Source organism: Saccostrea echinata, unplaced genomic scaffold (assembly GCF_033153115.1).
Source record: "Saccostrea echinata isolate AGI-Se365-2 ecotype Australia unplaced genomic scaffold, CSIRO_AGI_Sech_v1 ptg000009l, whole genome shotgun sequence".
In the NCBI taxonomy this organism is placed as follows: Eukaryota; Metazoa; Mollusca; class Bivalvia; order Ostreida; family Ostreidae; genus Saccostrea; species Saccostrea echinata.
The window spans coordinates 21,050,568-21,101,726 of record NW_026889758.1 but is presented as its reverse complement, the minus strand read 5'-3'; the positions used below and the strand labels follow the sequence as shown (position 1 = coordinate 21,101,726).

At 33.4% G+C, this 51,159-nt stretch overlaps 3 protein-coding genes and 1 pseudogene across 3 annotated transcripts in view; 3 read left to right on the top strand and 1 right to left on the bottom strand.

The window, feature by feature from the left end:
* Positions 1–1,158: 1,158 nt before the first annotated feature.
* Positions 1,159–5,239, bottom strand: LOC133183439 (uncharacterized). Its single transcript, XM_061318399.1, has 2 exons — positions 5,004–5,239; positions 1,159–2,263 (listed from the first exon to the last, which is right to left on the bottom strand). The coding sequence occupies exons 1-2, from the start codon at positions 5,199–5,201 to the stop codon at positions 2,057–2,059; spliced, it is 405 nt and encodes a 134-aa protein (XP_061174383.1). The 5' UTR covers positions 5,202–5,239; the 3' UTR covers positions 1,159–2,056.
* Positions 5,240–6,086: 847 nt separating this feature from the next.
* On the top strand, positions 6,087–11,461 carry LOC133182526 (long-chain fatty acid transport protein 6-like; annotated as a pseudogene).
* Positions 11,462–13,971: 2,510 nt separating this feature from the next.
* On the top strand, positions 13,972–28,568 carry LOC133182013 (long-chain fatty acid transport protein 6-like). The gene is made up of 11 exons (XM_061316712.1): positions 13,972–13,992; positions 18,968–19,334; positions 19,431–19,541; positions 19,619–19,834; positions 19,909–20,067; positions 21,212–21,336; positions 21,432–21,623; positions 22,187–22,298; positions 22,390–22,588; positions 26,520–26,617; positions 27,988–28,568. Exons 2-11 carry the CDS (start codon positions 18,968–18,970, stop codon positions 28,299–28,301), a joined length of 1,893 nt encoding a protein of 630 aa, XP_061172696.1. The 5' UTR covers positions 13,972–13,992; the 3' UTR covers positions 28,302–28,568.
* Positions 28,569–50,785: 22,217 nt separating this feature from the next.
* LOC133182017 (hemicentin-2-like) overlaps positions 50,786–51,159 on the top strand; it is a 20,428-nt gene continuing 20,054 nt past the window's right edge. The window contains exon 1 of the mRNA XM_061316716.1: positions 50,786–51,143. Coding sequence (XP_061172700.1) covers positions 51,074–51,143 — 70 coding nt within the window. The 5' untranslated portion in view covers positions 50,786–51,073. The remainder of the gene's footprint in view (positions 51,144–51,159) is intronic.

Below are 51,159 nucleotides of genomic sequence, written 5' to 3'. Positions count from 1 at the left end.
GTCTTTTTTAATCAAAGATTAGCTATAATTCTGTAGACAAAATCATCCATCTGTGTTTACTCTATAAACATCTCTGCCTCTTCAACGCCAGAATTCTCTTTAGATTGTCCGAGCTTGCAAACAACAGATAAGGAGCAAGCAATCGATCTGATGACCAATAAAACACGAGTCCACGTCTATCTCTGTTGGTCTTTGGCTCCTCTATAAACCTGCCAAAATTCAAATTCTATTTGTTCTTTGTGTTTTGTTCTTGTTCTCTTCAGTATTAAATTCATCCTGGCCCCAATTTTTTGTTGGTTTATTGTGTACTTGAAGGGTTAAACTCTTCATTTTACATCATACTGAGTCAGGATTTGCTATGTGTTTAAAGAAGAATAAACACCGAAGAAACTTTCTGTAAGCATATAAAATATGATACCAAAATCAAAAGACCTCACACGATAGACGAGAACTAAAGATGCTAAGTTATTAAGAATGATGTCTCTAATCAGAACATGTGTATGTCATCTTCAACCATGACCTTGTCACCAGCAGGTGTATGTCAAGTCTGATGAATCAACAAGATGCGATTCTCTATTCACGGACCAAGACCCGCGGGATACCGTTGTATCATGCTGTTACTCCACCCAGTAAATTCAAATTTCACAACATGATAGCTATGTTACTTTTACTAACGGATGAAGCAATGACCAAATATATAGTGAGCTTGTCGGATGGATCAATTCAGATGCAAAAATGCCCTGTATTCATTATTATTGTGAAAGCGGTCTCTTTTTTCTTATCTGTCATTATTTAGATTTGGCCGAACACTGCGTGTCATTTACATAACAATATTTAGGCTTATAAAAATCCCAATAATACTATACTATTTACATTGATTCTCCAATAAACAAGTTGCACGTCATTAACTCTCGCTCTAGTTTGCTTCATTCAAAGGAAATCAATTAGCCACAAAGAAGAATTCTAAAATTTTCGTTTCCTGGACTATAGGTCTATTTTAGGCATCATCAAGAGTGTTTCATAAAGTATATTAATATACAAAATTATATTTCTATCACAGTGTGTTTTGCAATAGAGACATAATTCTCTCGACTATTATTTAAACTGTTTAGAATTATACGTCAACACAATTTTAAACATGTAAGACAGTATGTTACTGCTGGACTGTCACTCTGTTATCTTAATTTATTTACTCTACATTATTTTTCTAATCTGTCTGTTACTCTTGCTCACTTTGTTTAACTGCCATTGTCATACATGTATGCTATTCTCTCTCTCTCTCTCTCTCTCTCTCTCTATATATATATATATACATATAGTCCTACATGTCTATTGCTCGAGTATCTGTTGACTTATATTCTCCTTCACTATGTTCGTCCGAATATAAAACAATTATATAAGTATGAGAGCAATGAAAAGAACTCATATGTTAGGAATGGTACTCGCTATAACCTTTTGTTTTGCATTGCCTTATATAATTATAATATTGATTCAGTCTACTATAAATAATTTTTTCATTAATCAATACATTCAGAACCGTAAACATACATAAAATATCAAATGCATAATGTTTATCTCATTTTTAAATATACGTGTATACCCGTAGGTTATAGCGTGAGGATATATATAGTATGTAATCACGTGATAAGTATGGAATGCAACGAATTTCCACGCCTATAAATATCGGTCTTGGAGCGTTCGACATTCACAATCACATAACTGTCATGAAATTTTACGTTGTACATTTTAAGATTTGCCAGCTCACTATAGCGTAGAAATCCTGCAAACGCTAACAACATCATTGTACATAATCTTACATTTGGTAAATGTGTACGATCATTTCCGAACTTCTGGATGATTTTCTGTAGATGCGTTGCAGTAATTGGTTCTTTTTTAACGGTAGGCCTTGCAAGAATCCTCCTGGCTCCTTACATCATCATTTGGAATAATTTGTCGTCACATGGGTTTTTTAACAAGCTTAGATCGTGAAACCACTTAATGCTATAAAAATGAGCACACAAAACTGAATATGACACTGATTGTTGCACTAATCCATTTAAATACACGGCCACCGATAGAACAGTGCAGGTAGATATTGACAATGATTTTCGATGCACCATTCTTTGAACTTCTTGAAATATTCGTTGTATTTTTTGTTGGTCTGATTTGCTGCTCTTGATGATTTGTAGAATCTCTTCATTGTATCCAGAAAATTTCTTATCTCTATATGTGAATCGTTGTATTGTGTCCCATGAAACTTCACCTGAAATTTTGATTTAAATTATTCTTTCAATTTCATTTCTATTATATCAATATAAATAAACATCTGCTAGCTTACTATCGTGCATTAACCTTTTTTACAACAATCTGCTATTACTACTTTTTTTTTTTAAATACCAAACTACTACCGTATAAACATATGTCAATTTCCCAAATTTATAATAATGAATGATTCGAAGTAGATCTTAAGTTCTAAATCTCTAAGACATGTACTGGAATAATTGAATCAAAATGCTGCTGCGTCAAATCAGGAACTTTTAACTTCTGCTTCTCTCCAACAACTACAATTTTTAACAGAATTAAATTATCACTGATACTTTTACTGGAACAATTTGTTTGTTTCATAACCTGAATCTTTCACATGCCAATCATATGCTTGCATGATGTACATATAAACTGCGACACCGTCACTGCATTATCAGCTGCATTCTACTGGAACTATATAATTATACTGCATCCACTCTGCTCACACTCATCATATGCATCGATTTTTCAGCATAATTCATACACAATCTATTCTCAAAATGAAAACGTTTGAATTAAAAGGTGACTTTGCGAAAATACTTGCTTTATCCGAACCGCTCTTAAAAAAGTTTAACGGCCGATTAAATTCTATGACTTCTTTCACGAAATCATAATACTTTTGTTCTGCGTAATTCCACAACAAAGGCCAGAATAATGCTGATTTCCACTTTGGTACTACCAATACACCTTTTGCTTTACATATTATCATATAATTCAAAACTCTAGATACTAATCCGATAGGTGGTACTAACCAATTTTTTTCACATGACCAGTCGAAAGCAAAAGTATCTACACCATAGGTATCTGGAACCCAAAATCTTGAATTGAATCTCTTGACTTTTTTATTTTTATTGTCAGCAAATCTGTCGATTGTAAATGGACCCCATTTTTTATCGCACAAATGAAAAATAATTTCAGAGATAGACCAGTCATCATAATCATTAATCATAATTTTTTAAAATTTTACTAAAATAATCTGCTTGAACGTTTTCTGTTCTTGGGATCCACTCCATTTCTAATGAAATACAATTTCTTATGCAAATTTCATAGATATTTACAGCTAATTCGTGTAGATCATGCTTCATGCTACCTACTTGAGAAATGTGAATGACATTTTGATTATCACTGTAAATTTTAACTAGTTTGCCTGTTAAATGATTTTTTAAACTTTCTAAAATAAACTGTACTGATTTCAATTCTCTCCATGTGGAACTTTTCTTACATTTGTTTTCTGAAAACATGTTGTGTACAATCTCTAAAATGTCCCCTTGTATGAAGCCTGCACTTGCATGACAAAAAATTATTCGCTCTGGTGTTTTATTGATGGGACTATCAACCATATTTGGTAATAACTCACAGTTCTTAAACCAAAACTCTAATTCTGCTCTAACATTATGTGGAATCTTAAAATGCAAATCCCAAGTAATTCTCTGACAAACTGCCATGCATAAATGTCTTGACATCATCTGACATATGTTACCAAACGCTGGAATGAGTAAAATGATCTTACTTAAACTGAGGCTAAATTTCTTGCCGTTGTATTCTGCTGTAAAAGAATAGCCTTTATCTTATCTAGAATATTTTGAATCTTATTATTTGGTACCTGTATGACACCTTTCTGTAAATCCCAGGTAAATCCTAGCCAGTCTAACTTTTGTGTAGGATAAAACATTGACTTTTCATAATTAGGCAAAAACCCGGCTTGTAAAAGAGTCAATAATACAGAATTAGAAATGTGATTAAATTTGTCTTGTGCGGCGCATGCCCAGCCGTCATCTAAATACACTATGATAGGGAAACTTTGAGACCTCCAGTAGTTTACTAAAGTCCGTACAATTTTTGTAAAAATGTGACCAGCTGAAGAAAGACCATACGGCAAAACTGTAAATACGTAATATTTTTGAATACCGTCTTTAAACCATGAAAACCCGAGATATTTCTGATGATCAGGATGGATGTTTATATGATGATAACCGGAGCGCAAATCGAACTTGATCATATAATAACCTTTTCTGGCGTACTGCATGTTTAACTTCATTGACCCCCTCGAATTTGATTTTTTGTTTTAATACAAACTCGTTTACGTGTCTTAAATCTAGCACTAATCTTTGTTTTCTGGTCTCACTGACTGAAACTGTCAACGGATTTACAACATATAGAATATCTGTAACTTCTATTACACATCCATTGTAAACTTATTCATTTATACTTTTGCAACAAAATCAGCATTATCAAAAGCAGATCTGTTGTTTTTTAAAATTTTGGAAGAAGGCTCTTGAATGAAAGTTATTACATAACCATATTTAATTGTGCTTAACACTAGTTCTGAGGGGTTTAAATTTTTCTCTCCAAAATCAGAATGATTGGTCAATCTGTTTTTTACAACATTTTCACTTTTAGCAAATTCGAACTTATCGTGTATTATACTCAACTTGTTCAACTTGACTGCTGTGAACCATGTCTGTCTGCAATCTTTAAAATCTTATTTCTTTGGTTTAACGTGTTTATCTCTGACTTGATTGGTTTTTCAATTTCTTGAGTTTTGCCTGCATGCACGAGCGATTCTATATTCTTTAATGTTATTATTCTTGAATTAAAACAAATAGAATTTTTGTTCCCTCTTGTTTAAACTCGAACTTCTCTGGCTGACAAGCATTTGAATCTTTCAATTCTGTTTTTTCATTAAAGTTATAACTCACGCTAGTAGAAGGTCCCGGAGGTACTGGTTCGGCAGACTGAGTTTTGCGTATTTCTCCCAGAATGTCTTCCTTCTGTTGTGCTAGTGCTTTAGCAAGTGATGTATTAAATAACGAAACAGCATCTGCTGTAGAAATATCTTGTTCTTCTTGCAGAATTTTATCATCAAAATCCAGATCTTGTCCCTGTTCATCATTCATTTCGTGGAACTCGTGTATCACGTATACCCGTAGGTTATAGCGAGTAAAACAAATCTGCGTGTTTACCAGTCGTTCTCCTCAGCAGCCATGACAGTTCTCGTGTGATGTACCGAGACTTGCACTTGAAATTTAGAATCACTTGATAAAGTAAATGTCGGTGTTGATAAATGTTTGTGTTGTATGATATCACTAAACGTCGATAAATAAAAGCATTCCATGTGATATTTTTTCATAAACGGTGATATTTATGCTTAAAATAAGAAAAATACTAAACAGATCCGCTCCCCAAGATCCCGAATTCTCATTGGTTGTCCCAAAATACATGTAAAAATCGATCAAGGTCAGTAAACAAGGCGGAAAAATTCAAGTTGTGATGTTGACATACACGAAAAATAACCGATATCCGGATTCTTCTATATATTTTTGGATCAATTCATGTCCTGCATATTTATATTTTATGACTTCAGATAAGATATGTTAATAAAATACCCACTTACTGATAATTTGAGCCGAAATCTGTGCGGGTGTGAACCACTCCTGCACTTGCATAATTACGGAGATCCTAAGGAGTTGTAGCCCTCCCCCCCCCCCAAAAAAAAAAGAAAAAACGGAGAGGGGTACATTATTGCAGCTGTAAATAGAGATAAGAAACTTACCTGTGACTGCTGATGAAGTGGCCGCTGCAATAAAGAATGATGTGATATTGTCTAGTGATATGGAGTTTACCAGGAGTGGTTGGCCAAATTCACAACCTGACAAACTTGTTACCATACTTTAGAGTATGCAATGAATTCACTAATGAAGATACACTCCGATGGATCAGAGTTGTTATCCCAGAAAAGTACCGATAGGATGTACTAGAGGAGTTTTTTTTTTAATCCAGGAATGGTCCGGATGAAATCATTAGTCAGACTTCATGTATAGTGGTCTTGGTTGGACTTGGTTGTGACCAAAGGATCTTAGTGTGGGTCGTGAAGGCTTCAGTTGTCTAACTTACCAAAAGTACAGAAAATCCCGATGTAGCCCAGAGAGAGAGAGAGAGAGAGATCTCCCAACTAGTTAAAAACTAAACATTCAGTAAATTCCATCCTTTCAAACTAAAACAGGCAAAATTTTTAAAATTGAAAAAAAAAATTGCTATTAAAGAATATGAACATGTTTTACTCATCAATTTATCCCCTTAAAAATGTTTAGATATCAAAGCAGCAGAAAGCAATTCTTATTGCGTCCGGTTTAGTGGGTACAGGCTATGCGGCATGGAAGACCTGGTTCTCATGGATCGGAGATGATATCCAAACAATTCAAGCTACATTGAACGCACTGAAAAAGATAGGTCAACACATAAGCCAAATGCGGGCGGTTTTGAATATGTTTGAAGATGACGTGACAAGAATACCAAATAAGACATTTATCATATTTGAGGATAGGCAGTACTCGTACGAATTTGTCGACAGCATGGCCAATAAAGTGGCAAACCTTGCTGCATCATGGAACCTTCCCCGAGATAAGCCAGTCGCCATGATGATAGAAAACGAACCTGCCTTTGTATGGACATTAATAGGTAACAATAGGACTGAAAAATGATTTTTAGTTTTTAATAATAATAAAAACAATTGAATGTAAAACAAACCCTACATATTTGTATTGTAGGGTTGTGGAAAGCAGGATTAATAGGAGCATTAATTAACTACCACTTAAAGGCTCATCCACTCATTCACTCCATCAAAGTCAGCGAGGCACCTGTTCTCATCATTGGCTCGGGTATTGTTTTACTAAGCTATTAAAAGATGATTATAGTTAAGGGCATTTTAATCTTAATTCTTTTTCATTGTAAGTTTCAATTCACAATAGCTGATGACCATTTACGTTCGATTGAAGAGATTTTGAACGATATACCTAACATTAAGATATATGTCCTGGGGGAAACTACAAATCGACCTTCCTTCGAATTTTCTTTCCATGGATGAAGTTCTTCTTCGGACGCTTCCTGTTCCTCTCTGTAAAGTTCACCGAGAGGGAACCACCATGCGCAGTCCCATCCTCTATATATATACTTCCGGTACAACAGGTGCGTTTATATGGTATTTTGATAATTTTTCTTTGATAATGCGTTTATATGGTATTTTGATAATTTTTCGTTGATAATACATTCAAATTTTAAGATTTTTAATTTATAAAATTCAAACATTTGTAGGGCTGCCAAAACCTGCCATAGTGAACAATGCAAAAGCTGTGATTGCCTCTGCGTACTGGCGGGCCTTTGACTATACTGAGAACGACATATTATATGTTGTAGCTCCACTTTATCACAGCGTCAGCCTCGCTATTTAATTCAATTGAAAGGGGTTTGTATGTTGTCATACTCTAAATTCCATAAGATATTATTTTAGTATCTGGTCACATGTCACGTTTTATATTTAATAGGAGCCACTATAGTCCTCCGCCGAAAGTTCTCCGCCCGTCATTACTGGGAAGATGTGCGCAAACATAAAGTTACAGTTATACAATATATTGGAGAATTATGCAGATATTTACTTCGTGTTCCGGAGGTATTTAAAAAAAGAACAAAAACAATAACAACAACAATATATGATAAAGCGGAAATACAGTTTCAAATTTTTTTTTTTTGTATCAAAACAGAATGATCTTGATGGTGTTCATAATGTGCGTATGGCAGTGGGAAATAGACTTCGAATAGACATTTGGGAGGAATTTAAAACCAGATTCAAGATTCCAAGAATCGTTGAATTTTTCGGTGCAACAGATGGGAAGCGGTGCTCTTTTGAATGTCACGGGTAAAGTTGGTGCTGTCGGTAGGATGTCTCCTTTTATGGTACTGAGTATTTAGAATAGTTATGTAACAATACAAGATCAGAATTTGCTTCAAAACCTTATCAAGAGTATATTTTTCTTCAGAAAGCAGTAATATTCAGGAATAAAAACTCTCAAATGCACTTCATCAAATTCGACAACAGAACCGAAGAACCGATAAGAGATAAAAATGGAAAGTGCATTATGATCAAACCAGGTTTGTATATAATGTAAATCAGTGACTGTCTCAGGCTGTTCAAGAGATTATTCCTGATCAGAACATATCTGTGTATTCTACACACTGACAGAGCTGCAATTCTGATTTAGACAATGTCATGCTGTAATACCAGGGTTTCGGGGAGTTGAACCTTGGTCCTAAGTCCGTTAATTTCTTCTAATATTGCAAGATTTCAAATTAAAAAAAACAATTTTCTATCATTAAGAAGCTTTACCAAAAATAGTTAAAAATGCAGTACTCTCTCCAATATCTCATCAACAAGAACGAGTCATCATAAAATAATTCAGATACGAATATATACATGTATATGTTAACGTAAGAAGTTGGGCTTTCATTTCTCTTCATAGCAATAATGGTGTAAAATCATCCTTCTAATCACCTCAGTGTACATAAGGTAAAGTTCAGTGGCGCATCGAGCCCCCCCCCCCCCCCCGAAAAATAAAAAAAAAATTAAAATATATCATTGAGTCTTAATGAAACGTAAGATTTATCAAAAAAACTAGAATAGACTTTTAAAAAATGTATGTTTCCATAATAAGTACAGTAAACTGGAGAGCGGATGTGTTACTCTCCCCACCCCCTTTCCCCAATTTTTTTTTCTTGTTTGCTCACTTTTTTTTATTTTTGCTTGTTTTTGAGTTGGAATTTTCTTTAATAAGTATTAGATCCTAGCTCAAAGGAATTGTTTTTGGATCCGCTTGGTTTCTTTAGTAATTTAACTTTTTAAATAAATCCCCCAAATGGGAAATCCTGGATCCGTCCCAGATACTTGTGTAATTTAGCTTTCATTGATTCAAATTAACATTGGATTGCTTAATCCCTTCCAGGTGAGATAGGTCTTGTCATATCGGGATTCAACGAAGAATTCTATTCAGGGTTTTACAAGAGCTCAAAAGAAATGAATGAAAAGAAACTAATCAGAAACGTGTTCAAGAAAGGGGATCGTTGGTTCTCGTTTGGTGACTTGATCTACCTGGATGAAAACTACAACGTGTATTTCAGAGACAGAACAGGGGACACATTTAGGTCAGTGTCGTAAACACCAACAGTTTGCCAATGTGAATGCTTGTCTGTCTGATGATAAAAACTGACTTGAATTTCAAATACTTAATATAATTATTAAAAAGGTGAAGACTTTTTTTTTATCTGCTGGTGAAGAGGATTATTAATTAAAATGATGGGTCAAAAGAATTTAAAAGGGAAAATTAGATATGAGTGAGAAATAAAAAAAGTTATATTTTAAAGTTAAAAATATATAAATTTGTTGAAGAAATTTTAAAATTAATAGTTGTACTATGTTTCCTGGGGATTTCTGGGTACATTTACTCTTGAAAATTTCCAGATGGAAAAGTGAGAATGTCTCGACAACAGAAGTGGCTGACATAATAAGCCGAATTCCCTTTATTTGTGACGTCAACGTTTTTGGTGTGTCAATTCCAGGTGAGTGCTTAGTATAGTAATATCGACCAGTAACAGACTAAGAATTTAACTTAAAATGCTAATTCATTGTCAAAAAATATACAGTAATCTTACAAATGTAAACTTAAATATGCAAAACATAGCAATTAAGGTGTTAAGTTAAATACATTTTTTCAGCTTCTAAAACTTTTTTGACCTTGCATTAGACTTTATCTAGCCTGAAATCTGCTCCACTTATTTAAATGTATTATTTAACATTGCCACAATGCTATATAATGAAATATGGAGATAACGAACAATATTCAAGCTCTTAAGTCCATTAAAACAATACAAATCAGGAGCAGAGCAAACACGGACCTCTAAAACATGAGAGGTGGGATCACTTGCCATGGAGGAGTGAGCATCCCTTGCCGACCGGCCACACCTGCCATGTGCTACTTGTCATGATCGGGAAAATCCGTAGACTATTCAGTGTGTAAATAATGACCATTAACTGGGTTATCTAGCATATATCTATACATTAGAGTACTGTCATAAATTAAAGTTAAAATGTTATCGTTTTTTTTTTGTCATTTCATATCCTATTTACATTAGTTATTGATTCATCCCCATGTACATTATTTTTATGATCACTGTAATTTAAAAAAAAAAATGGCTCATTGCTCATGAAATGAAAATTTAATCACCTTATGAATCACCTTATGGTATTTTTTTAGTTATCAGTCCCCTTTAATGCCCCTATGAAAATCACAGGGTATTATCTTTCTGACATAGTTTTTATTCATTGGTAAAATTCTGTATTATGACCACCAAAGTAGTGATAATACAGATTTTTTTTATTGTTAAATAGAAAATACGTCAGAAAGACAATATTGTAGTTTAATTTCGATTGTCCAATACATGTACAATGGAGTACTAAATCGGTAGGGGAAAATTCTTTATATAATGTACAAATTGTAAGATAAAGTTAGAAGAGATAAAAAACACAATTGGGCTGTCAAGTTCAATGCACTTTAAAAACTTAATATTCTGAGATGTGAAAAGTTAAAACATTTACTTATCATTGTCTCAAATTCAACTGTTTTTTGTCAAATTGTGTTCTAATTATGTTACCGATAGATCTTAACTATATCAAGAACTTTAATATCAATTTGTTAGTAAAAAAAATGAAATCGTACCATTTCCAGAGAATGTAAAAATAATATATATATATATATATATATATATTGCAAATGCGTATCCCTTCTTGCACTGAAAACCAAAAAAAATCTGCACCACTGAGAACAATCTAGGACAAAAAATTGTACACGGAGACACATCATATATGAATGATTAAATAAAGTATGAGGGAAATTTGATTTGTTGTTGTTTCTTGTTTTTGTACTTTTTTGACATGAATTAAAAAAAAATATGTTCTGTTGGATGGTATATTTTTCTATGTGAAGGAGAAGACGGGCGAGCTGGTATGGCAGCCATTATATTGAAAGAGAATCAGATCACAGCCGACAAAATGCGAACGATTTACTCAGTCTGGGAGAAGGAACTTCCGGGCTACGCTCGTCCTCTCTTTCTCCGTTTCATGCCTGAGTTCATCGTCACACAAACGATGAAGAATCGGAAGGTGGAGCTAGTGGAGGAAGGTTATGACCTGGAAAAGGTCAAGGACCCGCTTTACTTCATTGACACCAAAAACAAGACTTATTCTCCTTTAACACTAGAAAATTACCAAGTGTACTGTCTTCAAAGTTATGAAGTGTCACCCAAGGAAATTTTTGTAAATATCCAGTATTAATTTCAAGAGTTACCTTTTCTAAATTTACATTTTTCAGATACGTACATGTAATTCTACACAGTTAGCTACGAATGTACATAACAAACTCATTTTCATGCATATAGTTGTTTCAATACTTAGTATAGTATTTTTGTTAATAAAATGTAAATTTTACACAAGGAACAGTTACTCTTAAGTTTAGTATTAAGGCTAAAAATATAACTACAGATACATTGAATTAAAATATATACTGTACTTGCATCCTTTTGGCAGATTTTTATTTCAAAAGAAAAAGAAACAGTCTGAAAGGATAATACATATGGCTTGAAGTTTTTCAATGTATTAAAATATTAAATATTTTAATAGAACAAGTATATCTATTATTACTGATTGATGAATTATCTTTATCCTTCAACATGGTATTACTATTTAATGATTTAATATTATACAAAAAAAAATAATAGCATTGATAGACATATCTTTTTTTCATGAATTTGGATACTTAACCTGTGATTTTTTTAAAAATTTTATTTGGATACTATATATTTGAATTTACTTAAATGCCAATCATAAGGACCTTAGGGTGAAAAACCTTCAATAACGTTTAATATAGCGTACATGTTTGTATATTTACTTCACAAAAATATTTTTGCTATCAGGAGTGCACAACACGAACAAGTACTAAGAAAAAACAAGAGCTAGGTATACCGTATGAACTAAAGATTCTTTTACATGGGTGTTCGAAGTTATCGTATCAAACGAACATCAACATTTCGAATTACGTACAAGAATATATTAGGTCAACAAAACGTTTTTAAATACATTTCCTTATGATATATATATATATATATATATATATATATATATATATATATATATATATATATATATATATATATATATATATATATATATATATATATATATATATATATATATTACTATATTTTATTAATACTACGTGTTATGCTTAATTCATCTGGATCTGTGCCTGTCTGTGTGTGCTTGCGTGTGTATGTCTGTGTGTGTTTCTGTATGTATGTGTTTACCCGCATTGTAATATATAGTATATATTCACTCAGTCCATTTTATTTTTTAACTTTGATTCTTGTATAGAGAGGGTATTTATAGGCATTGCCTGTTACCCAATCTATTCATTATTTTGAATAAATATTGTTTAAACACGAACAAGTGTCTAATTCTTGAAAAACTGGCAATGATAACGATACTACATAAAATTTATTATAGGAAATCAATAACTGAAAACTCTCAAGACTAATGCTTCATTAACATGGCTGCTAAAATAAATCAGATAACATCCCACTAGATTTTTATACATTTCCGCAGTGAAGTAAGTGAGTTTTTTTAGGTAACGTTTATTAGTGGCACCAATCTAAATACTGCTATTTGTAATTTTAGAAATATAACCCCCTTTTCTTTTGCATTTAAAAATCAAAGTGTTACTTAAAATCGGGATGAAAATGTATTTTCTAACAGATTTTCATGTGGTGGAAAAATACCAGAATTCAGGTTTTGTACCAGTGCCATTAAATAAAATTTAGTGTCTGTCTAGTTTCCTTCATGATTGGTTGAACACCCAAGCCAAGTTTTCAGGAAGACTAATCCTAAAAAAGAATTTTAGAAATTAACTGATGCAGTCATGTTGGTTGTGAAGCTATTGTTGAAGATGTTCAGTATCTGCAATGTTGTCTATGACAAGATAATATATGTGTGATTGATCTACAATTTTAGTGTAAATAAAAAGGCGTGATTTTTGCTGGTGTCATTGGACAATTAAAAACGACAGACATCCTCCGTACCTAGAAGTAATCATGGAGTTTTGATTTCAAAAATCAGAAAATTTATAATTATTAATTTATCTTGAATTTTCTCTTATTTGAGATTTTTTTCTAAATGACATTAGATAATTGAAATACGTCCCACGAGGAATATTTCCTATTGCTTCGAAACAACCAAAATACAGAAATCAACATTCTTTGAAAGTTTAAACAACTTTTTTCTATACAATTTGTGGGAGTCTATTACCAACTAAAATCTCTCGTTTTAGTACTTTCAGTACTTTGATTTATAACTCTATACAAATACGTAATAAAAAGATTTTTGGCTTGAATACATCAACATTCTCATTATTTATTTAATTTGATAGTGCCAATGACACCATAAACCAAAACTCGATTTTTTGATTAACAGCTGATTAACAACATGTTTACGTGTGTATGTCCAAGTAAGATTTGGGGACATCTGAACTAAAATATTTGTATTCAGAGAATAATCACCAGAAAAACTTCCAAGGTTTGTAATAGGTAATAATAATACTTCTTAACTAACTTCCTTTAAAATTTCTATCGTTAACAAAGTGAATATATCTATGTATATACTCACTGTAAATGATCACTGTAAATGTTGGTGTATGTGTACATACATGTACTATGCAAAGATAACAGGTAAAAAATTCACGACCTAAATTTTGACAGGTACACGCTATATGTTTGTATCCTGTCCAGCATTTTTTTCTTCTTGTGATCATCAAGGTAAGGTGTGCATTGCATAATATACATGTGCATTATTCACTAATCAGACGACAGTGTATTGGTCTGCGGAATATTTTAATGTCTTTTATTTAGCCTCTTTTGCGTTCTTTGAATATCAACTTACGGATTCACATGTAACGATAATCGTATTTCTTATTTTTATCAACATTAAAGCGTACCAGTCCTATTAGATAAAGCTTGTCTGCTAGCAACGAGTTCCAAAATGTTACTATTGATGATGTAGTCGGCATTCAACATTTTGTGCTAAAATTCAAATACTTTTATTTTCTTTAGTTGATCACCTTTAATTCCTTTCAAAGTGTCCAGTAAAATTCATCATATATGAGCACGCACTAAATACAACATTGATTTATTAGATATATCCGAAAAGTACGAACGCTGCTGTTCGTACGTCTTGTTTATAGATAAAGAACGTCAAAGGAGATGGGTGAACAAAGCGTGTAGAATGCCTGTAGCTTCAGATATATAAAAATCATATTCAGTTTGTGAATTTAGTATTTAGAGTGAAGTTCTCGTTATTGAAATTTATGAAATTATGATAAACAAAACTTTTCTGAGGAAAAATTTCTTGGCAAAAACTATTGTGTCATTAAAAAATATAGTATTCGTGGGGTTCGAACCATAGCAATAAAAATCATTTTCCCTTGAGATTAACACGCTAACATCTATGCTACACAATTCCTGACAAATAGTGGCATTTAAATCATATTTGTGATATCACTGATATGACTCTATACTAAATGAACTTCAGTATTTCTCTGAAAGATGAGAATGTTGTGTCATAAAAGTGTATTTCTAAGTTATGCTCCGTGTTTTTGTTAACCAAAAATGTACATTTTTACGTAAACTTTGAGGATAAACTTTCATAAAAAATGGAGCCATGACTCACTCATATCGAAAAATCGTGTTTAAGTATGAGAAAATTATCCTTTTTGTTCTCTTCAGTGTGTGTATACTATTTCATAGGCAAATAATTTCAATCTTTGTAAAGTTTTTTTAAATTGTGGAGATTTGCAGAAAAGTATACTTTAATGTTAGATGAAATATCAAAGAAAATTTTGTTATATTTGAGATTTATTATTTCAACTTCATGCTTGTTGCACTATGGGCATTTTGCTCGCCTTCTTCGCCCTTCTTCTTTGTGTCTTTTTCTAGATAAAGTTGAACTTTCTTCAAAAATAATGGAATAAACCTTTTCCTGTATGCACAGTGTATATATGTAAGAAATTAATAGCGAATCCCAGCTTTCCTTTTGAATATTCAAAAATAGAAAGTATGTATGTATCTACAATATTCTTGGATAAACGTTCTGAAAAACTGTCACCTTTGATCTACTTTGATCCACCATCAAAAGAATATCCTCTTTGAGTCTAATTATAGACGTTCAAAACAATCGTGACCTCAGTACATTTTAAAGAATTCTAAATCATCGGACAACACTCACACTGCATTCGTACAATAAACAAATTCGACATTCGTGTAACTTGGGAAACTGTGAAGTACTCGTGACACTGCTAGCGTCCCACGAGTTACTGCTAGTGTTCCACGAGTTACTGCGAGTGTTCTATGATTACTGGGAGTGTCTTGCGAGTTACTGTGAGTGTTCTACGAGTTACTGCGAGTATTCTACGAGTTACTGCGAGTGTTCTACTAGTTACTGCGAGTGTCCTACGAGTAACTGAGAGTGTTCTACGAATTACTGAGAGTGTCCTACGAGTAACTGCGAGTGTTCTATGAGTTACCGAAATAGGAATGTGGTACAATTTTCAGGCAAATACTAGTATGGTACATAAAAAGGGCGATTAATGTCAAGTGCAATGCAAGCACTGTGGTATAAAATTCGTGGCCACGAATTTTTTTGTAGTGTACATTGTGTGTGTCAAGTAGATATGAAACAGGTTCAGTACTTTCCAACATTGTGCGTTTTACTGCGTCAAAACCACAGGTACTTGTGGATAGGACTCCCCCCTCCCTCCCCCCCCCCCCCATTCAACCCTGAGATCTGTTGGACATTTTTTTCACAAGTTATATTTATTACACTTATTCATCATGTGTACCATAGGAAAAATCGTGAAAACCCCAAAATAATCGTTCCACACAAAAATATCCCACTATACATTATAAGAGAGAAAGGTATGCCACTCCGGTTTGTTTACGTTGTACCCCCACTGGTCTTTCTGGGTTTAAAAACATGTATTTATTTTATTCTAACCTAAAATGTCGGTTCACCAGCGGGGAGACAACGTAAACAAACCGGAGTGGCATATCTTTCTCTCTTATAATGTATAATGAGGCATTTTTCGTGTGGAACGATTATTTTAGGGGTTTTCACGATTTTTTCCTTTGGTACACATGAAGAATAAGTGCAATAAATATAATTTGTGAAAAAAAAATGTCCAACAAGCCCCGGGGTTGAATATCAGAGGGGGGGGGGGGTCCTGTCCACAAGTACATGTGGTCAAAACGTCATAAACGTTAAAACAAACTACAATAATAAAGAAAGTTTCCATGATGCATTATACGTATAATACTAGTATGTACTTATCAACATTTAGAACCTCTGAATTCTACCCAGGCCAAAAAAGTTTTTGGTTGATATAAATATTTACTAATCTGATAAAAATCTAATGCATAATATCATACTAGATATTTTAACAGCTTTTTACCACGGTGAACAAACCAGTTTTGTACTTAACAAATATAAATCCTCTCTCTAACATCGGTTCATTAGAGACGAACGAACAACAAGATGCAAGGGAGATTAATGTAAATCTGAATATCATTATAAACATTCTTGTATTGGTATTTAATCAATATTTATTTCATATACTAGAACTCTATAGACTAAAGATATATTTTTGAATTCAACAACATATCAATAAATCATATGCATCAAAATCACAGTATTCCATGATGTATCTACATGTACATGTACTATGAATCACCATGCATCAATTATACTTCAAACTTTTGCTTCCAACTTAAGGGGGACCGACCCTTTGATAAAAGAGATAACTTTCCAAGTAAAAAAAAATCCCAAAATTACTCATAGTTTACTTTACCAGAATTTAATAATTTGAGTAAGCAATTCGATCAAACCTGACATTTGATGGAAACATTAATCCGTATTTCCTTTTGCCTTTACTTTTCAAATTGTTTTATTGTATATGAAAAAAAAAACATTTAAATCCAGTGATAAAAGCCTTACAAATTGAATAAGTTCTACCTTTTTATGAAACATTTTAAAATTGCTTTAATGTATCAAGTACCAAATTTAGAATTTTTATTAGTATTACATTTTTTCCATTGAAAAAATATTTAAAAGAAAGATAACTCTTGCTAATGGGTGTATTATTTTCTTACATGCACAAATAACATTGTGATATTCTGAGTTAGGAAGCAGCGCTTTATTATGTTTTCTAATATGAATTTAATAGGTATGACACTAAATATTATTTTATATATACACCTCATACTTTTTTAATTTTATATTGTAATAATAAATGATTACTCTTCCTATTTTCTGTGTTAAAATTTCTTCACTTCATGATCTGACATAAAAATCATTTCTGAAAAAAATAATCAGCGCTTTATACCTCATACTTTTTTTCATTTGACTCTAATGCTATAGATCTTGATGAAAATCAATGTTGGCAAGGTTAAAAAAACTTTGTAAAATTTACAACAGAGGGTCATTAGTCCTTAAGTAGTTTATAACCTAAAGCATACATGATAAAGAAACAAAAACATTAAATTTATAACTAGGTGAAGACTAGTTGTGCAAAAGAGGAAATCAATTCTCAATATAGTGTAATAATGATAATAACTGTTGCCTGTAGCTAACTTAATGTAATAAAGATTAATTAATAAACTTAATGAAAAATATGTTGTATACATCACTATAAAATGTTATCCCTGTAATCTGCAGGTAGAGTAGCGAGAACAGACAAAAATCTATACGTATGTTATATTTAAGAATTAAAATCTAATTCAGGACCACGAATTTTATTTCGTGTCACAAATTTTATTTTGTGGCCACGACTTTTATTTCATTCCCACTTTACTTGTCTTCAAACCACATTGACTTTGATTCAAAGCATACACGAGGTCACAATTAAGAGGCTGAGAAAGTTGAATATTTTAACGAAATTTCTCGATTCTGATTTAATTTCGTCAAATGTTAGCTGCAGAACTGTAGCTCTCTGCTTGGGAAAATTCGGACAGACAAAGCAGAGAGCTACAGATCCAAGTGTTGTAAAAACGTTCGATTTACGCCGCCGCTTTTTGTCGCTCGCTTCGGCTATTATTTCTTGCATTTAATGCTTTCTCCTGCTTTAAAAGTAGTATCCAATAATTATCCATATATTTTACTCCTATTCCTGACACTTTATTTACCTTCTTGACGCAGCCCATTGTCTGTATAATCATACAGGCAAGGCCAGGCTGATGATTGCAGTTAAGACAAATTGAAATCTCTTTTGAAGGAAGTTGAATTGAGCATGCATTAACAAGATAAAAAAATACTTCAATTCATTAATCATTTTAGCTTTGAGGTTTTGGGGAATCAAATGTCTATTTAATTGCCAGATTTTATATGAGAAATGCTATTATATCGATCTGACTATTCGTAGATTTTTTTTTTTGCAGGCAAATGCCTAAACCATTATAATTTATAGTAGCTAGCAGCAAATAAATAGCTGACAACCTTGAGATTTATTTTAATCTTTAAAGATGCTATAAAGCAGGCAACAAATGCATTCCTTGTAACACTCTAGATAGTAAAAAAAATCATACAATTTTAGCGTAGACTAAACAAAGCAAAATGTTCAAAATATCTGAACATTAAAATTAAATGGAGTTCGATTAGTATAAGAATTCAAACTGAAATTATTGAAATGTTCCATTAAAAACCTATTTAGTATTCATAATTTCAAAATATTTTATTTACATGTAGATGTCAGGGCGACAAAAAGCTCTCCTTCTTGCTTCTGGGATAGGGGGTGCAGGCTATGCGGCATGGAAGACATCATTTCCGTGGATTGGTGATGATATCAAGACAATTAGAGCTATGTTGGAAGTTTTCAAAAAGATTGGTGAAAACTTCAGCAAGGTGAGGACAGTTTTGGATATGTTTGAAGATGACGTAACAAGATTACCGAAAAAGGCGTTCATCATTTTTGAGGATAGACAATACTCGTACGAATTTGTCGACGCCATGGCCAATAGAGTGGCAAACCTTGCTGCATCATGGAACCTTCCTCGAGATACCCCAGTCGCCATGATGCTAGAAAACGAACCTGCATTCGTATGGACATTTCTAGGTGACACATGATTTGTTTCGAGCAATAGTCTTTTTATATAAATATGTTAAAACGTAGATTTTCATTAAAATACATAAACCATACCTTCTACTGTAGGTCTGCAGAAGGCAGGACTAGTAGGAGCCTTTATTAACTACCACTTAAAAGCTCATCCACTCATTCACTCCATCAAAGTCAGCGAGGCGCCTGTTCTCATCATTGGCTCAGGTATTATACCAATTAATAAAGTCATTTTGGAAGAATTATTTAGCAAGTAATTTGAGTTATCTTCCTTTCTATGACAGGAGAAGGGCATTTGGAGTCGATCCTCGAGATACTGAACGATTTGCCTGACATTAAAATTTATGTTCAGGGAAAACGGCAAACTGACCTCCCTTCAAACTTTGTTGCTATGGACGACGTTCTTCTTCGGACTCTTCCTGTGCCTCTTTCTAAGGCACGCCGGGAGGGAACCACCTTACGCAGTCCTGTTTGTTACATATATACATCTGGTACAACAGGTGTGTATAGCATTTGCTTTAATCCGAACTGCATACTGCCATGCATATTTTCAAATACTTTTATGAATTTTCAGGACTACCAAAGCCAGCAATCATCAACATTTCGAAAGCTGTGTCTGGCTCGGTGTATTGGCAAACATTCGGTTACAATGAAAACGATATATCTTACGCTGTTACACCTCTATACCACAGCGCTAGCACCGTTATGTGTCTATTTAATACAATCGAAAGAGGTATATATATATTTACATGTACATATATATATATAACATTTTTGAAGAAGTTTTCCCATTGTATCACAAATATGATATTTTTATCCATATGCCCTGAAAAACTGCTGAATCACGCCGGATCTAGTTATATTACACCGGAAACAGTTATGTTGCCCTCCCGAACACCGTTATATTCCCTCGCGTGTAATCATTCTGCATATTAATTAAATCGGGTTCGAAATTCACAGAGGCAGTTGCTAAGCAAACGTAAACAGTTCCGCGAAAATGAAAATGTCTGGAAAACGTCTACGTTTTTTTATGTTCATTAAATTCAGAGGAACTAGATAGTTTGATTGAGGAGAAAAATTCCGTAAATACAACAAAAGTTATAAGCACAAGTGTCAGCGTGCTGAAAACATTCTGCAATGAAACAAGACGGAATATTTCGGAATTATTTATAGAGGAAGAGAAATCAGCCTTCATAACTTTCAGCCGTCCCCCGTGATCATTTTAACAACAATAGTGTTAATGTTCCTTAGCATTATTATCGAAACTATTGGTACCCACCAATCAACTATTTAAAAAACAATTTGCATGTTTTTTCCAGATATTTACACAGGTCCATAGTCTTCAAAACATATGTCAGATTTTGTTTTTTTTTTTTTTTAAAAATGTTATATACCATATATTACATGACTTCTCGGGCAACAATACCAGAATATTTGCCCCTCGGTAACAGGAAAGCCCTGGAGTGTTATGTCGCCCTCTGCCTTCGGCATCGGGCGACATAACACTCCAGGGCTTTCCTGTCACCTCGGGGGCAAATATTCTGGTATGTTGCCCTCGAAGCCATGTAATATATGTATAATATATCTTTATCTTTACATATATAATAGTTCGCTTTCTTACTTAAGTACCTGGGTCTCTTTTTACCAGAGAACTTATGACTGAGATCAAAATGTACTTTTGCAAATTGATTTTATTCTTTAGTTTACGTTGATTAAATTGTAATTTTATTATGAATAAGAAGAAATTAATTATGTTATTTTATACAAGTATGATTCTACAAAATCATTAAGTTGGCAAGATTTAAGAATTATGTAAACTTTTAGACTCTGTCTTAAGTTCTTTTGTAAAACCAACCCCTGATTATCGCTTTCTATAGGAGCCACTATAGTCCTCCGCCGAAAGTTCTCCGCCCGTCATTACTGGGAAGATGTGCGAAAACATAAAGTTACAGTTATACAGTATATTGGAGAATTATGCAGATATTTACTACGTGTTCCAAAGGTACACTTTATAATGTTAATGAGAAAACTAGTAATTTTCAATAAAATGGTTGTACAAAGTATAATATTAAGTGGAAATAAATATATTTAAAACAGAATGATCTTGATGGTATTCACAATGTGCGTGTGGCGTTTGGGAATGGACTTCGGATAGACATATGGGAAGAATTTAAAACCAGGTTCAAGATTCCGCGGATAGTAGAATTTTTTGGAGCAACAGAGGGAACTGGAAGCTTTCTGAATGTTACTGGTAAAGTTGGTGCCATCGGCAGGATGTCTCCTTTTATGGTAATGTCGCAATTTAAAGTGAATTTGCAATCAAAAGAAAAAAAGATTTATTAATTATTTTCCGCATTTTCATGTCATACATGAGCACCTCTTCTATATTATTAGACAATGCAACAAAAAAATAATTTGACTTGTCTCCACAGAAAATATTGTTAAACATTGAAGGATCATTATCCATCTGTAATTCGTATGAATTTCTGCTTTCATGATTTTCCGAAAGAATTCTAATAATTGAAATGCACACAATTTCAGCATAACTTTTGGGTCAAGATTTGACAGAAATTGCCTTTTAACTTGACATTTTTCTAAAAAAAAAAAAAAAAAAAAAAAAAAAAAAAGATGTAATCATTTATACCAGTGAGAAATATCTCTAAAATCAGAGGGTCAGTGAGAATTGTCTCTCTAAAATCAGAGGGTCAGCGAGAGTTGTCTCTCTTATCAGAGGGTCAATGAATCTAAACTTTAATTACTAATTTCCAAACCATATTTAGTCAGATTGGACACATGCTATTTGAAACAAACCAGATTTTTTTTTTGAAAGTTTAGAGTGTTGTATATTGCAGAAAGCAACCATATTTCGGGATAAAAGCTTTCAAATAAATTTCATTAAATTCGACATCAGATCCGAAAAACCGATAAGAGACAAAAATGGGAGATGTATCCGTATCAGACCAGGTTTGTACATTGATTGTCAAATTGATGAAATTTGTGTCATAAAGACCAAATCAAGTTTGAGCTTAAGGCTTGATTTTCACACTTATTTAAGGTGAGGTGGGACTCATCATTTGTGGGGTAAACGAAGAATACTACTCTGGATTGTACAAAGGTTCCAAGGAAATGAACGACAAAAAATTCATCCGAGACGTCTTTGAAGAGGGTGATCGCTGGTTTTCATTCGGTGATTTGATCTACCTGGATGAAAACTACAACATATATTTCAGAGACAGAACTGGGGACACATTTAGGTTAGTGTAAGAAAACAAAACTTTTAATTTTTTTCACGCGTCAGGGATGGGTCCTGTACTTGACAGGTGACACAATCTGTCTGATTCAGTGATTCTATTAAAGTATTTTCTTATTTTCTTCAGTAGGCTGGCATACTTTCAAGATCTTTAATAATATTACATACTTTTTTATATAAAACTGGAGATTGTGGGAGCGAAATTCTTCCTTCCTTTTCTCTTCGAAGACTGTGACCTTGATTTTAACCTCGGAAAAAAAAGTTAATGGCATAGTTTCAGGTTATTACCAACATTTCTGTCAGCTCTCTTTAATGAAGTTCATCATTTTTCATATTCTTGATGATCTTGTCCAACCGAACTTGCGTAAAATTTATAGCACGGAAACTAGTTTAACACTTCTTTTTCGTTAAGATTCTTTCTACATGCGACCTTTTTCTTTATTTTTTTCCAGAGACCAACTTTACAAATGTCCCTTCTATAATTTTTCCAATCGCACTTTATAACTATTGCACATAGTAGGGATTTCTCCGGAAAATTGAATCTGGTGTGGGATTTCTGTTGGCCCTATAATTATAAAGTTTAGAAAGTTTAGTGTCAAATGGCTCGGAAATGTTAGTCATCCTCATCAACAAAAGCTTTAGCAGGGTAAAATAAATTTTCTACGAGGCTTCTTTCCTTACTCCTCAGGAAAATGTTAACAGCAGTAAAGGAGAAACTTCAGCGGTACTGTGCAACAGGACATTTGAGAAGTGGTGTCAATCAAATGTGGATACATGCACTAAAACTCCAAAGAACATTTAGAAAATTTGAAATCACAAAATTGCAGTAAAACGTATGACTTTTACAACATTGCTTACTGTATTTTAAAGACCATACGTTTTGACACCATAGACAACTACGGAACTAATAAATTTCATATCTTGTCATTTGGCCAAAACCATTCTGATTCTAGATACAAGTACTCTGAGGTTAATATTTAAAAGATGTTTGAGTTCCTCATTGACAATATCTATAGGTTTAATACTGGAAGAATGGTCTCCTAAGACCATATTAGGTTTTCCTCAAAGACATTTTCTATATAGTCTTTGAAGACTGGAATTCCTGTTTGTGTTAATTGTGCCTTTTTATTAGCAAATCTGTTTTTGCACTTTTAAGAAGCAGAATTTAATTCAGAAACTTCTCTTGCTGTGCCCTTCATTTGACATTTAGATGTGTTTTAGCCACAAACACTGGTCCCAGCTGACAAAGCAGGTAACAACATTATCTTTGTTTGTAAGGCTCATTATTTTAATTGTATTTTAGAGGAACTGAGATTTAATTCTGATTAATCCAACTTATTCCCATATAGCTTCCTTTCTTAGGAGGAAATTCTTCAAAATCATATGTCAGTTTTAAATATTTTTTTTATATTCCCAATCCTTACAAAGATACATAGCGGGTTCCAGTAAATGTCCTCCCAAGCCTCTTTCTTTACTCTTCACTAAAACATTAACAGCAGAGAAGTAGAAACATCAGGAGAACTGTACAACAATATATTCAAGAAGTGTTGTAAATAAGATGTGAATACTTAAAAATTCCAAGGAACTTTAAGAAAATTTGAAATCACAAAATTTTAGCAAAATCAATAACATCAAAACGTACGACATTTCAAAATTCTACGAGGGGCGTTCAATAAATTAAGCAAAAGGTCATCTAAAAATAGGAAAAAGCATGTAAAGCAGGTTCTTAATACTTTCAATCCCTCAAAGGATTCACATGTCTAAAGTCTTTGTATACCCATGACCAGAAAACCTCAGCATACTCATTTTAGGGATGCCCCACCCCAAAGACATTGATGAATAGCTCTTTCCATGATATATCTGAAATTGTCAAATCTTCCTTTGATTACTTTCATATGTTTTTGGAATAAAAAGATCCCACAATGGCTGGGATCTAGTTAATATGGGGGATGCCCAAACTCTGTAAACTTCCCTTTCTTCAAAAATTTTATTTATTTCTCTATGCTTATTTGCAGCAGCTCTTTAAGTGCAGAAAAATACCCCGTAGACTGGTATTTGGGCTTGCTTTGCAGGAAATCTGCTTAACTTTCCCAGTTGAAATTTTAATATTAACGTTACCATTAATAGTCCTTCCTTTGGCTGTATGTACATGTTTTACTGGACCTCTTGAATAAAAAAGAAAATCAATAAAACATAATTGGAGTGCTTCTCTTTGCAATAATAGGACGACAGCTTTCTCTTTGATTCCACATTTTATTCTTGATCTTCCTTTTTAGGCTATAAAAAGTACACCAATGTTTCGTCATCCATCACTCAAGTTTATCAAATCTTTTTGGTAAAATTGTTTATTTTTAAGTAGACAATTGGCACATTTAACATGTGTTTCCTCTTAGGCATTTGTAAAGAAATAAGGCACCCATCTGATAGAATTATTGTTAGATTTATTTCATTTGTCACAACTCTATAAACTGTTATGAGGATGAAATGTTTTGTGTTTTAGCAAAGTCTATCAATGGAACTGTTATGAGGATGAAATGTTTTGTGTTTTAGCAAAGTCTATCAATGGAAATTTGGCATTTTCAGATATCATGTTGCTCACAGCATCCATAGTTTTGTTGCCCCTACAGATTTCGATCGACCACTTTGACTGCGATCTTTTAATTGTACTTTTTTTTATTTGAAATTTCCGAATCCACCTGAAAACTATACAGCGTGAAAGACTAGTCTTTCCACATATCAAAATTATATCTTCAATATGACTTATTCAGCTTTTTATGTAATGAAGCAACGTTTTCACACACGCCCTCATTTTCATCTTCTTGGCAGAGATCATTTTTAAACAGTTTTCAGCTCAGTGTAGTGACCATGCTTACTTTAAAAGTGAATTCCTTTGCAACAACAATAGGAAAAAGCATGAGGTTTTCTGTGATTAGGAGTTCTTTAATAGAACTTCTCAAATGTTCAAAAATAAAATTAAATACTTCTACATTTATTATGATAAACTGTATGTTGCATTACTTATTGAATGACCCTCGTAAGCAACCATCTTCCCAACGATAAATAAAGTCCAGGCTTTTTGACATCATTGACAGCTGCTTCATCAGTAAAAATGGAACTCGTAATTTTTTTTACCTTGTCATTGGTCATTTGCAACATTATTGTGCTTAAAAACATTCTGATTACTTATGTAGCAATATACTTTTATCACCTGCATATGGGGTTTATGTCTCAGTTGATTCGATACGTAAGAGCATGCTCTACATACGAACAATTTCTAAAACAAGGCAAGCTATTGACAAACAAGTTAATGAAACAAGAATATCAACAGCCTCGTTTAAAGTCATCATCAATGACCTTGTTGCAAATTAAAGTCTGTCGAATGTGGCTGACCGAAGTTTTTCAAACATTTCATGCCGAATTCTCTACGGATTTCTCCGTTTACCTAATCATGACGAAAGGCTCACAATTAGTGTGTGACCATAAGGGGATGGTTATTCCTCCATGGTACCTGATCCTACCTCTCATGCTTTCAAGGGTCCTTGTTTGCACTGCTTTCTTTCTGTATTGTTAATGGATTTTTTTATACACCCTGGAACTTTTTTGGAGGCTAAAATGATTGAAATGCTCTTGTGAGGAAGAGATCAGTCTTTCAACTCAGTGAGTTGAAGACGAACAATTTAATATATTAAGTTCTCTGATCTACAAGCAAATGTTTGCCAATTCTTATTATCGGTATTAAGATTGGACTTTTAATTTGTAAGTAAAAAAAAAGGTTTTTTGATTTTAAAACATGTGGATGCTAAAGATCTAAGGGTCTTGGCTTCCCATCTTTTCATCCAAAATTTCAACGAGGATTGTATTAGGCAAATTATTTAAAACATCTTTACCTATTCAAGTTTGACAATGGGTTTGTCACACTTTATGGTATATTTCAGATGGAAGAGTGAGAATGTTTCTACTGCCGAAGTCGCTGACGTTGTGAGTCGTATTCCGTTCATACGTGACGTCAATGTCTACGGTGTGACAATTCCAGGTAAGTTTCCAACATTCTAAATTGTCAGCGTTATTTATGGGCAATTTTATATCAATTATTAACGTTTCAGATTTGTTTCACATTGATGCAGATTAGTTCTAAGAAGTCCAACTTACTGAAATATTTGCATTGAAAAAAGCTAATAATCAACTCTTCCCTCCTTTTTCTCATGAAACAAGATGTGTTTGTGAAACACTGATTCCCCCGTATGGCAGCTTATGGCGAAGGTTACTTAAATGCAAATCAAACTCCAGGTCAAGAAATAAAAAAATGTTGGTACCCAAAGAAAAGTCTTGTCTCGAGGAATATATGAAAGCCCTAGTACAAACCGTTGAAAAGTTATGGCGAAATTTTTTTTTTTAAATTAACTAAAACGGCAAGGTCAAATGGTGCCCAAGGGAAGTTCTTGTCACAAGTGATACACATAATCGTGAAATGTGAAAGCTCTAGAAACAAACGTTTAACTGTTATGGACAATGTTAAAAAATTTTAAAAGAAGGTCAAACTCCAGGGTCAAGGTCAATGCCAAAATTGTTGGTATCCAAAGGAAGGTCTTGTCACAAGGAATATACATGTGAAGTATGAAAGCCCTAACACCAACTGTTCTAAAGTTATGGCTAGGGTTAAAGTTTTTCAAAAGTAGGTCAAACTTCAAGGTCAAAGGATCAAAGCTTTTGGTTTTTGAGGGAAGGACTTGTCACAAGGAATACATATGTGAAATATGAAAGCGCTAACACCAACTGTTCAAAAGTTATGGCCAAGGTTAATGTTTTTGTAAAGTAGGTCAAAATCCAAGGTCAAAGGGTCAAAGTTGTTGGTATCTAAAGGAAGATTTTCTCACAGGGAATGCATATATGAAGTATGAAAACCCTAGCACTAACTGTTCAAAAGTTATGGCCAATGTTAAAATTTTTCAAAACTGGAGTAGGTCAAACTCTAAGGTCAAGATCAAAAGGTCAAAGCTGTTGGTGTGCAAAGAAAGGTCTTGTCACAAGGAGTACACATGCGAAGTACATGTTTGAAAGACCTAGCTCAAACTGTTCAAAAGTTATGGCCAAGGTTAAAGTTTTTCCAACAGTAGGTCAAACTCTAAGGTCAACGTTAAAGGGCCAAAGATGTTGGTATCCAAAGGAAGGCCTTTTCACAAGGAATACACTTGTGAAGTTTGAAAGCCAAAGCTCCACGTTTTCAAAAGTTATGGCCAAGTTTAAAGTCTCATAAGATTTTGCAAAAGTGGGTCGTTCATTTAATTTCATAAAAATACTATTTTTGCAAATCAACATTAATAAAGATATGATTTGAAACAAGTTCATACCCGCATTATGGTTATCTCTGTCAGTGTCATATTTTGATCTTCTCCCAATATCAAGGTGAAGATGGGCGAGCAGGAATGGCGGCCGTTCTTCTAAAACAAGAAAACGACAAAATTACGGAAGACAAATTGCGAACAATTTACTCAGTCTGTGAGAAGGAACTTCCGGTCTACGCTCGTCCTTTGTTCCTCCGCTTCATGCCGGAATTCATCGTCACACAAACAATGAAGAACCGCAAGGTGGAGCTAGTGGAGGAAGGTTATGACCTGGAAAAGGTCAAGGACCCACTGTATTTCATCGACTCAAAAAACAAGACTTATTCTCCTCTGTCTCTGGAAAATTTCAAAGTTGTAATGACTTCAAAATTATGATGTGTTTGAATAATTTACTGGTATCCACTTTTTTCAAAATGTGATTCCTTTACGAAGAATTATTTTTTGTATTATGCATCCAACGTTTTCTTGATTTCAGTATTTCAGATAATATTTAACGTTGATGTAATCTTTTTATTTGGAGTTAGTCTCATACTTCAGTACTGTTTTGGGTATCAATTTAGACTGTCTTAATTAATTATCTTGAATACCAATCAATATACACATTTTGAAGATTTTTATGCCTTTAAGAGAAAAAAAATAAACTGTCAGTCCGAAATGAGTTTTTCTCTATATCCTCAAAAGGTTTAAGCATTAATGATAAAAAAAAACACAACTAGTTTTTTTTTTTATTTCCTTTTGAAGAGTACCATTTCATTTATACATTTTTACATATATGTGTTTTTGACAAACTTAGTACTTCTTAGAAAACTTTCGTAGAGCAGAGTATCTATTATTACCTTTTTAACAACATGATGTGTCCAAAGGAATTTTTAAATCGATGTTTCAAAAGAGTTCAGGGGATTACCGAGTATATTTTCAGGAAAGGCACTGAAAACAAATCTCCAGCAAACTCTGATAATTTACATAACAAAATTCAGTTCGTTTTGTTCTTATTTTAGCACTTTTGCACCCTAGTATTTCTTTGGTATATTTCAGTTATATTTGAATAAGAAAGTTTAAGTACGTTTGTGTTATTCATCCCTAAGATGAAACAGAATGGTTGTCAATTTTTTGTACGAAGGAAAGTCTGAGTACTTATTTCATTCGTTTATATTGCTCTAAATAATTAATTTGGAGAGTAGTTGTACACATTAACATTATATTCTACTCGTTTTGACAAAGGTTTCACCATTGATTGGATTACGATTGAAAATTCAAAACTATAACAAAAACTCTCAGGTTTTTTTTTCAGTATCTCCAATATTTCCTTTAAAGAAATCCGCGGAATGATATAAAATGTCCGATAGCGAGATAAATGGCCCAACATCCCCATGTACCCATCTGGTGAAATATTGTAAGACAGAACTTTAAGTCCCTATATCATCACTTGGGCTCTTTATGTTATTAGTCCCCTACCGGTGAAACTATAGGTTTCCTATAGGTTTCCTCTGAGTCTGTCCGTCCATCTGTCTGTCTGTCTGCTTTATTGATTTTTGACGGATATATGGCAATTTCAATTTTTATTGGGAAACAGATTACACTTGCCGGTAGGGGACAAGTATTGCTAATGCAATACCCTCAGAATGCTTTTTTTTTTTTTACATTTCTTGTTCTTAAATGCCTCAAAAGCCAGAAATTATTTTTTTCAATTAAAAAGAATTAAAAGTTACCATTACGTATTTTAAAACCCCTTATGTAAAGCGTCGACCAAATGTTTTTATTGTGGAAAAAGTGTCCTGTGCTTACTTATATATGGCTCCTAATGTTTGACAATTACAACCCCCTTGGCACGTAAAAGATCGTTTCTCTTGATTTCCAAAAAGAGTAGGCTCACTGGGGGCCGCCAGAGAAACCAAAAACCTTTCAATTACCGGTCAAATAAACTTAATTTTCCGTCCAAATATGGCTGAAATATTGCCGACTCGGCGTTAAACAATAATCAATCAATCAATATTATTTATTACATGTACCACACAAATTGTTCGGCTTGTATGATTTTTCATCCTTTTCCCAATTGACACATTACGCTGTTATATTCTCCTTGCAACAAAGTTAAAATGGAAATACATGTACATGAAGCACTGTCATGAGGTGCATTCCAGCATCCATATCTATGCTGTGGACACAATATAGAACTATCACTTGACCTCTCCGTCTCATGCTTGCCGGAGCAAGAAGATTATTGATTCCAGGGTACAAAAGTAAATGACAAAGACAGTATACCAAGTTTTGTAAACATCACTTGGTCTATCAATCTCATATTTGCTACAGAGATGCATGGGGCCAAGAGAGGAACTAATTTCATTTCAATTCAGTGGCAGTGGTTGCTTTTCCAAAGAACACATGATTACAAAAACCCAGAAAGACTTGGGTATAGACCAAAAATCTTTTGATTGGGCAATCTTTAAAATAATGTTTGTTTGCCCTCTCCCGACTCAGAATAAATAAATGGGTCGGTGGGTAGGTGGGAATTTATTTTTTTTTCTCAGAAAATTTTAACATAGTGAATTTTCACAATCTATATTTCGGAATGCATAAAAATAATTGTTTTCTGAGGTTTAAAAAAGCTTTGAGTCGGCCATTTTTAGCCAATCGGTCGGGAGAGGGCAACTGTTACCATTTTTTTTTTCAGATGGCCTTGGCTGTTTTTTTAAAGACTTGAACAATTCCGTTCGCGCACGCTCTACATTGAGTGCAGAGAGTGCGCGAACGGTGTGTAGGTTGCACTACAATATTTAATTTTGCTATATATTCTTACAAAAAATGCGCAACTTTGAGTAGGTGGTATTAATTGAATACAAACTTTTGAGAAGTTTCCTTTTCAGATCTTGTAAAACAATTCTTTATAAAGATTTTTGTACCAAAAAATACATAGCCATCCAGCAAGGAACGCAATTTTATTGCGGTCGAAGTCGAGCAGGTGCTTGAAAATTAAGTCCAGGACGTAATCACTCCCCACTCAAATGCAGTATATAGAAAAATCAGCACGCCCTAAATTATAATGAATCTAGTCAATACAGGAAGTTTACATATTGTTTTTCATCTCATAAAAATATTCAGCTCCAGTCTCGTGTTAAAATGCCAGAATCAGAAGGGAAGATTCAGGAATTATTTTGCCATGATTTGACGTGAACCTCAAGTGAAATACCGGTACTGTTATGACACCTGCAATTAAAATTAAAATTTTTGCTTGCCAGTATAATGCTATTTTCCCGATCTGTAATGAATATTCAATGTAATAAAGCAAGTTTCATAAAAATCCGTCTCAAGGTAGGAAAAATATTGGCGACACTCGGTGACAGGGGTGTTCGCGGTGAACACGGATTTCTAAAAATATGGCAAAAGTTGAACTGCATGTAATGATCTTGCGCATTGAACTTTTGTTGTTTTTTCGTCTCAAATTTTTAATTAATGCATACTGATTCACATAAGGATTAAAAATTATTTGAAATATGTTTGCTTTTTATAACAGGGCGAAAGAAGTAGTCTTTGTCATTAGGAAGGGGGGTAGGGTGGGGTTAAAAAGTGCACTGAAATAATACATATTATTGAACTATCATGGCGTTTTCTGCTTAATTACGATTGTTTTGCCTAAATAATTCTTTTTTCTAACCAGATTTCTTTATCTGTTACCACTGTGTTCCAAATTAACCGAAATTTACACATATTCAGAATTTTTATTTTGCTCCGGGTTTAGTCTAAATTCTTTAAATTTAAAGATTTTGGAATTGTTTATGAGTAAATAATGTTAACGAGTGTAATGGCAAGGTATTTGTTAAAGTGTCCTCTAATATTCATGCATTTCTCTTAACCCGATACATCGAAATCAGGCCCTTGTGTGGTCAAGATAAATTATTTTAGAGGAAATCTGGACCAATTTTCTATGCTCCATTAAACGCGAACGAACAGCAATGACGGCCAAAAAATTCCATTATATCTCATTTTTCGTCTAAACTCACAAAATTAAACCTTAAGTTAAAGACTACAATATTTCTAAGTATAAAATCTGGTTTTACTGCAGGTTGCACAACAGTATTAAATTTTGCTATATATTCTTACCAAAAATGCGCAACTTTGAGTAGGTGGTATTAATTGAAAAACTTTTGAGAAGTTTCCTTTTCAAAATTTGTGCCTTGTGTCGTTGTTAGAATAAGTAAAGAATAATAATACAATTCTTGATTTTTATGCCCGGTATATATAGTTTTTGCCCTTTCCGTTCGTCTGTCTGTTTGTCCGCATAAACTTAAAACCTTTACCATACCTTTTGATTGGTTGGAGCTATGGCTTTCATATTTCACATGTGTATTCCTTGTGACAAGACCTCTCTTTTAGGACCAACATATTTGACCTCTTAACCCTGGAGTTTGACCCACTTTTGCAAAAATTTACCTAACTTAAACCTTGGCCATAGCTTTTGAATAGTTGGTGCTAGGGCTTTCATATTTCAGATGTGTATTCAATGTGACAAGACCTTTCCATGGGTGTAAATATTCTTTGACCTTGACCTTAAGGTTTGACACACTTTCAAAAAACTTTAACCTTGGACATAACTTTTGAACAGTTAGTACTAGGGTTTTCAAATTTCACAGTTATGTTCTTTGTGACAAGACCTATCCTTGGATACCAACAATTTTGACCTCTTGACCTTGGAGTTTGACCTACTTTTATAAAACTTTAACCTTGGTCATAACTTTAGAAGTGTTGGTACTAGGGCTTTTATATTTTGCATGTGTATTTCGTATCACAAGGTTTTTCCTTTTTGACCTTTGCCTTGGAGTTTGACCCAATTTTAGAAAACATTAACCTTGATTATAACTTTTGAAAGGTTGATGCTTGGGCTTTCATATTTACCAGCTAAATCCATGAAACAAGTCCTTTCTTTGGGTAACAACATTTTTTATCTCTTGACCTTGGAATTTGACTTGCATTTAAGAAACTTTAACCTTTGCCATAAGCTGTCATACGGGGGCATCAGTGTTTCACAAACACATCTTGTTGATCTAACTTTGGCTACATATGAATGAAAAGTCAATACACTGCATGATTGTACAAAATGGTGCAGCCATTGAATGATGATTGAACCCTGCTTCAATTTTTATCAACTATACAACTGGTATCGTTGATTAAACAGACTTTTTTTTCAGTAAAGATAGATGGAAAATGAAATACATTTGAATGCCAATAATCGCTTTGGTTTTATGTGTTACATCTCCGGGGAACAACTATACTATTTAATGTTAAGAAAAATATTTCACCCGATTTTCCCCCCGAATAGAATGCAGAAAAAATGGTAGTTAAACTGTTATATAATGTAATTCCCATGGAAATACAATGTATGCCATTCGTATCTTTAAACATTAATAAATATTGAAACTCATCGCATTTCCTCAAACTGATCACAGAGTCGCATAGTTATATTCAGGAGCACGGGGAATTGTCACTTACTGTCATGATTTTCACTCCTAACGCTTACGACAGTAACGACAACTCTTTCCTGCTATTCAATTTGGATTACTGTTCTTTACTATTCTATGTGACAATCGCTGACTGTGAACACTGTGATGCAGCCCAAATAAATGAATTCATCTGGACTTATCTGGAAAAAATGTTTCAATTTCGGTTGTATTGAAAATTCAGAAATTTAGCTGCTGAAGATAAAGTGAAAAATAACAAAAATAGGAAGTTGAAAAAATGATTCTTTTACATTCGCTACGGATTATAAAGACCCTCATTTTGCTTCTCCTGTTAAAATCGGGTAAGTTTTAATTAGAGATAAACTGTAGGGAATGCAGAGATTAAATATTCACTGCCATTTTCTGCCTATGATATAAAAAGACAATTCCATTCCTTATTTCCACTCTGATTGAAAAAGGTATCAAAGAAGTGGACATCGATATATATATATATATATATTCACACATAGATTATTTGGAGTTGGTTGTTTTGGTTGAAAGCTTCCGTAGCATGTTGATGTCCCTTGTTTTAATTACTACGATTAGTGATATTCTTAGCAGTATTTCTAGAGCTATTCTTAATAGACAACAGTTATGCATCATTGGTTGCCTTTATAAAAATAAGTTAAAATAATTATTTCATATAGTTTTTGTGCTATACATAACCACCTAGTCGTCCATATTCCTGGCATTGATATTTTTATAGGCGGTTAATCCTTGTGTACATTTCAGTGTTGGATATACGATACATCTTACATAGTTGGATTACTCCTTATAAGTTCGTGGAGATTTAATTAAAGTACTTAACCGCTCAATATCATTTTAGTGTTAATCTGAAGTTTTTTGTGCTGATTTGCAAAAGAATGGGTTAATACGATTTCTTAAGATATTTCTTAATCTTCAATCACAACACCTATTATTCACAAGTGGTCGAATATCCACACTAGTGGTTGTTACAATTTACAGATATGTTCATCATCTTTGCATAATATAAAGAATCTATGGTCGAATTTGTTACACAACAAATATTTATTTTAAATAACAAACTATTATTCTTCCACGAGTCATATTTTCTATAGCTTTAATGAATATTGCATTTTAAAAAATACATGTATATTATTAGAAAATCTGGATGGATTGAACTTTTTTTAACCAAAGTAACAATGATCGACATCTAACTAAACAATACCATCACAAGGTTTACACTGACAATCTTGTAGTAAATTTTAACAAGATTTTTACCATCAAACATAACAAAAAATTATTTATTATGATTAGGCCCTTCTGACTTTAAAATAAGTGACCTATTGCAGGGACACATCTTTAGAAATCGGCCAGTAACAGATAAACGGCCTTTCGATGACAAAGCTTTTGTCATGAATTAGTCATTCAGCATTTGTGCGATTCCTTTATTAATAAAAGTTCATTAATGGAACTGAGAAGTGTTACTCATTTTAATGGCCGGAAAATCAATTCTTTTCGTTGTAGATGTCGGGGTGGTTGAAATCACGCCGAGTACACTTGATTTGCATATCTCGGTCTTGAAATTCAAACAGGACACACCATTTAAGCAGGGAACAATTCAGATTTATTGCTTTTTGATTCGAACAGTCGCGCTTTCGAAGAATCCCGAGAGTCCTTAGCCCTTCCGCATAAATGAATTCATCGTACTAAGAACGCTTAGGTGTGTTGACAGTGTTCTGGTACCCCAGAGTTCGCAAGAATCACACATTCAGGGTTTAACTATTATTTCAAATGAGAATGCATAGCCTTATTATGCTAAGAGCATAAACGTGCAATGACAACTTTTCTATCGTCAACTGCCCTTATTTATGTACCAATATATCATTATCATCTGAATATGGGGTTTATGTCTCCCCGTTGATTCGATTCACAAAACCGTGTTCTACGTAAGAACAATTTCTAAAACGAGACAGACTGCTGAGATATAAGTTGATGACACGAGGATATCAAAAATCTCTTTTAAAGTTAACATTTTGCAAATTTTATGCTCGATACAATGACATTGTTTGCAAATACAATCTATCGTTGAGTCGAATCTTTCATACAAATTGTTAGGTTGATTTATTTACACACCGAATTGTCTTCGTTTTTTTTCCCTCCCATTTACCCGATCATGACAAGGGGTACGTGGCGGGTGTGACCGGTCGACATGGGATGCGCAGTCCTCCATGGCACCCGATTCCACCTCTGTTTTCAGAGATCCGTGTTTGTTCTACTCACAGTTTGTACATGTATTGTCTTATTGACAGCACGATTACTGTGCATTGTCTTCACATTTCATTATGTAGTTTTTATGTTAAGGACAATACATGTATGATGTATTGATAATTGAAAGGGGTACCCGCTTACAGTCAGGTCCCCTCACACTCAGACATTGGTTATTGAGTAGGAAAAACTTGTGTAACTTTTTACTGATAATCTTGAATTTTCCTTAAAAAATTGTTGTGACGATTTTTAACAAACTCTGTATCTTACAAAGCATTAATTTTAAGAATTCAACAGAGTCAAAAAGGATTAGAAGGAAAAGAAATGCCTTTAATCTCTGTGATTCTTATCATTTCTGTATTTAACTGTATGACCTATATTAAATGGTTTGTACGTTGATTTTTTGAGCGAGTTTGATGGTGGTAAGTTTTTTGAGCGAGTTTGATGGTGATAAGTCAGATTTTAAAGTTTATTTTGCAACAATTCTTAACTCGCTGAATTTGTTTTATTTCACAATTCTTAACTCGATGAAATTGTTTTATTTGATCTACTTATTAAGTCTAATCTTAATCTATAAAGGATAAAAATGTTAAGGAGGCGTGTGATGAATTAGTGAAATCTGAACTGGTCCTATGCCTTGATCCATCAGGCGACATGTGCCTGTTTAAGACGTCCTGATTAAAAAAAAAAACTCCGGATTGTCAGGTCATCTTAAACTACGTGTTATTTTGATCAGATTCCAACCAGGTCATTTTTGAAATACAAGAAGTGTATGGGCATGTGTAGATAATCAGAATTAAATTGTCATCATTAATGATGTTATATGTTGTTGAATAAAAAATCAATTTATTGTGGCATTATTGGCAGCAGTATTATGTAAATTTTGAATTTATTGGGTGAAGGTAAATGCAAAATTTACAACACTATTACAATTACATGTACTTTATTGTAACTTTTGCATTTACCTCCACAAAGTAATTCAAAATTTACAAATATCGAAACATAAAGTTTTCATTTACACAATATTAATCTGCTACATACATGAGGGAGAATGTTGTTTACAATAATCCTGGTGATTTTTAAAAACTAAACTTTAAGCTAATGTCGCTTACTGGTATTTCATGCTGAACTGAACATTTGGTAAAAGAATAATATAATAACAATCTTATCTAACTTGAAAACACGTTTTTTTATTAACCAAAAAACGAAAACTATCATTAATTGCCTTGACGTTTTGCACAGTTGTTCTGATGAAGTAATGAAATAATTATCGATTGAAGATTTCCCGGGAACTGTCAACAGTCTTTTTTTTAACAAGAGGGTAACGTGATAGGAGGGAGATATAATTTGAGGGACATAAAAATCCACTTCTCGTCTTATCAGTGTCCTAATACGAATTATTTCATTATTTATTGTGAAAGATTAAGACTCCGCCAGACAATATGACACTTGTTTGACTTTTATAATCCACTTCAAAGCGAGTAAAATGTGAATTACTAGATTGGTACCTTCTTTTTTTTTTTTAAATATTCAACCTTTTATTTTTTTAAATATGTTTAGATTCCGATATACTTTCCATCGATGGCTAATTATATATAATACTGAAATGGGGGGGGGGGGGGGTCAGAGTTGGTTCAAATTGCATCTCTGAATTATACTTTAGCAAACTTTATTTACATAAAAACAATACAGACAATTTTGATGATGATCGATTGTGCATTCTTCTACAAAATTATTCATGGCATAAATTCTCATTTGATCACATTACTAATTCAAATGATCTTTTCTGGTGTCCTTTTTGAGGGCCAGTATGATGAACTGTTAAAATGGTCCTGAACTATGGTTGCTAGATTCAGTGAATTCGAAAATATATTCATTTAAATAATACGCGCGTTATATTAATTAAATGTGTAAGATTTATAAATATAACCTATTTATATTATTTTTATAAATTCAAATTTTATCTTTAAACATTGAACTTTACTCAGACAGTTTTTATTATTAATTCTGTCCCAAGTTAATTATTTACAACTTTCTTGATTTCAAATGCTTTATAATTTTTATAATTACAAATTTACTTGTATATATTGTTGCAACAACTTCCATAGCGAAGCATTGCGTCAGCAGTGAAGAAACACATGTATTTACTCGGATACTTGACAGGCGCGGATCCAGGAATTTTTTCCAAGGGGGGGGGGGGGGGGGTCCAACCATATCAAAAAAAATTCTTACTCAGAAATTTCTTGACCAAAAAAAAAAAAAACAAAAACAAAAACAAACAAAAAACCTCATAAAATTCCTTTTAATAACTCTGCAAATTCCGGGGGGGGGGGGGGAGGAGGGGGTGCGGACCCGCAGTGTCGAAATACATACATTTACCTAGATAGTGAAGTATTGCGTCTGTCGTGTCGGGCACATACATTTTCCATACACTGAACCTTACGACAACTGTATCGGACACATGCATTTACCTAGATACCAAAGCATTGCGTCATCAGTGTCGGACACTGTTGCTGAATCTCATTTCTAACTCAGTAAGGTAAGGAGCATTCTTATATATATATATATATATATATATATATATATATATATATATATATATATATATATATATATATATATATATATATATATATATTTAAATGTTTAAAAAGATGTGACATGAATATTATAGGTGTATAATTTAATACTCAAAAGGAAGCATAGTTGCTCTGAGGTTGTACTGAAAGGGTACACATTTTGGATATGAATCGTGTGAGTTAAAGGCGGAGAAGCAATCAGCACGTAATTAGATTTGTTTAACTGTATCATGACAAATTGCAATGTATTTATATTGTAAAAGAAGTTCATCGGTGAAAAATAACACTAACAGTCATCTAAGATGAAACAACTAGCCAGATTTTGGAGTATTGTATCTGATCTTCATCGTAGAAACCAATCTCGGCATTAATACCATAACTTCCTAAAAAAGTGAATGTTTTTTCTCGGAACTAAATTACACAGGAAATCAAATTATCAATGAGTTTTTATATTGTCTGTTCCGATGTGGTTTTTCTATTGTTTTATGGTTCCTTGGGGGATTTTCACTCCAAAACAAGGCTGAACTTGCATTGACCTATGATTACATCCCTAAATTATTGTGTATGTTGTAGGGTTCTGTAAAAATTCTTATGATTAGTTAATAAATTTTACAAAGCTTCTGGTTTTGAGCAAACGGTGAGTTATTTTCTGTCCATATTGCCTGCTGGAAAACAAGGTTTTTTGTTGGCTCTCTCTGAAAATGCTTAGACCTGGAATGTGTATTTGTCAATCAGCTAATGTAATTTAGTTTTTGTTTTGAAGTTTTATTTCTTGATGAACAAAATAATAAATTTTGAAGCTTAAAATTAATTTTACCTACCTATTAACATGTAACTTTTCAGGTCATTTCTTAAAATTTGACACACCTGCACAAAACTTACCGAAAACTTTGAAGATATTTTGCAGTTGTTGATAAAATTAGTACACATAATTTCTTGTGAGCGGATCCAGAAGCTTATAGCATTAATTGACGGGCATACAGTAATTCTTGAAAGTGAAGAACAGCATTTTTTTTTTGGTTTTCCTTACAAATACCTTTCTATAATATCTCTTATTTTATTCTTATTAATTTTAATTCAAACTCTAGACATTCCTCGCAAAATACTCATGGTGTAAATTTTAATACATTTATTAATTTAACAAACGTATTAAACAAATTCTACTCAAGGATGAGACCGTATAAACCGAGGTCCGATTAAGGTGCTGGCACGAAAAAGATCCCTTACTGCTCAAAAGCCGTAAGTGCAGAGTACAGTCCTCGACCGACAAGTGGTGGCACCACGTCTCAATATGAGTGAAAAATTCTCGAAGGGACGTTAAACAAACTAATACAATGACATGTATTTAATGTTTACACAGGAAAAGAAAGCTTACTTAAAGAAAATCTCAAACATCCAATTTGACTGTAAAACATCAGTGACTCATCTATTCATTGGTTTGCCATTGAAATAAATAAAATCTGAAAGTTATGACAAGTGAGAAAACAAAACTTATACTAGTCAATGTTTCTTTGATATATAAAAAAGTAACGCATCTAAAGCAGTTTCTTACAAATGAGTATAGAAATTATATTAATAACATCCTGATTTAAATCTTAATAGTAATATTTCACTGTTGAGTGATTGAGGAGTTTTTTTTTTTTTTTTTTGGGGGGGGGGGTTGCATTATATATACGATAATAAATATGGTATGGTGACGGGAAGAACCTTGAGCACGGGGATGGCAAGCGCAAGACGCATACACTTAGCAGCCCTAGCTAGATATTTGCGTCGACCACTGACATGAATAATTCTGTGTAATAAAAAAATTACGGTGCAGGTGATGAACGAACCAGGGGAAGACAAGATGTTTAAGCTATTTAGGAAGATTAGAACAGTTTATTTCACAGTCACAATATCTCTACACAGAAGATTAAGCTGCAGCTGTATAAAATTTTAAAGAATTTTCGAAAGACGAACACAATTGATCTTTTTATCATTCATAATCATAACTGACATTTAAGAATCTAGTGGAATTATTTTTGTGTCCGAACAGTCCCTGCAATTGTTGCATTTTTTTAAAAAATAAATGATTACCAAAATTGTTGTTCTCACCAGGGATAAATTTCCTCTCTCTCTCTTTCTGATGTATAGCTTTTATCATGGATAAGTACTAGTATACAAAAACATTTTGACTTGGTAGCATGTTTAGATAACTGCTGACAGAATCTTAACCTATTTTACTCTGTACCTAACACGCCTTTATTTGATAATCATCCTCAATGATTATAGCTTTCTTTTTTCCGAGAAGAAAGTCCGTCAGACCCATTTGACATAATGATATTGATCTTGAGGAAGAAGTTCATCGGAGGTGGCACAGAAGTATCTCTTTCTCGTACGCTGAAACGAAAAAGACAAAACACTTGTCTGAAAGTCAATATATCGGTGAGACTTGTGTTCCTAAGAACAAAAGCCGTTAAATTACCTGACACCAATGGCAAGTTTCACCCACTTCAGTTAAGATGTGCTCACCTCGTTGGAGAAACAGAGGGGGTGGGGGATATATATCAGGAGAGAATCTGTTACTGCTTACAATTTTCATTGATTCTTTCATTTAAAAATCATTCCAAGTTTTGGTAACTTTGTGAGGAACCGTTAATCTATTTTTTCCTGCTAAATTTATTCTTCTTAGCACAGCTTTTGTTAAGGCTAGTCTAGGCATCCAATTGTATATGGCCTCCTATCCATAAATTAAAAAGAGTATTGGAACCATGGTGCTTCTAGTATTATACACGCAACTATTATGTCTTCTGTAAAAAAGAGAGACAAATATGCGAACCTTCTAATGCAAGACAGCGGCGATTCATCGACATTAATATAGAAGTGGGTGATACTCGTTCTGCAGGGCAATGAAATTGAATTACTTGGAAAACCATTGATACAGGAGGTCTCTGTGGAGTCTTCCTAATCGCCATTTTTCTTTGCTTGGTGTCTGTCTTGCTGGTTTTCTGTGGTTATCTAAGAGGCCATCGAATTGAAGAAATATAATTAATTAAAATGTATGCTCTCATTACCAGAAACAAATAGTTAAAGAAAAGTCTTAGCGCTTGCTCTTTAACGCTAATCTCTAGGGGCCATAGTCCACCTCAACCCACCCCCCAACTCACCCCTTTTTGTCTTTGTTGTTTAATATCCAACAAAATCGAAGTCCGTGTAGCTTTCTATTAGGCTCAATACTCTGATATTACTGTTCGATATAAAATTTTAAAAATCCCCAAACCAATTCCTTTAATGCTTCCTGATACTTATTTTTAATGTTCGTGAGTGCCCCGGATTGTCTGAACGATCTGCTTCATTAGGGACGGTGGTTATGGAAACATATCTGAGAGGCATGATGGAGTCAAATCCTGCCATAAAACGAAAAAGAATTGTGAGAAAAATGTCTTATTAAGCTTTCAAAATGAAACTTTAATGTCATCTTCTGATGGTTTCTTAATTCTGTATTGCTAATCGAAGGATTTTTTTTTTTTAAAAATCCCAAATTTTATTAAAATTAGGAACAAGTTGAATGGTGTTTTCTTCCGTTCAATTAACATTACAGTGTTACATTCATTCTCAAATCCCTAGAAAATATTATGGTACATGTACTGATATAGTTTATATTTGTTCACACCTCATCTGTACATATACTGGCTGTTTTGGCGGTTTATGTAAGAAATATAAAACTGAAAACGAATACATATCAATCCCTTTCACAATATTATTAAACGGTGCTATATGTATGTTTTATTTTGCGTATATATATCCGGGTAGTATAACATCAGAGTGGAGAATGATTCTTATTGTGTGATCATTGATGAATTCCTTGTCTCACAAGCAAGGCAACAGAGGTTGCTAGGGGACTGAATCTACTTGTTTTGGGAGAGGAGGTATACATTTAACTTTGAACATTGTCTTTGTTGATGCTGATAGCACATCATTATCACGGCGTCGGGGTCCTTGGTCAACTCTTTTTCGTGGGACCCCCTGACAAACTTCATTCAATATCTTATTGGCTGACTGCAGCGACGTCTTTCGGGAAAATTACAAATCTTGGTTGTTTTTCTTATCTCTCAACCATTTCGGTGAGAAAACGCTTGTGACACGTGCATTTGAGGTGTCAACTGATTCCTTTCTGTTTACTTTATGTGCCTACTTATGAAAGCTTCAATTTGATTGTTGCTTGTCATTGAGAGAAGTAAACCCGAAAAATAACCAGAAGTCTCTGGCGAGACTGTAGCTCTACTGGTTTGTACTTATAACGAAGGAAGATAAAAGTAGCACTTGGACTTGAAACTTTACAACAGCAATAAATAGAATAATGATACTTGGTTTAGTCTCTTTTTGTGACAAGATTTATTGCAATCAGACTAAAACTGTAGGAGGAGTAGCCTTTTGAAAGAATTTTACAGACATTTCGATTTTAGTAACCATGGCAACATCATTCGACAAAATCAAAAAACAATAAAGAAAATTATGTATCTTAGTGTAGTCTACTTGTGTGCCAAGTTATACTGAAATTAGACCAAAATTGTAGGAAGAGTAGCATTTTGAAAGTATTTCACAGAAATTTCTATTTTTAGTAACCATGGCAACACCGTTCATCGAAATCAAAAACCAATAAAAAAAAATTATGTATCTTAGTGTAGTCTACTTGTGTGCCGGGTTATACTGAAATCAGATCAAAAGTGTAGGAGGAGTAGCATTTTTAAAGTATCTCAAGGAAATTTTTATTTTAAGTAACCATGACAACACCATTCATCGAAATTGAAAAAAAATCCCGATGTACAGAATTATGTATCTTAGTGTAGTCTAAGTGTGCGCTATTATACTGAAATCAGACCAAAACTGTAGGAGGAGTAGCATTTTTAAAGAATAACAGAGAAATTTCTATTTTTAGTGACCATGGCAACACCGTTCATCAAAATTTAAAACAGATACACAGAATTATGTATCTTAGTGTAGTCTACTTATATGCCAAGTTTTCTTGAAATCGGATCAAAACTATAGGAGGAGTATCGTTTTGAAAGTTTTTCAAGGAAATTTCTATTTTTAGTAACCATGGCAAAACCGTTTATCGAAATCAAAAACCGATACACATAATTATGTATCTTTATGTAGTCTACTTGTGTGCCAAGTTTTATTGAAATCAAACCAAAACTGTAGGAGGAGTAGCATTTTGAAAGTATTTCCCAGAAATCTCTATTTTTAGTTACCATGGCAACACCGTTCATCGAAATTAAAAACCGATACACAGAATTATGTATCTTAGTGTAGTCTACTTATGTGCCAAGTTATATTGAAATCAGACTAAAACTGTAGGAGGAGTAGCATTTTGAAAAATTGTTTACAGACGGACAGACAGACGGACGGACGACGGACACCTTAATATCGCATAAGCTCTTCTGGTCTCTGACCAGTAGAGCTCAAAACGAATGAAGTTTGTCAGGGGTCCCACGGCAATGAGTTGACTCAGGACCCCGGACGTTGTGAGGATGGTTATACACTAAAGATGTAAGTATAAGGAGTTGGTGATAAAAACAAAATAGTGCATCTTAATAATGCTACTTAAGTTCTGTGTCAATTATTTTTTTGGTTTCAATGATTCCGACATGCCAAAAAATTCTCAAATAAAAATGAAACAATTAGTAAGAAGCTAAAACAAAGCAGACGAGACAATTAAAGGGCTACTATCTGAAAGTCAAGTCATAAAAACACAATAAAAAACAAATCTAGCGTTTTATTGAGTATCGGAACTCATCCCCTACAAAGAATTTAATGATTTCTTAGTTGTGATAAGGTGTCTTGTTCAGATGGAACCAGACATCAATGAACAAGGAACGCGCCCATCTTGTTATGTAACTTGTAGTTCCAAAATACTTTCAGTTTCACTACATCTTATATTTATATCAAGGAGACTCAATATGTTAAATTTGTTTAAGATTACATTGCAAAATTAGCATGTCAGACAAAGTGCTTTTTTTTCTTTTGAAAACGGTGAAAGGAAAATTAATTACTACATTTAAATAATGCATTGTTATTCGATAAGGACTGTCACGTAAGACGATAATTTGCGTGAATCAGTGCGATTGCAGCATCCCACTAACCCACTGTTCTTAAAACAGGCAATTCACTCAATGGCTAAATTTTTGGGGGATTTTCCAAACTACTCATTCATGCAAACGAATATGGAATGTACATTAACAGACATAAATTGTATGTTTCATCTGAAATGTAACGTCCTCATAGGGTTTGAGTTGCACAGGGACCCGTTTTACAAAAGAACTTACTGACTAAGACCAATATATGATTTCGCGAATAATATATTCTTTACAATAATTTGAAAATGGTATTAATCTTTTCTAAAAGAATTTTGAAGAATGTATTTTTGCAAGCAATTTTTCATTGAATGATTAATCTGAAAAGATTTTACAGTCAGCTAAGTTTAAAACGGTACCCTGGTAAACAAAAGGATTTCCTATGAGGACTACTCTGTTTCTTTCAAAAAATCTCTATGATCTCCCACAGAAATAGGGTTTTATTATGTTTTTTAAACCCTGAAGTACAATCAGATGCATTTTACAATATCACATATATTAGTGCACTGTATTAAATGTTATCATTTTGTAGAGAGTCATTTAAGTCAACTACCTGTAAATTTAAAAATAATCTGTTAACGTTTTCACCATACTATATTCCTAATCAGTTTTATGGTAGGACATGCGGCCTCGGTGAGTATGTTGAACCAGACTAACCACATGAACGGCTCTTTGAATCTTTGCCACAAATGCTTTTATTGCATAATGTTGTCCCAAGTGCCGTGTGTTCACCTTGCATGACCTCAACAGGCTAAAGATTGATACAATAGGATTCCAAAAGCATCAGTTGAATCTATTGGAATTGTAAATCTATTCTTACTGATAGACAGAGGATACCCAAGAGCTCTGTTAAACGCTAAGTTGACTTTAATGTTCATGTCATTTGAACGAATACACATAGCTCTGTCGGCTTGGATATTTCTCTATCAACTCAATAGAAATGTCTTTTTTAATCAAAGATTAGCTATAATTCTGTAGACAAAATCACCCATCTGTGTTTACTCTATAAACATCTCTGCCTCTTCAACGCCAGAATTCTGTTTAGATTGTCCGAGCTTGCAACAACAGATAAGGAGCAAGCAATCGATCTGATGACCAATAAAACACGAGTCCACGTCTATCTCTATTGGTCTTTGGCTCCTCTATAAACCTGCCAAAATTCAAATTTTATTTGTTCTTTGTGTTTTGTTCTTGTTCTCCTCAGTATTAAGTTCATCCTAGCCCCAGTTTTTTGTTGGTTTATTGTGTACTTGAAGGGTTAAACTCTTCATTTTACATCATACTGAGTCAGGATTTGCTATGTGTTTAAAGAAGAATAAACACCAAAGAAACTTTCTGTAAGCATATAAAATATGATACCAAAATCAAAAGACCTCACACGATAGACGAGAACTAAAGGTGCTAAGTTATTAAGAATGATGTCTCTAATCAGAACATGTGTATGTCATCTTCAACTATGACCTTGTCATCAGCAGGTGTGTGTCAAGTCTGATGAATCAACAAGACGCATTTCTCTATTCACGGACCAAGACCCGCGGGATACCATTGTATCATGTTGTTACTCCACCCAATAAATTCAAATTTTACAACATGATAACTTCTGTGTCACTTTTACTAACGGATGGAGCAATGACCAATATATAGTGAGCTTGTCGGATGGACCAATTCAGATGCAAACATGCCCTGTATTCATTATTATTGTGAAAGCGGTCTCTTTTTTCGTATCTGTCATTATTTAGATTTGGCCAAACACGGCGTGTCATTTACATAACAATATTTAGGCTTATAAAAATCCCAATAATACTATTTACATTGATTCTCCAATAAACAAGATGCACGTCATTAACTCTCGCTCTAGTTTGCTTCATTCAAAGGAAATCAATTAGCCACAAAGAAGAATTCTAAAATTTTCGTTTCCTAGACTATATCCCCGTGTCTATTTTAGGCATCATCAAGAGTGTTTCATAAAGTATATTAATATACAAAATTATATTTCTATCACAGTGTGTTTTGCAATAGAGACATAATTCTCTCGACTATTATTTAAACTGTTTAGAATTATACGTCAACACAATTTTAAACATGTAAGACAGTATGTTTCTGCTGGACTGTCACTCTGTTATCTTAATTTATTTACTCTACATTATTTTTCTAATCTGTTATTAATCTGTTACTCTTGCTCACTTTGTTTAACTGCCATTGTCATATGCTATGCTCTCTCTCTCTCTCTCTCTCTCTCTCTCTCTCTCTATTGCCTGAGTATCTGTTGACAACTTAGATGTCCCTCAATTGATTTTTAAGCTCTAATTCGAAAAATAATAGAAGTATAAATAGATAGATGGATGAAAATGACAAAAATTCCTGTAAGGAGAAAAGAAAACTTTGCAGCAAATCATTGGAGCTAGATTTTTGTAAAAGTTTCAGTTTTTTATGCATTTTTAACACTGATGAATGCAATTGCTCTCATATTCTCCATTTTGAGAAATATTATACACTCTTTCACCAGGTACACTCTAAATAATACTCTTAGTGAGTGTATGTTTCCTAATTCAAAATTGAGTATGGCTTCATAAATTTAACATTTATTGATTGATTGAATTTATAGAATTAAATGTCTCAACGAGTATTTTTTTATACTCATTGTCACAAATATGAAAGAAAAAAAGAAATAGAGCCCCAGACAGAAGCCTCCGAGCTGACACTAACTCGCCGACAATATTGCATAACTGCACGCTTCCTTTCATTGTAAAATATTTGCTAATTGTCATATTGATGAATGAGATACCTCGGAAGACGATTATTAGGTTTATTAAAGAGATCATTGAAGTACACACAATCAGCATGGAGCAGAGCAGCTTTTGCCATGGAAATGCAATTTGATTTGGGTCATCAGCAGAACGACAGCTCATCTACTGGCTATCAGGCTCGCCATTTCAGTCTTATCATAACCAATATGTGTTTTATTACTCAAAATTCTGATGTGTTCGTACAGGAGCCCCTTACCTGATCAGCAGTAGTATTTTGAGGTTTTACGTTGCCGTGACCATTAATTACTGCTTCATAGTTACCTCGTTACTTCAGTTAATTATGAAAATTTATCAGAGTTAGACAGTCGATCTAAAGGAAAGATGCCATGGGGGTTCATTTCAGATATGCATGAATATAAAAACAAATATCGTGCTTAAAATTTTGCATTTCCCCCGTAATAATCAATTTCTCCCTCACCATGACAGCATTACGTGACTCAGAATTGGTCAAATTTCGTTATTTGAAATCAATTAGAGCTGAATTAATCATCGTCATTGACAATGGGATAGTTTAAGTATCAAGGATATATGGATGACCCCTTATAATTGACAGTATTCAAATGGCGTAAGGGAATGTGTTGGGTTTATCAGCTGTGTTCTTAATGATTGTTCTATAGAACAAAGACATTAGTATGGCTATGATATTACAAACTTAAGCGGATCATTAAGCGAGCAATTTAATGAAGAAATATTTTCCTACTCGTCTTCTAAGAAATCTAGTCAACAAATAAGTCTGAGACAGAACGGAATGGATTTTGATATCACTGTTTTCTGTAGATCTAATGTTGTTAAGAAGTAGTAATCTGAAGCAGCAGAGGTCAATGCACCATGGACAGAAAAAAAAAACATTGCTTATAAATAGTGTTTATCAACTTTAAGAATGGTATCAGGCTCTCAATTCTACTATCTTGTGTACATATATCATATGTCTGAATCCCAAAAAAGGTTACCCTTTCAAATAATGAAATTTGCAGTACTCTAGTACTATATATAAGTATGAGAAATCACATGCATTACCCGTATTCACATCAAATCAAACCCAAGGGACCATGAACAGACTTAAGCCAGATTTTGAATATCTTGATATTTGTTTTAAAATATGCTTAAAAGGTTGCAAATTTGTATAAGACTCAAATACAAACATATGATAATCATTTTGTTTTATATTCAATACTATTTCAAAAGTTAGACTAATTTGAAATTCTTAAGCCTATACTCAGTTTATAATTTTGAGACCAGATACTACATGATTAAGCTTCTTTTAATATAAACAAGAAAAACAGATATATTAAATGAAAAAATATTGTCAAAACAGAGACTGTCAGAGAGATCTTCTTGGTGTGTAAATCAAGTCAGACAGGTGTTTTTTCAAATATTTAAATATGAAGTATAAATATTATGTTTTACCGGACTAACAGAGGTTGAATGTTTCTTTCTTTGTTGTTGATACTGAAAGCTTTCAGCTCTAGGGGGAAAAAGTCTCATTATTCGCATTGTAAGATATATCACACAGTTTATATGAATATTACCATCAAACGCTAGCGTCTCAAGTCCTGAAAACCATCTTCTCATGATAGCTTTCATAACTATTTTCGCCTCGCCGATCAGGCTGTGTCATAGCAAAGTATTACTTATGTATTACTTATGTCAGATATGTCCAGACTAATCCACATCATTCAGGTGCTGTAACTTATGATTGCGGGTGTGTTCCTTCGTTATTGAGTTATAAGCGGTCAGTTTAGAGATACCTGATGTATAATTAATGCCATTATTGCTCTCCTTGTCTTGGTTAAGAGTATTCTTTCTACTTGTCTGCTCTTTAGACTTACAAAACTTCCAGATATTTTCTCCCTCTAGAAGAATTTGTTTAAAGTTGTCATTTGCCGCAGAAATACAAGATGTAAATTAGTTCTAATGGGGTTTTTAATTTTCGTTTTTCTTTTTGAATTGTTTTTGTTTTGTGTATAATATAAATAACACATTTGTTTTATCTGTGCCTAACTGTGTGAGAGACGTCAGTTATGTTCTATTCAAAATCAAAGTATCTTTATTAGATTATAATTTACTGTGCTTTCGTGTGAAGAACTTGGGATAATTCGTGAATGCCCCGTCATTTTCTCATCACCCTGTGTTTTATGATACAACTTGGCATGGTTTCATTCAATCTCATGTCTGCACGTCCTTATTTCTAAGATTTCATTTCCAGGAACTTATTTATAAATGTTTATGTAATTGTAACAAGCTTTAAATTCATCTTGTATGCCGCGTCGAAAAAAAGCACCTTGGAGTGGGTCTAAATCTTCGCTAATACGTTCCTCTAAATTGAGTGTTGGCAGTGTCTGGAGATGATACTATCACTTATTGCGGGGATAATAATTCTTGATTTAAACCCATCATCGTGTTTGATCTTGTTTTTATTTTATTGCTATATCTTGATTGTGATAAAGTTTTCCTTAACAGGTCGGCAACATTACAGGTACCCTCTACTGAATGGTGGTGGTTCTGTTTATGACAACAGATGCACCAACGTAGGTTCAACTATTGGCATTTCTGTCGGTTACAATGATCTAAATTTGCTATTTTATAAATACTTTTAGCTATTTTTCTAACTGTCTATTTTTAACATGTCAATTTTCCTCACACTTTAACGGCACTTGGTACCAGTTCAGCAATTGTGAAATAAGTGCTTTATTACAGTAAAGTCGTGTTAACTAACCCAGTGCTGTGCACATTTTTCATTTGTGAAAAAATGTCGTTACCAATTTAAACACTGGTCATACAAGATTCGTCCCTTCATACAAGATTCGTCCATAGGGACCGGGATTAGTTAAGAAATTAAAGAGAAAGAATAAACTTTGTGATATTAAGTGGCCTTCTTAAAGTTGATTATGACGTTGAGGTCTGCAAAGGTGAAAGGTTGACCCCGTGGTCGATAATTAATAAATGGTCCCATTTCTTCAGTGACGACGCTCTAAATCTTAGATAATCTCTGTTTACAAGTCGATCGCCCTTGAGTAGGTTAAGAAAAATGGATTTACAGTAATTAGTTGACATATGTCAGTCCGGCTCTGTAGTTAGTTTCTAAAAAGGTCCGATTCCATCTCTTTTGTGGTTATACTGTCCCTCCGGTGAAGTTATTAACTCTACAATTAACCATTCAGACTAATAAATAATTAAATTCCGAACCCGATTAGAGAGTTGTATACGAAAATCGATGATTTTTCTGAGTTCCTAAAACCAAAAAAATTGTATATGTCTAAAAGATATGAGCGAAGGGATAGGTTGACAAACTTAAAGAGAAATGAAAATATTATTTTACTCAAAAAATACTTTAATCCGTTGACATATGTTGAAACTGGGCCCATGTCAATATTTTATTTGTTTGTATCGCAATCAATAGAGAGGAATCTTCTTTTTCTTGCTCTTTATTTCTTGTTTTCTCTGTTTAATTGTTAATTTCTATTTTTTCGATAAAGACCACAAAATTGAACTCGCGAAAAAGAAAATCACCGGTACCGTTTATTTTATATTTAGAAACACTTGCACATTTATTGTCATAAGTTTACGTTTGATCATCAGGCCTGACCTGCCACCGACTTATGCATCTCGGTAATGCTCTTCCGGGGACTAAAGTCGGGAGGTGGTCGTCTCGCGAGTTAAGAGCCGAGTAACTACCAATCGGATGGCGCGCGCAGTCTGAGTTGCGTGTGTTGTGACAGGGGAGAATTCCTGGAGCAGTAATCAGGGCACGTGGCTTTGATGAAGAGGGTTAAACTGCATCTCATGGTGCATGGGAAACTTATTCAAAAATTGTCGTTTATCTGGTGAAAAAAATATATTCCCAGCTTCTGCTTGTAGTACATGGAGGTGAATTATTATGAATTGACGGATTATTTTGATTCATTTTGGATTAATTACTAAGAAATGAAGATTTTGAACTGGGACACTTGTTTCAGTGTCGTGGTTTTTATATTGTGGACAATTTTCAGTAGAGGTACGTATGTAATTTA

Coding starts and splice junctions, on each gene's coding strand:
- LOC133182013 (XM_061316712.1), top strand. CDS start 18,968: ATGTCAGGGCGACAAAAAGCTCTCCTTCTTGCTTCTGGGATAGGGGGT. Junction 22,299..22,389: donor ATGTATCCGTATCAGACCAG/GTTTGTACATTG, acceptor CACTTATTTAAG/GTGAGGTGGGACTCATCATT. Junction 26,618..27,987: donor CTACGGTGTGACAATTCCAG/GTAAGTTTCCAA, acceptor CCCAATATCAAG/GTGAAGATGGGCGAGCAGGA.
- LOC133183439 (XM_061318399.1), bottom strand. CDS start 5,201: ATGAATGATGAACAGGGACAAGATCTGGATTTTGATGATAAAATTCTG. Junction 2,264..5,003: donor CTCCGGGACCTTCTACTAGC/GTGAGTTATAAC, acceptor TCAAAATTTCAG/GTGAAGTTTCATGGGACACA.